At 43.6% G+C, this 70,860-nt stretch overlaps 3 protein-coding genes and 1 long non-coding RNA gene across 7 annotated transcripts in view; all 4 read left to right on the top strand.

Annotated features, from left to right (window-relative positions):
* The first annotated feature begins 23,398 nt into the window (after nt 1-23,398).
* LOC142827172 (maestro heat-like repeat-containing protein family member 2B) lies at nt 23,399-30,174 on the top strand. Its single transcript, XM_075921245.1, has 4 exons — nt 23,399-23,538; nt 28,906-28,998; nt 29,690-29,759; nt 29,874-30,174. The coding sequence occupies exons 1-4, from the start codon at nt 23,428-23,430 to the stop codon at nt 29,993-29,995; spliced, it is 396 nt and encodes a 131-aa protein (XP_075777360.1). The 5' UTR covers nt 23,399-23,427; the 3' UTR covers nt 29,996-30,174.
* Nucleotides 30,175-32,025: 1,851 nt separating this feature from the next.
* On the top strand, nt 32,026-35,097 carry LOC142826584 (uncharacterized). The gene is made up of 3 exons (XR_012900801.1): nt 32,026-32,150; nt 33,819-33,926; nt 34,596-35,097. It is a non-coding gene; the product is annotated as an uncharacterized LOC142826584 (long non-coding RNA).
* A 39-nt stretch (nt 35,098-35,136) lies between these two features.
* LOC142826583 (maestro heat-like repeat-containing protein family member 2B) lies at nt 35,137-64,771 on the top strand. Of its 2 annotated transcripts, XM_075919525.1 has the most exons (19): nt 35,137-35,710; nt 38,855-38,907; nt 46,907-47,014; nt 47,354-47,473; nt 47,718-47,840; nt 48,996-49,148; nt 50,480-50,506; nt 50,813-50,935; nt 51,350-51,429; nt 51,889-52,024; nt 52,194-52,289; nt 53,158-53,262; nt 55,709-55,832; nt 57,248-57,357; nt 59,460-59,612; nt 60,832-60,986; nt 62,505-62,667; nt 63,111-63,307; nt 64,600-64,771. In XM_075919525.1, the coding sequence occupies exons 1-19, from the start codon at nt 35,668-35,670 to the stop codon at nt 64,739-64,741; spliced, it is 2,211 nt and encodes a 736-aa protein (XP_075775640.1). In that variant the 5' UTR covers nt 35,137-35,667; the 3' UTR covers nt 64,742-64,771. The 2 variants fall into 2 exon arrangements, with proteins under 2 accessions (XP_075775640.1, XP_075775639.1); XM_075919524.1 differs by lacking the exons at nt 35,137-35,710; nt 38,855-38,907 and having other exon boundaries at nt 45,893-47,014.
* Nucleotides 64,772-68,982: 4,211 nt separating this feature from the next.
* Nucleotides 68,983-70,860, top strand: part of LOC142826582 (protein maestro-like) — a 15,580-nt gene continuing 13,702 nt past the window's right edge. For all 3 annotated transcript variants that reach the window (XR_012900800.1, XR_012900799.1, XM_075919523.1), the window contains exons 1-2: nt 68,983-69,680; nt 70,690-70,860. The exon at nt 70,690-70,860 is cut by the window's right edge and continues 12 nt beyond it. Coding sequence is in view for 1 of the 3 variants with exons in the window: in XM_075919523.1 (XP_075775638.1) it covers nt 69,492-69,680; nt 70,690-70,860 (360 nt within the window). In the remaining 2 variants the exon portion in view is untranslated. The remainder of the gene's footprint in view (nt 69,681-70,689) is intronic.

Genomic DNA, 70,860 nt, shown 5'->3' with positions numbered 1-70,860 from the left:
GGAATTCCCATCTGTGGAGATATTTAAGAGTAGGTTAGATAAACATCTATCAGGGATGGTCTAGACAGTATTTGGTCCTGCCATGAGGGCAGGGGACTAGACTCGATGACCTGTCGAGGTCCCTTACGGTCCTAGTATTCTATAATTCTATGAAAATATTTATGACTCAGCTCTACATTGTTTGTTGTGAATGTTAGGCTGAGAGTATGTGGCTATTTGCCCTGTTTAAAAAAAAAATTATTTACACGTTTGGCAATATAGGGAGTCAGATTTGGTCAAATTACATGTCTTTTAAATGAGAGACAAGTTGAAGGACGTAATATCTTTTACTGGATTTACCTGCTAGGGAAAGAGGCAAGGTTTCAAGCTTTTAAATTTCTTTTAAATGGCGTTTACTCGTATTTTATCTTTTCTTAGGGTAACATCCATCTATTTTTTTTTATTATTTGTATTGGCATAGAGACAAGGAGCCCTAGTCATGGACTTGACAGTCTTGTATTAGATACTCTACTAACATAGAACAAAAGAGATGGTCCTTGACCCAAAGAGCTTACATGGGTTAATGGATCATGTTGGTGAAATTTTTCAGAAAAGATAAACAATCACACTATAAATTCTTGACTTTCATTTGTATGAAATTTTCTTTTATGAGTCCACATGACTTTTTGCGTATTAAATCTAACTCATCTGCTAACTGCTTACCGCTTATCCTGTCTATACTTGCAATCAACACTTGTATTTAATCACCTTGTCTTTGGAACCCCTTTCAGCGTGTGGTTGCTGGCATCTACTGGCTCCAGTGTGTAATAGCTATAGGGTTGTCATGAAAGCTGGAGGATTGTCATGAAAACTTGGAAGTCATGGGTGAGTGATGTCAGAATTGTCAAACATCATGGAATAATCTTAAAAAGCTGTCAGTACATGCTAAAAACATCACAGTTTGTGAACTGAGGCTCTGCCCAAAAGCGAAAGAATGAATAGCACCTCTCTTGAAAATTCCTATTATAATAAAGCTCACGTTAGAATTTAAAGGATCACATTTAATTTTTGCTACAGTGTATTCTATTGCAGAGTCAACTTTGTTATTCCACTCCCCATTGAAGAGTTCACCATCACCTATTGCATAGTATAGCACTAATTGTTTTACAAGTTTGCAGAATACTGCATACCTCCATTTCAGTGACTTCTTTTGATTTCTTCAGGATTGCTTAGATTAGAATGATGTATATTGTGCCACCTAGTGGTCCTATGAATAAAATGCCATGAAATTTTATGTAGCTGCATACATTGCCCAATTTATCTGAACCTTATTTCTAGGAGTATCTCTCCTGGTATTCCCCCTATCAAACCCCATGGTGTATGAAAATTGACTTATGAACATGAATATGCATATTCACAGATGTTTTATGTGAAACAGGTCATGTAACATATCATTTTTAAATTCATAACCTGCTGGGTCTGTATATCCTATTTTTGTGTATGTATCATTATTGTATGTGGATCTGTTTTTAATTCTAAATGTGCTAATGAGCGCCATTAGCGATACTGTAGGAACTCAAACCAATGACTTGTGAATGGTCATGTTTGTCATGGAAGCCCAAACTGTGATTGGTCCTAGAAAGACCTGGCACTAGAATCCATTTTGAATTTGGTACTTTTTAATAGGGATGGGGAGACTGAATAAAGGGTCCCTGCTGCAGGGAAAAGTCTATGGAAGGAATGAAAAACAATCAGGCATTTGTCTTCAGTGGCTTGAAAACTGCCTCCCCATCCTAAGAGGATACACATGAAGAAACCTGGAAACAAAGAACTGTAGCAAAAGGGTAAAAACAAAGCTGCTAGGCCAAGGTCAGAAAAAGATCAACTTTGGCTTGAGATAAGAACAGCTGTATAGGGTAAGAATTTGCATGGAACAAGTTTCTTATTCTATTTGAATTAGCTGACATGTTTTATTTATTTTAACTTAGTAACTTACTTTGACCTTTCTTTTTCACTTGCAACTACTTTTAATACTTAGCAAAAAGCACTTTTGTTTCTCAATAAGCCTACTGTAAATAACTGTTAACTGGGCAAAGCAATCAACGTTCATCTTTCTTTCATTGATTAAGGGGACAAATATCTTTATGACCTTTTTTATGAAAATGTTTTACAGAGTAAGATCGATTTATTTGGGGTTTTGGTCCCTTGTGGGTTGAGTCCCTAGGTGCTGTCAACAGTGTTATAGCTGAATCCTTTCAGAACTAAACCAGTTCAGCATCTGTGTTGCTCTGCAGGGGTACAGTAACTCCAGGTCTATGCTTGGCTGGGGGAGACCAGAGCTGATGACCCTGCGGGACAAGGTGGTGTGGACACCAGAGGTTGGCATCAGTGGCTAGATCAGCTCACCATGTTACAATCCCAAGTGGACCCCTGTGATCCAACCCATTACAACTGTCCCGTTTTACACTCTTAGGGTACGTCTACACTACAACGTTAATTCGAACTAACTTAGTTCGAATTAGTTAATTCGAACTAAGCTAATTCGAACTAACGGATCCAGACTAAAAAACTAGTTTGAATTGGCATTTTGCTAATTCGAACTAGCATGTCCACATTAAGTGGACCCTGAAGCGGGCTTAAGGATGGCCGGAAGCAGTGCCGGCAGGGCATCAGAGGAGGACTTAGAGCGTGGAGATGCTTTCTCAGGCTAGCCGAGGGCTGTGCTTAAAGGGTCCCGACCCCCACCCCGGACAGACAGTTCTCAGGGGTTCCCCGCTTGCAGAGCAGTCCTGGCTTGGAGTGCCCGGAGTACCCACACTGGGCACATCACAACACTCGGCCATCAGCCCGGCTGCACTTGCCGCAGGCTGCCATCTGGGGAGAGGGGACAATTGGGGGGCTGCAGGAGAGCTTCCACCCCCAGAAGCCCACAGAGCCAGCCCAGTCCTCCCCATCGGGGGCTCGTACCCCATTCCTCCCTCACCTCCTTCCACTTATCCCTCCCTAGCCCCTCTTCTTGATGTACAAAATAAAGGACACGTGTCTTCCAAAATGGAATCTGTCTTTATTGAACAAAACTGGGGGAGACCGGGAATAGGAGGTGGGAGAGGGGAAGAGAGAGGGTGGGAGAGGGGAGGGCAACTAAAATGATCAGGGGTTTGGAACAGGTCCCATATGAGGAGAGGCTAAAGAGACTGGGACTTTTCAGCTTAGAAAAGAGGAGACGGAGGGGGAACAGGATAGAGTTCTCTAAAAGCAGGAGTGGGGTGGAGAGGGTGCATACAGAAAAGTTCTTCATTAGTTCCCATCCCTCTCCAGTCTTCCACAAACTTTGGGCAGGGACACCACTCCTATCCCCTGGCTAAGACTACTTCATGGACCCAACCTCCATGACTTGATCTCACTTCCCTTTAAACTCTGTTCTAGTTGTAGCCGTGTCAGCCTCCTGCAGCAAGGAGTTCCACGGGTTAACTATTTGCTTTGTGAACAACAACTTTCTCTTACTAGTTTCAAGCCTGCTACCCATTCCTTTCCTTTGGTGTCCTCTAGTCCTTCTTTATGGGAACTCATGAAGAACTTTTCTGAATGCACCCTCTCCACCCTACCCCTGCTTTTAGAGACCTCTATCCTGTCCCCGCTCCATCTCCTCTTTTCTAAGCTGAACAGTCCCAGTCTCTGTAGCCTTTCTTCATCTGGGACCTGTTCCCAACCCCTGATCATGTTAGTTGCCCTCCCCTCTCCCAGCCTTTCCCTTCCCCTCTCCCACCTCCTTTTCCCAGTGTCAGCCGACGGTCAGGGCAGTGAGTCCCTTATGACCGGCTGAAGTTCTTTTAAATTGTGCTTGGTTCTGTTACAGCAACTGAAGGAGTCAGGTTAAAGCTTAAACAGTTACTATTTTATTGTTACAGGGTAAATTTAGCTGTTAAATGCTACTACTGTGTTACAGATAACACAGACACTACAAAGGACAGGACAGAAATTACACTAATAAGTTACTTACAGGTACCATGAAACCCTTTGGTTCTCTGAGCTCTTATTAAATGCATGCAAAATAGACACATAGCAGGTATATATTCTCACCCCTGCGTTCCAGACTTGGCGTGGCCAGTGTCTTTCTCTCAATCCCTCGGGAAGAAGTAGGGCGAGGTTGGGCGTCCCACAGACCTCGGGAGACAATCAATACCTGCCAGCAGGTATAGATGATTGGAGCTCAAATAGGGTGGGCTGCTGAACCTCTTTTATACCCCTTGGGTCATGTAGGCTTCTTCCTGGGCTCAAGTGGCCATTAAGGAAAAATGGCTTTGAATGCCAAGTTTCCCACGAAGGGTGCAAAGCATAATTTACACCTGGGAAAATGCAGACAATGGGCACCTCTAGTATGTGTTGGGCGAAGATTCCTCTCTGGGACAGTGCAGGCGTGTCAATTACTGGTACTAGCCATCAGGGCGACGGGAGGCCCCGGGTCATCAGCTAGCCCATTTACTGTCTGGTTTCTGTTTATGGTAGAGTCAGGGACAGGCAGCAAACCTGTGTTCCCAGGGCATCAAAGGCTGACTGCCTTTCTCTTGCTCTCTGGGGGGGGGGGGAACAAGATGGGGTTCGTGGAAAAACAAGATGGGGTTTTGTGTCTGGCTACACCCAGTCTCCCCCAGTTTTGTTCAATAAAGACAGAGTCAATGTTGGAAGAAACGTTATCTTTATTTTGTACATCAGGAAGGGGTGCTAGGGAGGGGTAAGTGGAAGGAGGTGAGGGAGGAATGGGGTACGAGCCCCCGATGGGGAGGACTGGGCTGGCTCTGCGGACTTCTGGGGGTGGAAGCTCTCCTGCAGCCCCCCAATTGCTCCCTCTCCCCAGATGGCAGCCTGCGGCAAGTGCAGCCGGGCTGATGGCCGAGTGTTGTGATGTGCCCAGTGTGGGTACTCCGGGCAATCCAAGCCAGGACTGCTCTGCAAGCGGGGAACCCCTGAGAACTGTCTGTCCGGGGTGGGGGTCGGGACCCTTTAAGCACAGCCCTCGGCTAGCCTGAGACAGCAGCTCCACGCTCTAAGTCCTCCTCTGATGCCCTGCCGGCACTGCTTCCGGCCATCCTGAAGCCCTGTTCAGGGTCCACTCAATATGGACATGCTAGTTCGAATTAGCAAAACGCTAATTCGAACTAGTTTTTAGTTCTAGATGCGTTAGTTCGAATTAGCTTAGTTCGAATTAACTAATTCGAACTAAGTTAGTTCGAATTAGCGCTGTAGTGTAGACGGATCCTCACTCCCTCACTCCCACCTAATTCTCCACTTGAGTCATTTTCTCCTGTTTTTTGTCTTGTTGCTGAAACTTTCAATTTTCTCTTTTTTTTTTTTAAAAAAATATTGTTCTGAGTTTCCCCTGCCACTCTTTTGTGCTACTGTTCTGTCACCTGACGTGGCTACCATTGCATTGAGTTAGCTTAGGGTTATCATCTTTCCTGACCAGAGGGATGGGACACCATCGCTGTGAATGGCGTCCAGTCCATCCAGTTGGGAAAAATGGTAAGCCTAATTGTCAGCTCTTCCTAGTCTTGCCTGTTTACAAGAGATGCTTCATTAAATGATGCAACACAGGAGGCAGTTTGTATTGGCCCATGCGAGCTGTCCAGGCCCCACAGTGGATGCCTCAACCATCTGATGGATGGGACCCATGGTGCCTATGGAATTATCTGGGGAAATCTAGCACAGGGCAGTCAGAGGGGGTCATGCCCCCAAACACACACCACAGTGGTGGGAACTGGAACAACCAACAGCCTACTGTGCTCCACCATCTCCCAGCTGGGTTGCTCTACTTCACTATGGTGGTGGCCGGGAAGCAGAGTGTCCTGGCCCTAGTCTCAGTACCCAGTGGGGTGAAGCAGGAGTGGGATTTGGGGGAAGGGATAGAGAGGGCTTGGGGCTCTCAAGTTTTCCAATAAGGGCTGCTGCTAATGCAGCAGCAGCCAGAGCCCAAGACCCTATAAATTGCTGCTGGAGCACCACACACTTTGGGTAGCTCGGAGGCAGGGAGTGCCACACCCCTTATGTGCATATTGGACTGCTCTCTGTAACAGAGCAGCATTCACCTCTCTTGAGTACCCCTTCTGGCTAAGCACATGTGCCTGCACTCTCTTGTCTGACTTCGGTGACACAGTCTCTGGCCGAGTCTCACTCATTGTGTGTGCTCATCAAAACCCCTTCCAGGGTACACATCTAATCGGCGCCTATCTTGGTTAGCTCTCTTATGTCCTTTCAAGTTTGTTCCCCACTCAAAGAGAGTGGTGTCCCCAGAGCTACCCCACCAAAATACAGCATTTTTGCCCTTACCTCAGGGCTTTATTTCAAAGTCCCATCACAGTCCAGCACTCGCCAATAGCTCTTCACAAGGAGCTGTCTGCAGTGCTGCCACTCTCTCAGGCAGCCTGTCTCCTGGTTCTGCATACCTTGTGGCCTCCAGAAACACTGACTGATACTGGTCTTTCAGCTGCTTTTATAGAACTTTCCTGGCCCTGATTGGTTGCTTCTCCCACAGCCACTCCAGTCTGTCTGGAGGACTTTTCTATTGTGTCTCTAGGGTATGGTCAGACCATAGGGCCTCCAGGAGGGGATCCCAAGGCCAGGTCAATTGCATCACGTTCCCTTTGTCTGTAAAAATGTTTATGGATGAAGGGACCTCGAGAGGTCATCGAATCCAGGCCCCTACCCTCATGGAAAGACCAAATACTGTCTAGACCATCCCTGATAGACATTCATTTAACCTACTCTTAAATATCTCCAGAGATGGGGATTCCACAACCGCCCTGGGCAATTTCTTCCAGGCTGTGTCTAGACTGCATCCTTTTTCCATAAAAGGGATGCAAATTAGACACATCGCAATTGCAAATGAAGCGGGGATTTAAATCCCCCCTGCTTCATTTGCATAAACATGGCTGCTGCTTTTTTCTGGCTCGGAGCTTTGTCGGAAAAAGCGCCAGTCTAGACGGGGATCTTTCGGAAAATAAAGCCTTTTCCGAAAGATCCCTTATTCCTTTTTTAAAGAGGTATAACGGATCTTTTGGAAAAGGCTTTATTTTCCGAAAGATCCGCATCTAGACTGGCGCTTTTTTCCGGCAAACCTCCGAGCCGGAAAAAAGCGGCAGCCATGTTTATGCAAATGAAGTGGTGGGGATTTAAATCCCCACTTCATTTGCAATTGTGATGTGTCTAATTTGCATCCCTTTTACGGAAAAAGGATGCATTCTAGACACAGCCCTAGTGTTTGACTACCCTGATAGTTAGGAACTTTTTCCTAATGTCCTGCCTAAATCTCCCTTGCTGCATTTTAAGCCCATTGCTTCTTGTTCTATCCTCAGAGGCCAAGATGAACAAGTTTTCTCCCTCCTCCTTATGACACCCTTTTAGATACCTGAAAACGGCTATCATGTTCCCCCTCAGTCTTCTCTTTTCTAAACTAAACAAACCCAATTCTTTCAGCTTTCCTTCATAGGTCATGTTCTCTAGACCTTTAATCATTCTTGTTGCTCTTCTCTGGACCCTCTCCAGTTTCTCCACATCTTTCTTGAAATGTGGTGCCCAGAACTGGACACAATACTCCAACTGAGGCCTAACCAGCGCAGAATAGAGCGGAAGAATGACTTCTCATGTCTTGCTGACAACAAGCAGTATAAGAACCTCTATAGAGTAGTGAAGGAAAAAAGAGCCTCTTCCCAGGATTATCCCTGTCCCTGTCCCTGTCCCTACAGATAGAATCATAGAATCATGCGGAGTATAATTTGATGTATTTCTACAACAGGGAATATAAATAACAAAAGTTATGCAAACCCACACCACTAGGTGGAGGCAGATATTTTGAGGAGTTTGTGAGAAAACTTTCAAAAAAGAGAAGTAATATTGGAATTCTGCTTTAAGTCATTTGGCTCACATCTCAGCAGAGTGATCTGTACAGTGCTGGATCTTTAATTTTTTTCCATGAAAGAACCTGGTTAAAATCTTTTAAATAAATCATGTTATTTCCACTCTCCTATTTGTCTGTGCTCTAATAGGGATAGAAAAAATATAATTATTTGCTAATAATGGCTTATATTTGAATCAGAGAGTTAGTAACATTATTTAAAAAGGAAAATCTCTCTAGAAATGCATATTGTTGTTGCATCAAATTCTGCCGTCCTTGCTCAGATCCTCCCAGGTATTGAGATTCCTGGCTCCCATTGGTTTCAATGGAAATTAGTCTAAATACCTTTGAAGATCTGGGCCTCATACCCTACTCTGACAAATCTTAGGTTGAATTAGAGTCAGTCAAACACTGAGCGGGATTAAGGTGTGCATCTTACTGCACATTGTACAAAAGCTTCTTGCTATCAGTCTATTTTTTGCAGTACAGCTGCTCCCCGAGTTGCGAATGGTCGAGTTACGACCGTTCGCACTTACGACCAAAGCTCCCATGGAGCAGTCGTAAAGGCGGTCCCCGTGTTACGAATGTGACCCGCGCTTACAAACAGCGCGGTCACGTGTAACTCAATGGGGTCCAAGTTACAAACTGATCGAGTTACAGCCAAGTGTTTGGTCTGTAACTCGGAGAGAGGCTGTAATGTTTTTTCTGTATTCACCAGTTTTGTTTTCTTGCCTCCTTGGACATGTTGGACTTTGTACATAATGGTGAATAAATGGTATATTTATCATCCTCTCTGACTGTAATGTGTTTTGAGTGATGGCAAATTGTCAAGCCATATTCAGTACAGGCTGATCAATTGATACCTATTAGTGAGATAAGCATGTGAATTGTAAGCCCAGGACTTGCTAAGGGCAGGATCCCACTACTAATTGCTGCAGGACAGTGTGCGTTGCTGCAGAACTCTTAGTTGTGTATGTGCACATGACTTGTTTTTGTAAAAATCTGGCCCTGGGGCAAATAAACGAACATTCAACCAACGATTCAGCTTTTTATCTTGTAAAATACAACCAAATGATAAGTAAAATACAACCAATTAATAAGTAAAGTTTCCTTTTGAGGATATACTATTGCACCAAGATCTGAATTAAGGTTATATGCTAACTTATGAGCTCCCTGACGTCTGCACGGTGTTTGTGATGACTTTGCTACACACATTGGTGTCCTTAATCTGTTCTGTGGTCCTGGGGTTATTTGTCACATGCACAAACATTATTCCTATTGCTGATCCACCCATAGTGGACTGATATTGGATGCCTTGCTCTCATGTGAACAGATACAACGAACAAGCATTGTTACAGTTACCTGTACATGATGCTGTGTTTTTGAAAGGCCTGAACTTATGGAGGAGGTGTAGACAGTGAGGGATGCATAAAACTAGCAGAGACAGGAAGTCTCTCTGTGATGACCATGCCCTTAGCTTCTTGTGGAAGTGACCTCCTGTGCATGTATTAAATATGGAGTACTCTTGAACTGTACTGCTGTACACTTTCTATCTAGCGCAGTTGTATAAGACCCCAGTTTGCACAATGGTATGGAACTGGGGCTTAGCCACAACAGACCCTGAATCAGGGAGAAAGTTTCCTAAATATGTAGTATTATTACACTAGTTTCATGTTGGTACCTGGTCAAAGTAGGCTTATCTTCTTGCTTAATTATCTTCTCTGTTGTGCTGTGAATAAATATTACTTAATGACAGTTAAGGACCATCTTAATCTGAGTTTGTACAGGTCGTAAGGCAATGAGATTCTGGCCTATGACTGGGACTATGAGGCAGTACCGCAATACAAATAATCACATGCTGATCTACAGAAATATTTTTCTGCCTTGGACATCCCCACTAGCTTGAGAGATCCAGATGTATCAGTTAGTGAAACTGGAAGCATGTGAACTTGACAGCTTCAGTTTCAGTCCCCTTGTTTCCTGCACTGAGTGTTTTTTCTGCTTTTTACACTAAATGGTAAGCATGTCCACATAATAGTGTGATGAAGATGGATGGATGGGAGGTTTTGACTTCCTTAGTCATGGCATACTGTTGCAGGAAGGAGGTTTGCTGGGAAGAGATGGGGTCGATCTGACCACAAAAGGGAAGGACATCTTAATGCAGTTACTCACCAATCTTATTAGAAGGGCTTTAAACTAAGTTGAGTAGGGGCAGGTGACAAAAGGCAACTAGGTTCAAAAGGTATCTTTAATAGAGGACTAGTTATTTGGGGAGAATCAGATATGGAAAATTAGAGTAGAATTACAGGAGCAACAAGAGGGAAATCCCTGGGGGGAATTTGATCAAAACCTTAGATCAGTGTTTCTCAAAGTGATCCGTGAAACCACTTTGAGAAAGTTGCTAACTGGCCGCGCCGGTGTGTTTATTTATGTTGGAAATAAGCCAGGACGCTCTGGATGCAGGTGAAAACAAGCAGAGGATTTATTATACATCAGCTGATGGAGTGACACGCAGGGGTTACCCTGGTGAACATTGGTTAATTAACACAATACAATAGATTATATAAAAGCGACGAGGAGTCCTGTGGCACCTTATAGACTAACTGAAGTGTAGGAGCATAAGCTTTCGTGGGCAAAGACCCACTTCGTCAGATGCATGTCTTTGCCCACGAAAGCTTATGCTCCTACACTTCAGTTAGTCTATAAGGTGCCACAGGACTCCTCGTCGCTTTTGCAGATTCAGACTAACACGGCTACCCCTCTGATAATAGATTATATAGTCAGCAGGTGGACGGAGGAAAAATGATTTGATAGGTCTAGCAGCAAGACAAAATGAGCACATAAGCCAATAGAACTACTCAAGATTACATAATATCTCCGCCCATTGCAAAGTAACAGCTCGTTAATTAATATACAGGTGGTTATTGTTCAAATGCCAAAACATGTCAGCAAAACAGTAATAACATTTTAGTCTCCATAGATGATGATGTTGCTATAGGAGGCGGGTATGGCCTTGAGTTGGTGCAGCACTTGGTTCTCAGGCTTATTATCTAGGAGTGAAGCAAGACAGTTTAAGCAAATTTTATGAATGTTATCTCAAGCAAAATGTGTTACGTTACCAACTGAGACCCAGTTCGAGTGTTTTAGAACGTGGTTGCTATGGTGCCCAGGGTCTTTTACTGTCTGCAGTTCTTATCCTGACTGTGGTGTTCCCAGGCCTTAATCCTAGAATGGAGTTATGCTGTTTAGAGGCCTACTAGCACATTTAGGGCTGCCTCAGTTTACCCTACAATTTACCAGCACTGAGGCCACGGAGCCTTGCAGGTCCCTTTGGCTCTGGTTAGCCAGTCATAGCAAAAGGAGCTGTGGCTGCTGCTTCCCATGGCTCCCTTTGGCTGCAAACAGCAAATCGGATCCAATGGGAGCCACGAGGCTTTGTGGCTGCGGCACCAGTAAATAAACACACCAGTGTAGCCAGTTAGCAGTTTTCTCAAAGTGGTTTCATGGACCATTTTGAGTATCACTGCTTTAGACGTCTACTCACAAATTCAAGGAATAACAGGACTAAGCAGTCAGAATTGGGAGTACTAATAGACAAGTCATAACTGAGCTTAAGTGGCATCTCAGATACTTGATGGGATAAATCTCATAACTGCAGTATTGGCATAGAGGGGTACATCTTGTTCAGGAAGAGCATGTAGGAATAAAAGGGAGGTGGTGTTGTATTGTACACTTGTTCTGAGTTCCAGAAAGAGGCAAGAGGCAGACCAGCTGAAAGTCTCTGGGTAAAGACGAAGTGGGGAAAACACATCCAAACCAGGAGGAGGAGGGAGATGAGGCATTTCTAGAACAAATAAAACAAATATCCAGACCCTTATAGTAATGAGGGACTTTACCTACCTAGACATCAGTGGGAAAAGTAATATGATAAAACACAAAATATCCAATAAGTTCTTGGAATGTCATGGGGACAATGCTTTGTTTCAGAAACTGAAGGAAGTAACCCAGGGCATAGGCATTTAAGAATTGATTCTGACCAACAGGGAGGAGATGGTTGTGAACCTGTAGGTAGAGGCCTATTTGGGAGAAAGTGATTATGAATAAGGCTGTGAATCATTCATGGAGGTCACAGAAATCATGAAACAAAAAACAGGACTATGTAGCACTTTAAAGACTAACAAGATGGTTTATTAGGTGACGAGCTTCCGTGGGCCAGACCCACCTCCTCAGATCAAATAGTGGAAGAAAATTGACACAACCATATATACCAAAGGATACAATCAAAAAAATGAACACATATGAAAAGGACAAATCAAATTTCATGTGTTCATTTTTTTTATTGTATCCTTTGGTATATATGGTTGTGCCAATTTTCTTCCACTATTTGATCTGAGTAAGTGGGTCTGGCCCACGAAAGCTCATCACCTAATAAAGCATCTTGTTAGTCTTTAAAGTTCTACATAGTCCTGTTTTTTGTTTCAGCTACACGAGACTAACACGGCTACATTTCTATCACAGAAATCATGGATTCTGTGACTTTCTGGGACATTTGTGACTTCCACAGTAGTTGGCGTGGTACATCTCAGCGCATCCCTGGGGCCAGATGCTGTGCTGGAGCATTGGTTGGAGAGCAGTCAGGGTACCCTGGGCAGTTCCCCCACCTGGAGTGGAAGTAGTAGTGGCACCCTAGCCTGCTCTCAGAGCAGTGGAGTCTGCTGGAGTGCTGCCTTTCCCCAGCACCTAAAAATTATTTAGGGCAATTTTTAGTAAAAGTCATAGACAGGTGACAGGTCATCTTAACCATAGTTCTCTCCAGCAAAGTGACAGAGTCCCTGTGTGCCTACCTGGTCATCAACAGTTTATGGAATTTGCTTTGGTCACAAGGATGTCACAATAGTGCTTGTGTAAGTTTAACTGGAAGTTCTGGTTGACAGACTGAGAGGCCATCTATCTCTCAGTACTGGAGCTAGTTGGAGAAAGGATTGAGAGAAGGTGTTGAGGAAAGACTAAACCATGAATACATTTGTGAGTGAACAGGAGGTAATTGATAGAGGTAAGGGTCACTATTGTATTTTTTATATCCAACCTGTATCCACACATACACATTCAAGGGCATGGGTGCATGGAAACGTGTAATATTCTCCATTTATATGACCAGATCATTAGCTGCTGTAAATCCAGTGAGCCTCTACTGACTTCCCTTTTAATTGACTTGAGTTGAAGGACTGGCCTACAGCCTCTGAACCTGGAAACTTTCCTGACAACCTGTGTCACTATTGGATGTTATGGGGAAGGTCTTCTTTCCTTTCTCCAGTTGTTTTATGTTTAATATGGGTCCTTATTTTATGACTTCTGCATCCTTGGAGCCAAAATCTAGTGGTGCAAAGCATCAGAGATGGGAGAAATTAGAAGAGAAAACACAGAAGGACTTCTCTTCTAGCTGACTGTGTCTAGACTACAAAGTTCTATCACTTTTCTTTTGAAAGAGGCTTTTCTGACAGTTGGCCCGTCTACACTGGGCCAAATGTCAGAAAAAAAGCCTCTTTCAGAACATCCCTTCTTCCTCGTAGAACGAGGTTTACTGAGATGCTGAAAAAACATGTCTGCTTTTCCAATATTTTTTTGGAAAAGCAGACGCATTCCTTGGACGTGGCAGAGCTTTTCTGGGATATCTCTGGTATCCTGGAAAAACTCTGCAGTCTAGATGTACCTGCTGTCTACTTAAGATATTAAGTGGATAGCTAGCATATTAAATGGAGGATAACAAAGCGTTTCTTAGCAACACTAGTGCTCTTAATCCTTCACCATTACTATTGCAACTGTATGGGCAATGTAAGTTACAGTTCTGATTCCATCTGCATCTGGGTGTTGGAATCGAAGGGTAAGGATGGGTAATCGCCTAATCTTGAGCAATCTTTCATGGGAAGGGTAAATTCTGATCAATTCCTCCTCCATGCCTTGGAATGCTGTTACAATGGAGACAGATAAATATGGCATTTCAGATTTCTTGTTAAATATTAAGTCTCCAGGAGAATTTCTGCTGAGAGACACATGGGAGATAAAATCCTGATTTTATTAATACATCAACTATTTCACAGTTTCAGAGAGTTTAAGGCTGGTAGGTCATTAGATCATGTACTTTAATCTTCTGTATGTCACAAACCATTACGTTTCACCTAGCAACCCTATGCTGAAACCAAAACTTGTCTTGGACTAAAAATTGTCACTCTTGAAGGGTATGTCAACACAGCAGTGTTAATTTGGAATAACTGATGTTATTGCAAAATAACATAGTCCGCATCTACCCAGCAAGCCATTATTTCAACATAATGTCAAATAATGTCAAGCTGGAGGACTTCTTTCTCCGACTCCTATAACCCGCATTTTATGGGGAGTAAGGGAAGTAGGAGGAAGAGTGCTCTTTCCCCGACTTCCTGCTGTGTAGACAGCGCCAAAAGCCGAAATAAACTAGTTCAACTTAAGCTGCACAATTGATAGCTCAAGTTGTGTAGCTTATTTCTGCTTTAGCCCTGCTGTGTAGATGTGCCCAAGGCCTAGGAGACTAAGATGCTGTGTGCTGCAGACAGAGGATAGGAGAAACTGAAATGCTACCAATGCCTGAGGCCTTTGCAATGGTAGAGAAATGATTAGGTCAGAAAAGCCCTGATGATCCTGGTGGTTGATCAGTGCCCCATACTCCCGAAGAAGACAAATTCCCAACCTCCCAAACAATAATCCCTGCTAGTCTAACCCAGGGAAAATTCCTCCCCACCCTCAAATCTGGAGATCAATTGCATCCTGACCAATGTTCTCTCCAATTCTACGTGTAGAATACATTTTATGTGCATTGAGGCATGTACGGATGTGTACAACCATTAGAAACACATGTCTGCCACCCAAGTGCTCAGTTTACAGGTAACACTGATCCTGACTATGTGAGCAAGACTTACCAAGACTTAATCTCTGAGGCTTCACATAAAGGTATAGGGCAATCACCCTACCCATGGAAAACACCTAGCTAGATAATTTCATGGAGGTTAGGTCCATAAAAGGCTATTAGCCAGGGGATAAAATGGTGTCCTTGGCCTGTGTTTGTCAGAGGCTGGAGAGGGATGGCAGGAGATAAATCGCTTGATAATTGTCTTCTGTCCACCCTCTCTGGGGCACCTGGTGCTGGCCACTGTCGGCAGACAGGATACTGGGCTAGATGGACCTTTGGTCTGACCCAGTACGGCCGTTCTTATGTTCTTATGTTGTGCATTGGGGGAAAATCTTTTAGGGTCTCTAGAGGCAACTGGACAAATACCTAGTCCATGTGTCTTCTCTGCAAGTATTTAAATTACCATAAAATAAAACTGAAGCCTTTTTTCAAAACAGAGTGCATAAAGTTTGACTTCTAAATTCATACAGTGGGGGTCTTTAAAAGTGGCTTGATTTTCAAGAGATACTGAACCCCTAGAAGTTCTTTGCACCATCCATAGGTAATTCTGGGTGCTCAGCACTTTTGGAAATGACACCCTGACTAAGCAAAACACTTCAGCATGTGTTTAACTTTAGATTTATTTGTTGGCATTGAGTTAGGCATGTGATTAATTTGTTGAATCAGGATGTAGGCGTGTTAATATGGATTTAGGAGTTTTAGTTTAGGCACCCAGTTTTAAAAATCTTGGCTATAAATTATTCTGTGTGCTATCAAAATGCCTAAATTAATAGTAAAGGTGGAAAAGATTATTTTATGTGGGGATCTTATTTAAAAGGAGCAGCTTTTCCTTATTATAATCCGTCCCCCCACAATAGCTCTGCAAACAGACATGGTCACCATGAGGGAAGAAAAGGATTTGCATGATTCCCAGGTCCACTTATCACCATGTCTGATCTCCTACAGAGTCTTTACTAGATAGTGAATTAAAGACACAAGCACTGAATCCCAACATCAATGATAACCAGCAGAATCCTTTCCTTTAATTTCAGCTGTTTACAGCGAGGTTGTTTTCCTCCTGGACCATATGGACGATCAAGATAAGGCCTCTATTGCCCTTCAGATTGTCAAGATAGCTGAGACCAAACTGGCTGTCGTTGTGACTGTTCTGCTAGAAAAACTTCAGCAGGATGAGGTAGGGCAGTTTCATCAAATCACATCTGTTTTCCATGTTTCCACTCCAAATTCTGTTTGACTTCATGGAAGTAATTCAATACAGAACTTGGCTCAGCCCACCTTCAGTGTAATCAGTATTTACCCTTCTGTCTTCATGCAAAACTCATCCTGCAAAATTCTCTTACAGATCAGGATGATATAATAAAGAGACACTCAGAGGAGCACTGTCCTTTTGTACACACTGGAGTACATGGGCTGTATATTATAAAAGTGCACTGTAGGGGTATCTATAATCTCTTATAGCAGTATTTTGTCCTCCTTTAGCATCTTCATCCAAAAACCTCAAAGCACTTACCTACTTACTCATGAATTAGGTTTTACAGCACCTTTGGGAGAGTGATAAACATCCCCATTTACTGATGGGCTGTGTCATGGGGAATTAAATAACTTGCTCAACACCACATAGTGAGTTAGTAGAAGAATGGTGAATAAAACCCATGTGAACTGACTCTCTGCTCTAAACCCAAGACAACACTTCTTAATTATAATGACATATGATTGGGCTATAGCTTTGAAGGGTTCTTAAATAATCCAAACCCCTTTTTCTTTTATTAATACTCGCATCCAGCAAAGTCCATTTCTCTATTAAGGGTCAACACAGAAGGCATTTTAGTTTCAAGTACCAGGAAGCCAAGACAAGCAGTTCATTTCTGGCTCGCTTGAATAGTGTGGGGCTCTTGTATTCATAAGTTATCAATTATGATTTTCAATTAAAAATCCTCCTTACATTTAAAAATGAATGGAAAGAGGCAGAGCCTCTCCCCACTAGAGCAGTAATAATAGCAGTTTGCAGCAGCATCCTTTAAAAGCACAACCACTGGAATGTGTAGCCAACCATTGGCTTTGAACATTCCAAAGTGCTTTATGACCTTAGCAGGCAGTTCACACCTTCAGCTGCCTGAATTCAGAGTTATAGACTCACAGGAGACAGATGTGAAAGACTTGTTGGATCATCCAATTTCCCAGCAGTGCCTTTTTCATTTTTGGGGGCCAAACCAATTTTAAAAGCTCCTAGTGACTGGGTTTCCACCACTTTCCAATGAAGACTATGTAATAACCTGATAGATGTCTTATAGCTGGGGCATTTTTCCTGATGTTAAAGTCTAAATTTTATGTCTCTGATACTGCCCCCTGCTGTGCAATGTACGTGCTGCAGGGTAAGAAACACTGACTCCTAAGCATCCTCACTCCACAGTGCATGCTATGCAGCAAGGAGGTGGTGGCTGGCTGGAGTAGGCAGTCACGGTTGTGCTGACTCTGTGGAGGAGAGCTGACCTGATCTGAGCCCAGGGGAGTCCAGTTGTTTTCCCACTGTGATGTGATTCGATTTATTTTAGATCCAAGAGAAACCAGGACACTCCAGGGATACTTAACCACTTTCTTATTTATTGCAAGCTTTAAGCAGTTATTACAGTTGTTTAAGTTTTACAAGCCTTAAAAACAATTACTACACAATTTAAACCTTAAATGCCATACATTCTAAAGCAATAATATAGTGCAAAGCAATGCAAAAGCAATTAATAAAAGAGCTACTATAATACAATAATAAAGACTAGTTCACTTACACTTCACCCGTATGCCACCTACAGTAGCAGGCAGGAGGTCATGGTTCCTTTTCTTCCCATGCATTGGAACACCATGCACTGGATCACCGGTGTGAAGGGCCTATTTACTTCTAGTTATATCGAGCAGTACCTGTGGGTCAATCCTGCTCATTCCCTCCCACTGATTGTTCTTACTAAGCCCATTTTATAGCAAAGCGAGACTTGGTTGTTCTAATAATATTTACCAATTGATTACGTATTGTGTAGGATATGTAACATGCCCAATACCCTATCTGGAGTACATCTTGTCACTCAGGATGTTGCTGCTATGTGCATAGTTGACAGTTGTATGGCTGCATCTGTAATTTGTGGTTATCAGAAACAGAAGTACCTGTACAAGATTGCTTGCCACGTGTTCTTGACATAGTCTCACGTACCATGCTTCATCTGCATTGTTATGCAAAACATTCCTTCCTCTCACAGCTTCTCCCATGACCTTGCCTGCATGCTTATGTGCACCAGACTTGAGACAGGCCTGGGTTTTGCTTGTTAGAGATCTGCACGTGTTAAAGGGAGACGTGGCCATTTATTGTCAAGGCAGGCTCCCCTACACCCACCCAACCTCACCCTGATGCATGAGGTCAGATCCCATAGAGGTTGCAGGTCTCTATTTAAAAGTCAGTTCTGCTGGCCTCCCTGCACTTTTTAAAATTTTCTCCTGAATTACTTCCAAGCTGTTGATCTTTTCTGGGGAATGTGGTGCCAAAAAAGTGAAATAAGCCAGAAGCAGTCACACCTCAGATGAACAATGAGAAACTTCCTGCTTTATGACAAGATTCCTGTATGTAACAAACCCAATCCAGATGGCTGACTTTTTTTTTCACTGTCACTCCAGGTCACTTGTTGTTTCCCACTTTTCTCCCTCTCATTATGTCAGTTATATTGACCCCCTCTCTAGGTGCGCTAGTTTGCAGTTCTCTGAAATCAGTCTTGTTCTGCTCAGGTTTCTAATTTCTCTGTGCCCCTCTTTATTATTTCTCTGTCACAACTCATACCTTCAACTCCTCCATATTTAGTATCATCTGTGAATTTCAACTTTGATGGACCCCATAAAAGAGACCTTCAAATGTGCGACTGTCAATGTAGAGGTAACTCCTGAGCTAATTTTCCCTAAAAGCTGCAGAAGATTTACTGCAGGAGTTGGGTATTTTATAATTGTATTTACAAATTCTGTCTGGAATGGATAAAAAAGGGCAAGATGCTAATAATAACAACAACAACAATAACAATAATAATAACAATAACAATAATAATAAACAAAATTAGATAAGGGGGCAGTGCAGGGCCCTTATTCTGATTAAAAAATTTGTAAATTGCTCAGCTTCTTCTGAAGTGCTGCTAGCTGGGGTGATTGTGGAGGGCATAGCAAGTTTTATACAAATGAAGACTAGGGGTTACTTGAGTGAGTATGCAGGCTGTGGAATCAGTGTGGTCTAGCGGAGAGGACTCCAGATAGTGAATCAGAAGACCTGAATTATTTTCCTGGCTATTGATCTGCTCTTTTAGCCTGGGCTAGTTGTTTCATGTTTAGATTGTAAACTCTTTTGGGCAGAAGCTTATTAGCGTAAGTGTTACTATATTGTGTTACTATATTAGCTTATAGCATTACTATATTGTCATCAAGGAAACATTTTCCCCAATTGTTCTTTTATGTTTTGTCCCCAGAAAAACAGAGCAGACATGTACTGTATCCTGGAGAAAGTATTTCAGCAGGATGCCCAGGTCCTAGAGAGAAGGCTACTGAGAAAAATAATAACACTTGCCTCAAACCACATGAGAGAGACTCAGGTAAGTTAGACTAACGGAAGTGTTGGAGCATAAGCTTTTGTGGTCAAAGACCCACTTCACTGCTTTTGCAGATTCAGACTAACACGGCTACCTCTCTGATACTCAGGTAAGTTAGTTTTCCCTATATGCTAATGACAGGAATGAAAGCTTAAACTAATTAAAACATTTTTTGTAAACTATATACTGAAACTCCAGGATTGATGACTGCTAGGGGCCCACAGATCCCCACACCGTCCTCCAGAAATCCCAGGTCCTAAGCAGCATGTGACTAGTTTCATCTTGTTCAAGTTACACATGTGCTTAAGTGCTTTTTAAGGTCAGGATATTGTGACATATATCAGATGCAGAGAGGCCTACCGTTTCTTAACAAGCAAGTTTTTTGTGAAGTCTACTAGGGATTTCATTATTGATACTGATTTTCTGTGGAAGGTGCTCTGATACTATGGTGTTAAGCAGCAGGATGAAACCTTAAAACAGAATCTGAGCTATTTCCAAAAGAAGCAGTATTTGGATTTAGGGTATAGTTTATTCAGGAAAATTCTCTGAATATCTTGAAGCTGCCCACCTCCTCTGAGGGAAAAATATCATGTCACTATGATAGCCAATCATCCACCACAAATAGCTAATAGCGAATAGTCTAAGCAGCTTGCAAACAACTGAAAGGCTGACAAGTGTTTAGCCAAACGATTCAATGATTATTTATGACTAATGATTCTGTTCACAGAAAGTTGGGTGGAAAACAGAAATAAAAACTTGATTCATTTGAGCAGCATTGGCTGGTGTAGTTGGCTTTAATCACTTCAGTCTCTCTCTTTTTGTATTTTTTAAGGAAGCAACAAATGAACTAAAAGTGGCAGCGAGCAACACATTAGTGGCTCTAGCACGCTGCTATTTCAATGAGGTGATGTATGAGCTTCAATGTCATCTGAAACCACTGGAGCTGTCTGACGAGTTCACTTTGATTACACTGGGCAACCTATCATCAGCCTATAGTATGTCAACTTCCATCTTTTGTTTCAAAGTTATTGTCTTCCATTTAAGGACAGAGGTTCACGCTCTGTACAGCTACACAAAGTGCTATTTGGGGGGCATGAGATGAACTGCTGTGGCTGGTTCCAGTTGCTAGACCATGAGCTATCCACACCAAGGTGCAAGCTCTTATGCCCCATTTGAAGTTCTTAAAGGACAGGATTGAGGAAAATCAGGTCTAGTGGAGCTCTTCTCCATTCCATTTCTCATCCCTCCCCAATGCTCTCTCTCCTACTCTGGGAGAGGATTGGGCATCTGGCACAGCTGCACATTGGTGGAGAATGCTCCTCCTCAGGGTAAATCCCCCACTGATTTTTTACTGCTGCCTTATCATTTGTGTACGCAGCACAAAATGACCTAGGAGCCCATAGCATCCTACCCAGCGGTGTTTCTAAATGCGATAGTAAGAAGGCAGATAACAGTCAATTGACTGTCTTCCTTTTCTTCTGGTCCTTCTTTTCAGCACTCAAGTGCATTCCTTTTGTGGGAATGACTCTGTACAGCATGAGCTCCATGCGGATGTTAGTCGACGAGAGCAGGCTGAGGCAAGCATTTTGTGGTGGTAAGTGCCAGCACTTATTGTAGATGTCCAAAATGGATATTTAGGGGCCTTGGTACAGAGTTAAGTGACTGACCGTTTACAAACAGGCTCTGAACTGGATTGTACCAGGGGCTGAGTCCTCATGCTCCTCTGGCACTCAGTGGAGTTGAGAGTGTTCCTTACTTTGCTGGAGGTGCTGAACATTTGTAAGTTCAGGCCCTTTATGACTTGTGGATACCTTAAAAATAAACAAAAGCTGATGCTGCCCATGTGCCAGGAAACTCCTGGGGGAGAATGTGCAGGCAACAGACTGAATTACATTTAAAAATGTCCCGTTTTCCACCCCTCCACCCATTCCTCCTCTTTAGTTTCTTAATTATCATCTCCTTTCACCCTCTTTCTCTGTCCTCTGGTCTTCTCCACTTCTCTCTTCCTTTGCTTTTTAGTTGATGCTCAAGTAAGGCCACGTCTACACTATGCAGAAGATCAATGCTGCTGCTGCAGTTGATCACCAGGGTCCAAATAAGCAGGTCTAGTGAAGACCCACTAATTCGAACTGAGTGGGTGCTCCCGTTGGCACCGGTAGTCCTGCTTCTCATGAGGAATAACACTCCTGTCAACCTTCCACTGTGTGGACAGTCTGAAAACACTATTTAAGATACGTCAACTCCAGCTACATAATTAACATAGCTGGAGTTGCGTACCTTAAGTCAGCTTTCCCCTTTAGTGTAGATCAGGCCTAAGGAACTAATCCTGCACCTTTGAGATAAATGGGAATTTTGCCATCAGCTTCATAGAACATAGGATTGAGCCTTAATTTTCCTTTCAAGGGCAGTGGGTGCATCTAATTTTAGGGCAAAATGCTGTCAAATCTCAGTATTGCTAATAGGAGTTAGGGGCACTGAACATCTTTCAGACAAACTGTAACCCAATAGGAAATCATACAGTTTTAGGGCTAAATAAGCAATAACTGCAGAGGACATGAATCATTCAGAAAACAGCTGGTCAAAATATTTTGGTTTTTTTATTATATTTTTCATATTTTTTTCCAATTTGATGGAATATTAAACTGAAAAATGTCAATGACAGTTTTAATCAGGATGTGTTCAGTGTTTTTGTGCAGCTAAAAAGGTGGCTGAAATTTGTTGATTTTTGAAACATGTGAATGATCTTTGTAATTTGAAATTTTGAAAAAAACAAGAGTAAACACTTTTAATTTAATTTAAACTACCTTTTCAATCAGCTCTAATTAAGAGGTAACAAGGGAGAAAAAATATGTTTTCAAATGATGGGAATTAAAAAGGTCTTTTTTCCTTCCATGCAGTTCTGGAAAAATGGTCAAGGGCAGTAAATGTATATTTTAGTAACTGGGAAAAGTGCCCATTTCCCAGAATGGGTAAATCTCAATTCTGTGATGAAATTCTTCCCCTCTATCGTCATGTGACAAGCAAATGGACCACATGTGAAGATTTGGAGGTGAGAATTGTAGGCTTTCTAACCCTTGATAAGAAATTGTATTGTTAAATTCTCTGTGTATGGCATTCTTTGTGATGATGGAGTTCAATGGCAGGTTCTTTGGGATAGAACAGAGTATGATGTAAAACATTTAAAAAAGATTATAATGTCACAAGCTCATGGAAATTCTGTCTGTACATAGTGTACATAGATTCCAGTTTTGTCACCTGACATGCAGATGAATATAGGAGAATGGGCTAAATTCATTCCTGGCAGATGTCTATTCAGTTCCAGTAGAGTTACAGCAGGAATGAGTTGGTTTAGTGTGCATACTAATCTTGGGAAATATCCCACTTGGGAAAGTTGTGAGGTGCAGTAGAATATAATTCTGAAACCAACACCATAGCTGTGTCTAGACTGGAAAAACTTGCCAGCTGTCTACACTGGCTGCTTGAATTTCCGGAAAAGCACTGACGATCTCATGTAAGATCGTCAGTGCTTTTCCGGAAATACTATGCTGCTCCCGTTCAGGCAAAAGTCCTTTTCCGAAAGACTTTTGCGCAAAAGGGCCAGTGTAGACAGCACAGTAGTGTTTTCCGCAAAAAAAGCCCCGATCGCAAAAATGGCGATTGGGGCTTTTTTGCGGAAAAGCGTGTCTAGATTGGCCACGGACGCTTTTCCGCAAAAAGTGCTTTTGCGGAAAAGCATCCTGCCAATCTAGACGTGCTTTTCCGAAAATGCTTTTAACGGAAAACTTTTCCGTTAAAAGCATTTTCGGAAAATCATGCCAGTGTAGACGAAGCCCATGAGTCTTAATTCTTTACCAGGAAATATTGCGATAGGGCTGTTTCAACAGTGGAAAAGGGAAATTGCACTCATCAGAAGTAAAAAAGATGGGCCCATTGCATGATATTGAATGAATTTGTAGGAACATAAATTCTGTGTCTCTGTGTAGCTCAAGCAGGCCATCATCTTAGCCCTTGGTCCCATGATGAGCCTCCTCCTGCATAAAGAAGAGTATCAAGATAAGGTGTTCGAACAGATCCCATGGCTCCTTGAGCAATATAAAGAGGACGTTAATGTTTTTCATGTCACCAAGGTGAGATACTTATTAAAATAACTATCAATGTGTGCGCATAGGTGAACTGCACTAGCTGTTACCAGTGGCGTTTCCTGGTCTACATAGTGACTTGTTAGATAATAGATAAACACACAAGTCTTGATTTTATAGACATGGTGACCCAGGTGACAAGTTTTGTAGGTAAAAGCCTCTCATGAAAAGTATCTTCTGTTTCCTGGAGATGCTAAGGAGGTAAGAAACAAAACACCTGCCCCTCCCCCCAATAAGATACTCCCTCCTTGTGATTTACTGGTACATCCTATCAACTCTGTGTCTCTCTTTTAGATTATAAATAAACTCCTCAGAGCAGGGGCTGCTGTGTGTTGTCTCTGGGCAGTATTAAGTAAACTGCCAGTAGCTGATAATTAATACTAAGAAGGCCTGAAGTGCATTGCTTTAGATTATATAACTAGATAGATATAAAATCACTGTCTATTTCATCTACCGTTGCGTACAGAGCTGTTGTAGCTGTGTTGGTTCAAGGATATTAGAGAGACAAGGTGGGTGAGATAATATAATTAAAGATATTATTTCACCCACCTTGTCTCTCTTATTTCATCTACCCTCAGTATCACATGACCAAGGTAACTCTTGTCTGCTGATAGTGAGAGGATGGAGTGAGGGTAGTTGGCTTCAGTAGTATGATTGAGCATGCTCAGTCCATGTGAGCTGGCTCAGTACAAGCCAAGCAGCAAATCCAGGGCCACAACCCTGCTGCCCTTCCCCCCTCCCCACTTCCCCCATGGTTTACTCCCAATCTATGTTGGCTTTCTGGTCCAGAATATGTGGTTGCTTTTGGGATTGGAATGCCCATGACTTTGAGGGAATCAATGCCTCATGGACTTGACTAAAAGTATCAGAAGACTACACAAGAGCCTAAATGTAGTAAAATATGTAGATTTCATCAGAGATATCCTGGAAGCTTCAAGCAGCAAAAAAGAAAAGTGTGTAGGTACAGGAAGGAGTTAGACTGTCATCTCATTATCAATAGCCTGGAAGAGAACATAAAATCATCATTGATAAAATTGGCAGATGAAATAAAAATTGGGGAGTGGTAAATAATGGAAAGGACAACTCACTGATTCAGAGTGATATAGATCATTTGGTAAACTGGGTGCTAACAATAAATGTGCATTTAAATATGGCTGAATGTAAATAGATGCATCTAGGAACAAAACAATGTAGGTGATACATACATGTTGAGGGATGCTTCCTGAGAATCAGTAACTCCGAAAAATATTTTGGGAAACTTGGTGAATACTCAGCTGAACATGACCTACAAATGCGATGCTGTGGCCAAAAAAGCTGAAGTGATACTGGGATGCATACATGGGGAAATCTCAAGGAGGAATACAGTGGGAAATGCAAAGTTCATTTCCACACTAGAACTGACCAACAGATATTGGTAGATACCCCTGATACCGGCTTCCTGTGAGAAGAGTGCCTTCCACACCCTTCTTGGCTTATAGCAATTCAGCATGATGCCATTTGGGCTGCACAGAGCCTCAGCCACTTTTCAGCAGCTCATGAACCAAATATTGCAAACATATATGCAATATACAGCTGTGTGCATTAAGAATATTGTCATCCACAGCACCAGCTGGGGGGAACACCTCTGACATCTTAGCAAGGTATTGTAAGCCCCAATAGATGCAGGACTCACTGTGAATCCAGCCAAGTGCCATCTTAGTGAACACAGTAGGAAGGGGAAAACTATAGCTCCTTGATAAATAAGGTCTAAGGCTTGTGTGACTGCCCCACCTCCATGACAAAGAAACAGGTGCCACAATACTTCAGACACAGTGGCTGCTTAGTACCCAACTTCATCACACTGGCCACCCTATTATTGGACCTGATGAAGAACACCCAATCACAGAAAGTCCAGTAATCAGAAGACTGTGAGGAAGCCTTCCAGGCCCTGTGAAAGCAGCTGAACCAAGAGCTGGTCCTATCCCATCCAACTTCACAAAGCCTTTTATCCTTCAAATGGAGGTCTCGGAGGTAGGACCAGGAGTGGTACTATCTCAAGAAGTAGGTGGGAAGGAGCACCAGATCCTTTATCTCAGCTGCAAGCTGTTCTCCTGAGAGACCTGCTGCCCTACGATAGCAAGGAAGGCCCTGGCCATCACGTGGGTGATCTACACCCTGGGGGTATGTCTACACTACAAAGTTAATTCGAACTAACAGACGTTAGTTCGAATTAACTTTGATAGGCGCTACACTAGCGCTCCGCTAGTTCGAACTTAACTCGAACTAGCGAATCGCTTAGTTCGAACTAGGTAAACCTCATTGTACGAGGACTAAGCCTAGTTCGAACTTACTAGTTCAAATTAAGGGGTGTGTAGCCCCTTAATTCAAACTAGTGGGAGGCTAGCCCTCCCCAGCTTTCCCTGGTGCCCACTCTGGCCAACACCAGGGAAACTCTATTGCCCTCCTCCCGGCCCCGGAACCCTTAAAGGGGCACGGGCTGGCTACGGTGCCCGTGCCAGGTGCAAGCCTGCCAGCACCCAGCTAGCAGACCCTGCACCTGGCACGGCTCGAGCCAGCCACCCGCTGCCACCCAGCCCTCCCCCTCCTCCCGGGACCAGGTTGGCGGCTCTCAGGAGCCTGCCCAGGACCGCAAGAGGCGGGCACGAGCCTGGTCTAGTGTGGACATCGTGGACCTCGTCCATGACCTCCGCACTAGGCACAGGAAAGTGGCCGTCTAGGGCAGGAGAGCTGCCAGCCTGGCCACCCAGGAGCAGGTGTGCATGAAAATCAAGGGGGTCCACTGAGACCCCCGACCCTGAGCCTTGAGCTTATTGGGTCATACCAAAGGTCCATCTAGCCCAGTAGCCTGTCTGCCGACAGTGGCCAACCCCAGCTACCCCGGAGGGGATGGACCGAAGACAGTGACCAAGCCATTTGTCTTGTGCCATCCCTCTCCAGCCTTCCACAAACTTTGGACAGGGACACCACTCCTACCCCCTGGCTAATAGCACTCCATGGACCCAACCTCCATCACTTTATCTCACTTCTCTTTAAACTCTGTTCTAGTTGTAGCCTTCACAGCCTCCTGCAGCAAGGAGTTCCACAGGTTGACTCTTTGCTTTGTGAAGAACAACTTTCTGTTACTAGTTTGAAGCCTGCTACCCATTCCTTTCCTTTGGTGTCCTCTAGTCCTTCTATTATGGGAACTAATGGAGAACTTGTCTTGATGCACCCTCTCCACCCCACTCATGCTTTTATGGACCTCTATCCTATCGCCCCTCAGTCTCCTCTTTTCTAAGCTGAGAAGTCCCAGTCTCTTTAGCCTCTCTTCATATGGGACCTGTTCCAAACATCTGATCACTGTAGTTGCCCTCCCCTCTCCCACCCTCTCTCTTCCCCTCTCCCACCTCCTTTTCCCAGGCTCCCCCAGTTTTGTTCAATAAAGAGAGATTCAGTTTTTGACCACACGTTTTCTTTATTTTGTACATCAGGAAGGGGGGTTAGGGAAGGGTAAGCGGAAGGAGGTGAGGGAGGAATGGGGTACTAACCCCCGATGGGGAGGACTGGGCTGGCTCTGCGGGCTTCTGGGGGTGGAAGCTCTCCTGCAGCCCCCCAATTGCTCCCTCTCCCCAGATGGCAGCCTGCGGCAAGTGCAGCCGGTCTGATGGCCAAGTGCTGTGATGTGCCCAGTGTGGGCACTAAGGGCACTCCAAGCCAGGACTGCTTTGCAAGCGGGGCACCCCTGAGAACTGTCTGTCCGGGGTGGGGGTCGGGTCCCTTTAAGCACAGTCCTCGGTTAGCCTGAGGCAGCATCTCCACGCTCTAAGTCCTCATGTGATGCCCTGCCGGCACTGCTTCCGGCCATCTTTAACCCCAGTTCAGGGTCCCCTTAATGTGGACATGCTAGTTCGAATTAGCAAAACGCTAATTCGAACTAGTTTTTTAGTCTGGATGCGTTAGTTCGAATTAGTTTAGTTCGAATTAACTAAGTTAGTTCGAATTAGTGCTGTAGTGTAGACATACCCTGGGATATTCTGTACTGGGGAAACCCTTTCAACTGGTCACCAACCATGCACCCCTCAGATGGATTAATAACATGAAGGACACCAGTGCCTGAATCATGAGGTAGTACTTCCCGCTCCAACCCTATGACTTCTGTATGTTACACTGGGCCAGGGAAGGCTCATGCAAACACAGACTTCTCCCAAGTGGAAGGAGACGATGAAGAGGAAGGTCCACCAATGGACACCCTCTTAAGGGGGAGTGTTTGTGACAGAGGATACCCACCATGCATGGTTCAGCGGGGGCTAATCATGATCTGTGGGCTATGCCCCGTCATACTTGCTGGGAATGCTCCAACTGGAACCAGGATATAAAAGGGAGCAGCTCAGTTCTGTCTAGGCTGACAGCTGAAGGGAGCAGAGGTGCTTTGCAGGCTTTTGTGGAGGGACTGCCAGCGCCCTAGGATGCAGAAACCAGCCAGCCTGTGGTTCCAGTTGACCCCCCCTCAACCATCCAATGCCACAGATGGAGGCGAGACCACGGAGTTACTGAGATGACCTGCTGCAGAAGAATGGTGGGAAGTAGTCTATGTGAACTAAGCATTATTGAGTTGAGGTATTAGGCTTTGACTCTGCATGTTTTGGAAGAAACCCCATTGAGCTGCAAGACAAGGCCCTGGGCTGGGACCCTGTGGAGTAGGTAGAGCCTGGTGGAGAAGGGCTGGCCTCTAGGCAACACTGGTTTGCCCCAAAGGGTGGTTGAGCACTAGGTTGCACGGTCGTACCTAGAAGGGCTTGGGTCATTGAGCTGAAGAGCCTCATTAAAGGGCTGCTGCACTGAGCCTGACTATTAGGCAATGCTGCTCTAAGAACCAGGCCTGCTATGGTGGTTGGGGAGACTAGGCCACTTGGGCTGCCTTAGTTCTTTAACTCCTCCACAACCTGATACCATCCAAACAGGGTGGACCTACCCTGTGACAGGTGACTTAATTACAGTCTATAATATCTGCATGGGGAAATATATGTAATGACCTAGCAGAGAAAGGCATGACATGATCCAGTGGCTACAAACTGAAACAGGATACATTCAGATGGGAAATAAGGTCTACCTTTTCAGTGGTGGGATATTAGCCATTCAAACCATTTACCAAGAGTCAAGGTGATTATTTTAAAATCAAGATTGGATTTTTTTCTGAAAGTTCTGCTTTAGGAATTATTTTGGCAATTTCTAAGGCCTGTGTCATACAGAAGGCCTGACTAGTTGATGACAATCATCCCTTTTGGCCTTGGAATCTATGAATTCCATGAACCTGCTTCAGTCATTGCATATTGCTCCTTTGTATGCCCACCTCCTAACTTTCACCCTCTGTTGTAGAGTCTGAGGCAGCTCTTGGAAGTCTCCGGTGAATATAAGATCCTTCTACCTAAAGGGAAATTTCAAGCCATCTGCAGTGCTCTGCACGACCGGGTGAGGGGAACTTGTTCTTGTATCACTTGAGCTTAAGCTCAGCAGATCTGAAGCATATTAACAATAAACATCTTTTGAATGCTAGTGAAGAGCCCGGAGACCTTCTTATGCCTTATTAGTTTCTGCTGGCTTAAGAATAAGCAGATAGTGGTCTCATTTTATTAGCTAAAATCCAGCTCAGTTTGTAAAGCAATTTTAGCATAAGCCGGTTCTTAGAGGGAGTTAGAGTTATATAGTAAAAACTGATCCCATCCAAATGGGGAGGACCTATCCTGTGACAGGGTGACTTAATTGCAGTCTATAATATCTATGTGGGGAAACATATGTAATAATCTAGCAGAGAAAGGCATAACGTGAGCCAATAACTAGAAAATGAAGCTGGACAAATTCAGACTGCAAATAAGGCCTACATTTTTATGGTGGAATAATTAACCATTTGAACCAGTTACCAAGGGTCAAGTCTTGATTCAATTAGCTCTGCTGCTAAAAATACTTTGAAAGCAGGAACTTCTGTTATCCAATGTATCGGTCATTGTTTCTGATTTTTGTTGTGCAGTCAGTACCATTTATTTTGGGTTCAGAGCTCTATTTGGAAAGGTAGGAAGTGAGTGCTTAGAAATTAATTGAGCATCTTCTTTTCAGTTGCTTGTTCTGATTAGTTTTCCTTTGATCACTTCTCTTCTTCCCACAGATCTGTTCTCCAACTCAGCAGCTCATCATGGAAAATCAAATGGAGCTGTGCTATTGTATCCTACTGCTAGGTAGGGGAAGAGACTCCAAATTACACAGTAGTTTCCTTGTAACTTCCTTCTTTTGTAGGTGTAGTAAGAATGAGCTTTCAGTTGTTAGTGAGGATGTGATTTCTTCCTTTGCAGCCCGTTCTTCTCCTGATGACCTCATAGCATTTCTGCACTCGCAGCTGAAGATTAAGAATGAGACTGTTCGTGTGGCATCCCTGAATCTGCTCACAGCTATTATTGGTGCTGACTGTAAGTAACACAGGAGTAACTGTGACTGCTGCGATCATCGCCATCGTGCTGGGGGTTGAGTTGGGGACATCCAGAGCTAAAAGCATGAGCTGCTATAGGTTGATCTAAAGAACCAAGGCTTTGCAGGCATGGTAGGGCTATAACATACTCATGATCTCTGCAAATGGGGCACAGAGGATCTGTAACACAGGGGCGGATATAGGGCAGGGCGAGCGGGGTGGCCGCCCCGGGTCCCGCGCTTCAAAAAGCCCCGCGCACGCGCCGTGGTGCCACCGCACATGCGCATGGCGTCACTGTGCATGCGCCGTGTCAAGGGGGGGGGGGGACCGTGGAATTATGCTGCCCGGAGCCCCGCAAAATGGTCATCTGCTCCTGCTGTAACACATGGAGTCATATAGTCATAGATTATTAGAACTGGAAGGGACCTTGAGAGGTCATCAAGTCCAGTCCCCTGCCCTCATGGCAGGACCAAGCACTGTCTAGATCACCCCTGATAGGTGTCTATCCAATCTGCTCTTAAATATCTCCAGTGGTGGAGATTCCACAACTTCCCTGGGCAATTTTTCACAGTGTTTAACCAACCTAACAGTTGGGACGTGTTTCCTAATGTCCAACCTAAACCTCCCTTGCTGCAATTTAAGCCCATTGTTTCTTGTCCTATCATCAGAGGCCAAAGAGAACAATTTTTCTCCCTTCTCCTTGCGACACCCTTTTAGATGCATGCTCACCAGAGGGTTGGAAATTCACTAAAGGGACCCAGTGCTGCTCTAAGTTACTCCCATGTGGTCTCACAGAAATCAACAGGGTTAATTAAGTGCTGAATGTAGCCTAAGATATTTTCAAGGTTCAAATACAAAGGTAATCTTGTGGCGGATGCATGTTAATAATAATGAGATAAAAACAAAATAGTACTCCTGACTGAATAAGTATTAGACACTCTAGAATAGATTCCAAATTCTGCTATACTGGTGGTAAACACAGACTAACTTCACTAACCTCCATTTGTCTAACTCTCTTACAATATTTCCATCAGGATAGTATGATGGTGCTATTTACAGAAGTGGAAATACTTCAGACTTAGACTGGTGTAACTGAGATCAGAGTCTGGTCCTATATTTCCCCCGCTGATTCTGTATATGAGTGAAGCTTGGTAGTACTCTTAAATAGTGCCCAGGACACATTCTAATGTGGAGCATGAGTGTTTGGAACAAAGATATAGTATACTGCACACTTCTCCTTATCTTTCAGTGCCTGAGACAAGAGTTAGAAAGTTTCTGATTGTGAAGGCAGTGCAATCTGCTCTCAGTGATCAGAGTGCTAAGGTAAGATTGTGTGTGGAATAGTGGTATTGCTGTTAATATCTGGGAAGTATTTCACTCAGTGGAGAGTCTGGCAAGGAGACATATTTTTAGGCTGAGATTATTAATAGGGTTTCAATTAATCACAGTTAACTAAAAATTAATGCGATTAAAAATTGAAATTTATTAAATATTTTTGTGGTTTTTTACATTTTCAAATATATTGATTTCAATTACAACACAATGACAAGTGTGTACTATGCACTTTATATTATTTTTATAACAAACATTTGCATTGTAAAAATGACAAAAGAAATAATATTTTTCAATTCATCTCATAGAAGTGATGTAGAGCAATCTCTTTAGCGTGAAAATGCAACTTACAAATGTAGATATTTTTTGTTAACTGTAACGAAACAATGTAAAACTTTAGAGTCTACAAGTCCATTCAGACCTACTTCTTGTTCAGCCAGACACTAAGACAAACAAGTTTGTTTACATTTATAGGAGAAAATGCTGCCTTTTTCCTAATTACAGTGTCACCTGAAAGTGAAAACTGGCATTTGCATGGTACTTCTGTAGCCAGTGTTGCAAGGAATTTACATAACAGATGTGTTAATCATTTGTACTTCAGCCACCATTCCAAAGAGATAAAAACAAAAGCAAAAGGACTCTCATATCCTGTCTCATATTGCATGCAGAAGGGATAATAATAACTCGTGCATAATCTCTACCCTTGCAGGTGAGGATGGCAGCTCTCCATTTTGTCCTGAAGCTGCTCAGTTCAGGAAGTGTGGAGAATTGTGCAGCAGGGGATATGGTTGCATACGTTTTCGGAGAGTTCGATGTGTCTACCAGAAATCTGGTAAGGAGAGTTCTTAACACTTAGGACTCAGTTCTGCCATTCTGGCATGCTGATTGTTCCCCTTGACTTCAGTGGGAGCTTTGGATGCTCAAGGATGCAGCTGGACTGAAGGATTAGAGCTAGAATCTGATCAGTGATATTCGTGTAAAGCCAGGGTAATGCCCCTGACTTCAGTGGCATTATTTTGGATTTACACAAGTGTAACAGAGACCAGAATCTGATTCTGGATATTTACATCTGACAGTGCGACCTACATTCCTTAGACCTCGGGCAAGTCAGTGAAAATTCTGACAACACAATCTTTCAGTGAAATGCTCTTGTATAAGGAAGCACATCTTTTTTATAAATAGACTCTCCAAAGAACACAATGGTGCCCAATCCTGTGGCTGCTGAAGCATACATCAACTATTAGCAAAACACTGAAGTTATGCAGCCTACATCAAGATGTCTAGAACCTGGAAAAGTTTGCTGCACACTTCATACTCTGTTCTATGTGTACTAGTTCAAAATCTTTTCAATGGGTATTTCCAGCTATGGGCAGAGTCATGGACTCCAGACACAGAGTTCCATGATGGGATCCATGATATACATTAACTTTACAGTAAGTTGTTGAGGATCTTAGCTCTGCCTGGCCCTTTAGCTACGAAGTGGGAGCTTATGGCAGTACTCACCAACTGCCTCTTTTTCATCCTACTCATCTCAAAGAAAGTAGGAGGCAACTCTTTCTCATCAGGCCACATTTGCTCTTATTTAAACTGAAATCAGTAGAGCTGATCAATATTTAGTTTGGTGTAAGGAAGAACAGAATTTAGCCTATAGATAGACTCACATTCACTATGCACAGAATGATCAAGCTGCTTGGGGCATCAGAACAAACAGAATGGCTCCCTCTAGGTTCTGCATATTTATTTCCACTGGGCAGAGTCTGAGTGGCTCTCCTCAGAGATAAAAAGAAGAAATGTTCTTTTTTGAAAATTTTTCAAAAAATGAATACTGTTCAGGGAACTCTTTTATAGAATCATAGAACCCTAGGGCTTGAAGAGAATTCAGGAAGTCATCGAGTCCAACCCCCTGCTAAAAGCAGAACCAATTCCAACTAAATCATCTCAGCCAGGGCTTTGTCAAGCTGGGACTGAAAAACCTCTAGGGATGGAGATCTCACCACCTCCCTCAGTAACCCATTCCAGTGCTTTACCACCCTCCTCGTGAAATCGTTTTTCCTAAGATCCACCCCCCCACACACACAACTTGAGACCACTGCTTCTTGTTCTGTCATCTGTCACTACTGAGAACAGCCTCTCTCCATCTTCTTTGTGTCCCCTTGTGCTGGGTTTTCCTAAGCCTGGGTTCTGACCCACCAGTTAGGTGTTTCTGTTATTCTCTTCCCTTAAGAATCTCCATCATTCGAGGTTTTTAATGCCAGGCTTGGCAAAGCCATGGCTGGAATAATTTAGTTGGGGCTGGCCCTGCTTTGAGCAGGGGGTTGGACTATATGACCTCCTGAGGTCCCTTCCATCCTTAATCCATGATTTTATGATTTGTGCACTCCTAATGCAATGGAAAAGCTCTCATAGGTCAATATTCAGAAAGGCTTTGTAAGAAATAGACACCGATTCTACAGCCAGTGTTTTCCCACTAGCTAGTAAATTCTATGTATCTATCTCATAGCAGGGGACAAAACTTCCCTCCCAGGATGTTCAGGAAGAAAGCACTATCCAAACTATGTGCATTCACATCCTGCAAGGCCTGGACGTATCAATCACTGGAATGACCCAAGTAAGTGACATGTTGCTACTGCTTCGTGAAATAAAGACATTCTTCCGTATATCTACTGTACCTCTCCATAAGGAAGCTTCTTGCCAGTCAGGATAATGGAGGTACAGCATGTCAAGTTCATGTCAGAGATGATGGGACCTCTGTATCATGGAGGAAGCGATTCACAGTACAGACAAGATAAAAAGGAACTTCACTGGAAGGAACCATAATGCAGTGGTCTTCTGTTAATTACCACGATTGCCTGAGTGCAACGTCTCCTTAGATTCCCCATGAATACCTTGGAAATGTAGACTTGGTGATCCTGTATTTAAACAGTTATTGGGGCCGTGATTGTGCCTTCTGTATGTCTGAAAAGTGCAGGATGAATTTATGGTGCTGTCTAAGTAGCTTTATAATGCAGGAAAAGATGATTCATCTCCAGATGAAAACCAGATTGCTAATGCTCACCAAACAAGGCAGCGTACTTAAAATGTAGAGAGAGGGATCACTGGGACAGGTAGAGTGAGATGATGGCGGAGGGGAGGAGAAAGTGAGATCGAGATAAGGTAATGAGATAGGGAAGGGTCAGTGATGACTAAAAGGAGAAGGTGCATGACAGAAGGATTCAGCCAGTAGGAGGTGGGGGAATGAAAATAGCCAAGTGTTGAACTGTCTTGCTCTTCTGTGCAGGTGTTATGGCCAAGGCTTCTAATGTATGTGGTGCCAACTCAGTACACTGGCACTTTGAAGCCTCTCTGCAGATGCCTCCAGGAAATGGCTGAGAAAAAGATGCAAGAAGGAGGAGAAGCTGCTTGCCTGGACTACAGTGGACAAGGTTTATAACAGAAACTCTTTCATTTATTCTCACCAGCCACTATGAAATGACCAGATTCAGCCTGTTCCAATTCTCTCATCTTCAGTCAAGAGACTAAAAGGAATGCAGGATGGTCTTGGGATTAAAACATGGCAATGGGAGGGAGCTAGAAATTGGGGGTTCTGGTTCCAGATCACCACCAAAATTCTGATATAACATTGGGGAAATCACTTGCTCTCTCTCAGCTTTCCCACTTGTGAAATTGAGGACTAATTAACGCCAGTTTCTTAGAGGTGCTATGAGGAGGAATTAACTCATGTTTGTAAAACACTTTTGAGATGCTCTGCCTGAAAACTCTATGGAAATGCAAATATTATCAGCTGCATGCAACATTGGTGGGCATATTGGAAATGGCTAGGTGAACAACATCAGCGGGATTCTCCAAAGTCTGGCATAATTAAGGATCTTCTATTTCTTTTCCCAGGGAAACTCCCTACACCTCAGGGATTGCTGGCACGACTCCTGGTAAGTAGACCATGGAGAACAGGTTTTCTGAGAAATGTGAAGTGGAACAGTTAAGTATAAAAATCAGTTTTCCAGCTAAATGCTTTAGGCTGAAGAATGTGTATGATTGGGTCTCTCTCCACCCTCCCCGATCAGACAGAGACACACTGTTCTACACCCTCATGCTAGTTAGAATACTTTCTTCTTTAGGAAGTCACTGCAGTAGAAGCAGCAGCTCTACAGTGTGTAGTCTCCACAGTGAGAGAATCTGAAATATTTCCTCCTTCAGGAACAAGCTGGTATCTTGCTGCAGAACTTAGCCTGTGCTTTCTCCCTCATTGACAGGTTGTAGCCTCATCTCCTTATGAGAGAGAAGGACAAGGATATTCTGTCTTGCAGCTGCTAAAAGCCTTGCACCAAAATATCCATGCAGCAGTGGGTGAGATGTGGGGAGTAAAGATTCCAGCTCTGCTGCAGCACCTTGAAGGTAAAGTGCTAGTTGGGAGTGACGTGGTCCATGGAGGATAGAAGAGAAAGCAGAAAATGCAGATTCCTATTGACATGTGTGGTGCCATCCATGTTGCAGTCCGTGGGAATAGTGTGGAATTGAAACTGGGGTTCTAGACACCTCACTTTTTCTACAATTGTGAACCAGTGAGCTAACTCCAGTGTCAAACCGGGGACCAACCACTTAGGATGGAATCAGGCCAGTAAGGTTTCAGTTGAATGACCATTTTACAGCAGAATCTTCCTGCTCTTAGCTAGGTGGTTATTTAGGAAGGTCAATACACGTGAAACTGGAGGTTTGCGAAACTCTTATGCACTGTTTTTGTGGTCACAAGTACAGTCTGATTTTTGCAAACTGAATTTTTCTGAAAAATTAAACCGTAGGGCTACGTCTAGACTGGCATGATTTTCCGCAAATGCTTTTAATGGAAACGTTTTTCCATTAAAAGCATTTGCGGAAAAGAGCGTCTAGATTGGCACAGATGCTTTTCCGCAAAAGCACTTTTTGCAGAAAAGCGTCCGTGCCAATCCAGACGCGGTTTTGCGCAGGAAAGCCCCGATCGCCATTTTTGTGATCGGGGCTTCTTTGCGCAAAACAATACCGCATTGTCTACATTGGCCCTCTTGCGCAAAAGCATTTGCGCAAGAGGGCTTTTGCCTGAATGGGAGCAGCATAGCATTTCCACAAGAACACTGACAATCTTACATGAGATCATCAGTGTTGTTGCGGAAATTCAAGCGGCCAGTGTAGACAGCTGGCAAGTTTTTCCGCAAGAGCAGATGATTTTGCAGAAAAACTTGCCAGTCTAGACGCAGCCTATGTTTCTTGTCAAGATTAGTTCAATTTAAAAACCCACAGTTTTTCTTTCTGTAAGGAAACTTAATCCATATATTAGCGATAGAATCCATGCCTGTCACAACAAAGCTATGTTGACCAAGTGGGTGCCCTACGTATAATGTGTAATCTAGGTATTGTAGGCCTGATGTCTTTCACCAATTTTACAGTCGTATGAAACTATTGACATCAGTGGGAAAAAACTTAGCGTTGGTTGTGTCTATACTACAGGGTTATGTCAATATACAAAGCTAGGACAATATAGTCTCTGTACTATGTAACTGTGAGCCAGCAAGCTAAGTTGCACAACTTCAGTTATGTGAATAATGTATCTGAAATCGATACACTTAGATCTACTTACCAGATGCTTTCCTGTCAACTCTACCTACTGTCCTCATTCTGGTGGAATTCTGGAATTGACAGGAGAGTACTTGGTGGTCAATTTATCGTATATATACTGGAGGCAATAAATTGACCCTTTCTGGATCAATCGCTGCCTATTGATCCAGTGGTTAGTGTAGGTATACCCTAAGTGACGCACAATCCCAATGTGTTTCTGATATATATTGGACCCTACAATTTTCAAGTGGGCTTGCTATTAAAAAAAAAAAGAGCTGTATCTTCCCTTGCTGCTGTTTCTGTACAGAGTCCACAGCACTATGTTCTACAGACATTAAAGAAGGGTAAGTTAGAGCTGGCTGTTCAGAAACAGGGCCAGATTCTTAGTCGATGTAAATCAGTATAATTCCACTGACTTCAGTAAAGCTACACCAGTTTAGGATCAAGTCAGAATCTTGTATTATGCAGGAAAAATGTGCATGCATAGTTAAGTCCAGTTTTCTGATGTTCTAAATAGGAATGTAAGTAACTAGTTGACTATCTGATAAGCAAAAGCTTATCGGATAGATGACTAGTTCCTTGACCAGTTGCTTCCCCCCCTCTTGCTGCCTCTAGCAGCGACAGCAAGTGGGGGGAGCAGGAGCCAGTGCTGGGGAGAGCCGGCTTAAAAGCTGGTTTCCCCCAAGCACCATCTCCGCAGGAGACAGGGTAGTAGCGGGTACTGGATGCGAGCCGGAAATCAGCTTATTCCTGACTTGTGCTCCATCCCAGATGCTGCGACTCTGCTTTTTAAATGTATTAAGAGCCTGCCATCTCTTAATACATTAAAAAATCAGAAGCTCAGCAGGGGAGAGCTAGCGTGAGCCAGCAGTCAGGTATCCCGGCTCGCGCTTCAGCCTTTTATATGTATTAAGAGCCTGTCAGCTGTTAATACACTTTAAAGGTAGAGCCGCAGCAGGGTTACCTGCCGGGACTGAGAGCTAACCCTGCTGCGGCTCCCCCGCTTATTGACTAATCAACTAGTCGATGGAAAATTCATCAACTAGTCGATTAGTCAATTAAACTATATTTAATGTCCCTAGTGCTAAATAGTTTGATGAGACGCCAAGTGCCCTCAGCTCCCATTAAAGACAAAAGCAATTAGGAGCAGGGCTGTCAGGGGTTGTGGGGCTTGGGGCACTCCCCAGGGGCGAGGCTTAGGGCAGCCCACCAGCCCCAGGCTCCACCTTGCCTCTGCTTCACCTTTTCTCCAAACTCTGCCCCTGTTTTGCCCTACCCTATCCCTTCCTGCCCCTGCTCTGCCCTGCTGCTGAAGCCCCCTCTTCTGAGCTGAGGGATTACTGGGGGGTCCTGGTGCAGGATGGCAGTAGGATGGGCTCCTGCCTTCGCAATCACCAAAGCAACAGGAGTGACAATGGCTCGGCAGCCCGCTTTGCTGCGCCTTGCCCCACAGCCCTCTCCCAGCATCGCCGTGGCCATGGGAAGCGCATTGCCTTGGAACCAGGGCACTTTGCTTCCTACTGCCACAGATACAATGCACACAGCAGGCTGGGAGAGGGCAGTGTGGCAGGGTGGGGCAGGGCAGTGCAGGCTGCTGGGTCTCTCTTGGACCCATCCATAGGACAACTGAGGTGGCCACCATGGTCTCTCCCAAAGTAGGAGCTGGGGTGGCAACCCCAAAGTATCCTATGGAGTGTCCAGCATCTCGCTCCTCGTGGGTTGACTGACTCTGAATAAAAATGTATAACGTGATACTTTTTCTTAGCCCAGTAGAGAACTTTGGCATCGGTCCCTTTTATCATTGAAATCCCAGGTATGTTACATTGGCATAGGTCCCTTTTATCATTGAAAACTCAGATAGTTTTAAGAAGATTGACTGCAGAGGGTATATTGGGGACAGCTATTCTTGCTGTTGTAAATTACACTGTTGTTTTGCCTCCTGCTTTATAGGAAACACAGAGAATTCTCTGAACCACGAACAGTGGGAGCACATGCTGCTTCAGGTACAGAATGACTTTCAGGTGTATTAGTATACATCCCTGCGCCCAAATGTATCAGCTGGGAAAGAATTAATTATAAATTATTCATTATTAGCAGAGTGGGACAAATCATTTTATTTGCAATGTTTGTTTAATGAAATATGGGGTTTTATTTTCAAAAACATTTTCATGGAAACTTTTTATTTTGTATTATCTTTCGACCAAAAACAAAACAACCCCAACCCAAACAAAAAATATTTAGTTTTTTTTAAACGGATGGGGGTTTTTTTCCAGTTGTTTTCCTGTTTATTTTTTTTTTATCCTCTTTTCAATCAGAAAATGGAAGAGGGGAAAAAAGGGATGGTGATGAGGGGTAAGAAAAGGAGAAAACAAAGAACTGAAAAATGGTTTTAGTTTTTCACTTTTTGTTTGTGGCATTGAAAATCAAGAAAACAAACAAACAAAAAATTCCTCCTGTTTTGCGAAACAGACTTACCATTTTTCAGACTGCTATAATTATAAATAGCTTCATAGTACCACTGGGAATGACACAGAACTTAACCTGAAAACCAGCATGCTAATGATGGTAGTGCATCACTGGGGTACTCGTAAAGGAGTCTTTCTTACTTTTTTACATTCAAAGGAAAATCTATTATGTGTAAACCTAAAAAGCAGCAAAGACAAGACAAGGTTTGGTGACTTTCTCTCGTATCTTTTTCTAGTTAGAGCTCTTTACAGTCTTGTGTAAATCGAGACAAGGAACATTTTTGTGGCAAGTGCTGAAAATGAAATGAAAGAACTTAGTGACAGATAAGCCTGAGAAGATCTGGGGAAATTCTGGATTACTCACCAGAATTTTCCATTCTTCTTCAAGTGCTTGCTCCTGTCCATTCCAATACGTGTGTGCATGTTCCATGCACACAATCACTAGGGCTGTGTCTAGACTGGCAAGTTTTTCCGCAAAATCATCTGCTTTTGCGGAAAAATTTGCCAGCTGTTTACACTGGCTGCTTGAATTTCCACAAAAGCACTGACGATCTCATGTAAGATTGTCAGGTCTTTTGCGGAAATACTATGCTGCTCCCGTTCGGACAAAAGTCTTTTACCGAAAAACTTTTGCACAAAAGGGCCAGTGTAGACAGCAGAGATTTGTTTTCCGCAAAAAAGCCCCGATCGCGAAAATGGTGATTGGGGCTTTTTTGCAGAAAAGCGCGTCTAGATTGGCCACAGACACTTTTCCACAAAAAGTGCTTTTGCGGAAAAGCGTCCGTGCCAATCTAGACGCTCTTTTCCGAAAATGTTTTTAACGGAAAACTTTTCTGTTAAAAGCATTTCTGGAAAATCATGCCAATATAGACGTAGCTTTTTTTTTTTTTTTTTACTAGCAGTACTGTTGGATCAGATTTGGAAACTTCTGGAGTGGCGCTTTCAGGGTGAGCAATGCATGTTGATCCCTCCTGAGCTGATCAGCCGTCCAGGTCCTTCCTACCGCCAGTGATGGTCTTTGGAGAATTTGATTTCATGTTTTGCAAGGCATCTCTTGCTGTAGTTGTTGTACGTTGTTCTGACTTAATTGTCATTTCAGTGTAATAATTAGCATTTTTAGTAGTCAATAGTAAATTTCCTTGGGGGGGTTCCCCCTTTTTGTTTTCCATTCTCCCCATTCATGGGGCATGTAGCAACCCTAGGGATTTAAGCATTGTGACTCCTGAGGCTAGACTAGGTCCAGAGAGGACTTGCATGCTGCTTGCTTCACGTGCTTAGGTGGAGGCCATCTGCTAAATAAGTGCATCATTTGCAAAGGCTTTAAGCCCAGAACAAAGGAAGAAAGAGACTGGCACTTGAAACTCCTGCTTATAGAGTCTCACTTCTACCTCCAGTTCTGGAGCTGGCATCGGATCAGATCACCACAGATTTCTGGATTCTGAGCACAGTAGAAGTGGGATATTCTGTCTAGTTCTTTACCCGCCTACCCTCCCACCCACCTGTCACATCCCTCTTCAGGGACTCTTTAACAATTAACTCTTTGTAGAGGAGGTGCAATCGCTCCTTACACTGGCGGCGATAGAGGGGGTTCCTCAGGAGTTCAGGGGCAGGAGTTTCTACTCCTGATATATCCTTATCCCCAAGGGCAACAGTGGGCTCAGGTCCATTCTGGACCTTCAAAACATCAACACATTCGTAAGAAGGTTCAAGTTTCATATGGCCTCTCTGGCCACCATTATCCCCTACCTAGACCCGGGGGACTGGAATGCCACCCTCGATTTGAAGGATACGTACTTCCATATTTCAATCATCTCAGCACACAGCAAATTCCTGAGATTTGTACTCAACAGCCCTGCATTACCAATTCATTCTGCTCCCATTCAGTCTCTCCATGACCCCACCTCTATTCACAAAGTGCATAGGAGTGCAGTGGCAGCCTTCCTGAACAAAAATTGGGTACAGATCTTCCCGTACTTGGATGACTGACTCATCAATGGCCAAGTTTAGAAACAGGCTCTCGATCCTGGGGTGTTGATGTAAGCCACTTCCAGTGACCTAGGTCTCATTCTGAATGTACCTAAGTCCACACTGGTCCCTCCCGACACAAGAGACAGAGTTCTAGATTCCACGTGGGCAAGAGTCTTCCTGCCCAAATCCTAGTTTCACACCATCATAGACCTCATTGGCAGCCTCCAGTGGTTCACCACCACTGCAGAAAGGAGCTACATGAGGCTTCTTGGGCACATGGAGGCCTGCAAATTTGTCCTATAGCATGCCACGCTGTGGCTTTGCCTTTTAAAGGCCTGGTTAGTGTACGAGCCCAACAAGGATTTGTTGCATAATTTGGTCACCCTTCTCACCTTAGTTCTAATCTAGAATATCTCAACTGGTGGCTTCAACCTCAGGGGTCTGTGAGGGAGTGCCCTTTGCCAAACCCAACTCTCTTTCTCTGGTCCTGGACGCATTGGATACAGGTTGCGGGGACATACCTGGGCAGCTCAGAACTAAGGGCCTGTGGTCACAATCAGAACTACTGCTGCACATTGGTGTCAGAGGGCTCAGGGCAGTTCACCTCGCCTTCCTTCCCCAACTGCAGGGCAGGTGCGTCTTACTGACAGACAACACCACAGTGATGCCCTGCATAAACCAACAAGGCGGTGCTTGCTTCTCTCTTCTATGCCTGGAACCCTTTCACCTGTGGGACTTCGGTGTAGATCACCACATCTACCTGTTCGCCTCTTACCGTCAGGGATGCAAAACAACCTAGAAGACCATTTCAGCTGCTCAGTCAACACCCGTGAATGGTTCCTCAGGACAGATATTGTCCTTTCTGTCTTCCAAAGTTGGTGTTATCCCTAAATGGGCCTGGTTGCCACAAGGAGCAACAATAAGTGCATCCAGTTCTGTTCCTTCCAGACCCACAGTTGTGGATCAGTAGCAGATGCAATCAAGATATCGTGGTCCAGTCACCTGGTGTACATGTCTCTGCTCTTTCCTCTAGTACACAAGGTTCTCCTCAAGATCTGGCAGGACAAGGCGGAACTCATCCTCATAGCAGCAGTGTAGCTGCAGCAGCATAGGCTCAGTTTGTAGACAGACCGATAATCCTTCTGCTCCATATCCTGATTTCATCACCGAGGACCATCACTAGTTACAGCACCCTCACCTGGGGCACCCCCATTTCATGGTGCAGAAACTCCATGGTTAAACCAGCTCGAGCTACAGTGTTCAGACTCCACTAGAAAGGTTCTGTTGGGCAGGAGGCAACCCTCCCCTTGGCAACATACCTAACAATCTGGAAGTGATTTTCAGTTTGGTCCCTCCAAAAGTACATCCCCCTACAAGAAACCTCCATCTCCCTTGTGCTTGACTACTTTTTATACCTTAACCAGTGCCAGGGACTGACACTGTCATCCATTAACGTCCACGTAGTGGTTATTTGCCTTCCATCCTGGGGCTGGGGAAAGATCTCTGTTCAGCAATGCTATGCTGGGATGTTTCCTTAAGGGTTTGGAGAGGCTGTATCCCCAGGTCAGACATCCCCATTTCACAGTGGGACCTTAACCTGGTCCTCTCTAGACTTATGGGACTGCTGTCTGAGCTCCTAGCAATCTGCCCTCTAGCTTGCCTCTCTTGGAAGGTGGTCTTTGTGGTGGCTATAACCTTGGCTAGTTAGGTCTCAGAGCTCCGGGCCTTTACCTATGAGTTTCCATACACTGTCATTTGTAAGGACAAAGTGCAGCTCTGTGCGCATCTGGTGTTCCTACCCAAGGTTGTCTCCCTCTTCCATCTAAACCAGGACATTTTCCTCTTGGTTTTCTTCCCAAAATGTCATGCCAACCATGTGTCAGACAGACCCTACCCTAGCCTTCTACACTGAATGCACAAAGCCATTTTGTAAATCACCACAGCTCTTTATTGTCATGGCTGAAGGAATGAAGGGACTTCTCATCTCATCCCAGTGTATTTCATTGTGGATATTTCCTGTTATTACTTTGCCAAAATTCCAGCGCCATCAGCTCACTCCACCAGAGCACAGGCATCTTTGGCAGCATTCCTCCTACAGATTCCCATTGAGGATATTTGCAGGGCAGCAACGTGTTCCTCTATTTGCACCGTCATGTCACACCACACCATCACCCAACAGGTAAGGGGTGATGTGATGTTTCAATTAATTCTGGCTCCCTCCTCCATGGGAACTGCTTGGGTGTCATCTATCGGAATAGACATGAGCAAGCCCTCGAAAAAGAAACAAACCAGTTACCTACCTTTTTGTAACTGCTGTTCGAGATGTGTGGTCATGTCCTTTCCAAATCCCACTCCTCCCCACTGTCAGAGTAGGCTGGCATGAAGGAACTGGATGGACGGTAGATCAGCACGGACCTATATATGTCTCCATGAAGGCTCTCTTGTGAGGTTTCCAATATAACCTGGCTGCTGTTCAAAATTTGGATCTCCTGCTGACTTCAATGGGAGTTGAGGGTATGACTTTGGAAACTGACAGAGGTTGCGGGGCGCATAGAATTACCAGGATCCTCTAGAGCTGATCTCTACATTTCAGTTCATCAAAGAGTATCATGTAAAGCCTCTGCTGGCCACACTGATCATCATAATCATTGCAAAATGTCTGGATGGATAATATATAAGGCCTTCTGGACAGGCCTTACAAGCTGCGTGTCTGCATGGCCACGCACAACAAATTTTAAGCCCACACACCTCGCCTGCAGAGCCACGCAGCAGCACTCACCTCTCACTGTCCTGCTGGATCGGAAGGTGAGCGGTGACAGAGGCAGTTTAGCAGGGCCGCATGATGGCAAGCAGGCTGCCCTGCCCCTGTTTGCTCCGGCTGGAGCCAGGGCATGGTGAGGCTTTCGCTGCTCCAGTTCCATCTGGAGTGGACAGGCCACCATGGCCCCGTTGGTGGGGCCAGGTGGCCAGGGGTAGCTTCTTGGATGGCCGGGGCTTGAGCCGTGTGGCCAGTGGTGGCTGCCAGCAGCGGCTGTTTGGGTGGCTTTGGCCGCCCTCCTAACTTTCCAGTAATAAGCTGAGGCAGGACCGATCACCTTCATCACAAACAAGTAACATCACAAATACCTCAGTCCTCTGCTATCCCTTCAGTGGAGTTTGGATACTGCAGTGGGATCTGGCAAGCATCTTGGGTTTAATTTCCTCATGTTGCGACGTATGGGCTCTGCTGAGCTACTCAAGCTTGGCTCCTGAATTGGCTTGTACTGGATACTTTGGGCACAGAAACCCAGTTTAGTCAGTTCTGTTGGGCCCTGAGGGATTGGCTTCTCTTGGTAGGGATCAAGAGTCCCTCAGGCTCTGTTCCTTCTTTCTGGTTTGATGGCTTTACAGGTCAAATTGAAGACATAAATTATGGTAACCAGCTGCCACTCACTCCTAAGACCAAAGTGAAGTGCCTTTCAGAATAGACTATGAATGATGTCCTCACTATATTACATGCTTTGTATGAGCAACACAATAACCAATGAATACATTTAAATATCATCACTGGGCATCCAACTTAATTCATGATTGACCCAAATAAGGCAATTCACGTGTAGCAGAGCTATTTTTTATGATTTTCTGAAAATACGTGCAGCTATCACCATGTCTCTTAGTTGCACTTGCTTCACATTTTAAAGAGTCTTCACAACTACAGCTCTCTGAAAAAACCTGAATTTTTAAAATTTCAACTGCTTTGGGGGTTTTAAGAGGTTTTTTTAATTGTACAAATGTGCTTTTTCAAGTAGGTTAGAATGCACACTATTTTAAGTATCACCATAATGTTTTGCAAACTTTAAAAAGAACAGACATTTCTTTTCTGCACACTTTTTAAAAAGTTATGATTTGAAAGAATATGATGGCAGTCTCAACAAAGAAAAAGACTGCATATATATACAGTATATATATGTATGTTAATAACTGGTAGATGCCACAGCAGCGCACAAGACAAAACTCATTCCGTTTATGGATCGGAAATCTCAGGGTGTGTCTAGACTACAGGGTTTTTTCGAAAAAAGTGGCCTTTTTTTTGAAAAACTTCCTCTGCATATAGACTGCCACTGCATTCTTTTGAAATTAAATTGAAAGAATGCAGCAGTTTTTTCGACTGCGGTAAACCTCATTTTACAAGGAATAATGCCTTTTTTTGAAAAGAGGTGTTATTGAATGCAAATGGGGCTTTTTCAAAAAAAGGCTTTATTGAATGCAAATGGAGCTTTTTCGAAAGAGAGCATCCAGATTGCCTGGGTGCTCTCTTTCAAAAAAAACGGCTCGCTTTTTTGAAATAAGTGGTTGCAGTCTAGATGTTCTCTTTCGAAAGAGGCTTGCAGTCTAGACGTAGCCTTAGAGGGAATACTACTTCTGGATGTATACTGAAAATTTATGTTTTTGAGGTCTATGAGTTGAGGCTGGTCACCAGAAGGTGAAAAGCAACTTTGTCTGGCTGTATGTAGGCTGAGTAATTATTCACTGAGAAAATTCTAATTAAGTAATTGCAAAGTCTCCAGAGGAGACTCTATCCAAGAAAACCAAACAATAGGGGATACCTGTTTACTAGTGAGATGCTTGAAACTATTTTGGGAGGTCCAGAGGTATCCTGCACCAGTTATCCTTCATCTAGGGAATAAGCTGCCAGCTTGCTTGACTTAGGAGGATCACATTTGGTCTGGGTGCTTCAAGCTGGGAGAGCTATCCTTTGTGAGACAGAGGAATGTTTGGTTGTCTAAGTTTAACCTTTAGGAAGTGTGTGGTGATTTTACTTTTACGTAATCTTTGTTTACATTAATTCTGCTTGCTGCTTCTCAAATTTCCATTCTTTGTGAATGAAATTCTACTTATTTTCACTGTATATGCACCTAAGAGCGATGTGTTAAATGGATCAGTGATGCTGAGGTGAAAATAGTAAGGTGGTAAGTAGTAAACCTGTGAATTCTGGGAGTGTCCAGTGGAACAGGGGCTGGACCTTCTGGGAATATGTAGAGGGTGTGATGATTGAAGCATGCCTATTGCTTATCTGCAGGACAGCAAAGCTGGGTCCGGGTGAGAAGGGTGTGCTTGCATTTCCTGTGTCTGGCAGAGTCAGGAGCTGACACCTGGCAGGCATAGAGAATGCTTCCTCATGCTAAGGGCAGGTGGTAGTGAGATACCTCACAACCCTGCATACCCGCAGAAAGTGTTATGAAGAGTCTGTAGCACTTCAGAGAAGGTGCTTGGCTCTTTGTTAATGATGGCCCATTGATCAAAGTTCACTAGACCTATCCTCTGTCTGCTATAAAATCAATGGTCAGATCTCATTCTCCAATTTGCTGTGCATCTGAGTTTGGGGACTGAGCAGAATCATAAGGCAAAGGTTAAAGAACAACCAGCAGAGGAAGTCTGGGTTGTCAATGCTCATAGTTCTCAATAGGGAAATAATCTTCCTATGACACCTGAATATTGGAATGGTTACAACAGAGAACAAGGAAGGGAAAAAACTCTCAAGCCCCAACCAAAAATTCTTTCAATAAACCAGCTCTTGTTTTACACACAGTTCCTCAGAACATCTCTGGAGCAGATAAATGACAATGCCTGGAGCAGCCAGCTAAGCTTTGAGTTGAGCCAGCAGATGGCCAGCTATGCCAGCCCCTCCAAAGAGAAGGTTTGTTCTCTGTTAAGGTTTAGTTTCTAGTTAATTGCTCTTGGAATTCTTGTTGGAGGGCTGCATGAGACTTCTCTCTGCTTCATTGGGTTTTTTTTGTGTATAAAATTTGTGTTTGCTTGTTCCCTGCTCTTCCCCTCCTGGCATTTGCTTGGAGCAACTATTGGTACTGAATTGTTCCCTAACTGGGTGGCGGAAGATGATGGGATGTGTCTGCAGCAGGGGTGCTTGGTCTTGGCTCGGTTGTTTTTTCCTGTGTCAGTGTGTGTTGCTGGGTTGGTTCTATACTGACAAGCATGTGGTATTCTTGATATCTCAATGCTGGCCTCTTTCTTTCAGTCTTTCCTGTATAAGGCACTAGGAATTTGCTTGGCAGTTTGTCAGGACCTGGTCCATATTAAATCACAGATTCAGAAGTTTCTGAAGACAGCAGATTACATGGAAGCCCCTGATAGACTGGTAAGGACCCTGTCCCTCTCCCTACCTTATCATGTACCCTCTGAATGTCCCCTGGGCAACTCAGCTCTCAGTTGTCCTGGGACAGATGCCATTTTGCTTCATGTCCTCTTTGTTGCTATTTCACTCACCCTTTGCTCCCCCCTCCCATTGGCACTTTACACTACTTTGGGTGAAAGGAATTGACTTGTGGGGTCTATTGGGCACCTGGTCAGATTCACTAACCAATATTTTTCTTGAGTAACAGGGAGTCATTTCCATCCTTGCATTCTCTGCCGAGAGCCACTTGGACCTCATCTTGAACATACTTCAGGAGTTTGGGGCAGCAATGAACAAAGTTAAGATTTCTGGGTTTATTGGTCGCCTGAAGGTAAAGGAGCCAGGGGGTTCTCTCAAACTTCCTCTCCCTCTAAACTAGAGACAGTATCTCCTGCCCCCGGTAGAGTCTCATTGGTCAGCTAACACTGTCCCCCAATGGATGTGCTCTGTGTGTTGCTTACATTTAAGTAGAGAGGAGCACAGTCTGGATCCGTGGTTCTCTCAACTGATTTTTAGCATCTGATGTTTCATGGCTTGAATGCCTCTCCTATGCACAGTGTGTAGGAACTATACCAGTTAATTATATGGAAAAGTGTTGAATGTATTTGTAGCTGTTTTTTAAATCCAGGTTAGTAGCTGTAAAGGAGGAGGTGTTGCAAGCAACATGTGACTAACCAACCTGCTCTCTGGACAACTGTTATGGACCCTGTGCTCTAGAGCAGTGGTTCTAAAACTTTCCACACTAATATACCCATTTTAGAAATCTGATTTGTCTAGTGTGCCCCAAGTTTCACCTCATTTTAAACCTTCTTTCTTAGAAAATCAGGCATAAAAATACAAAAAAGTGTCACAACACACTATTACTGAAAAATTGCTTAATTTCCCATTTTCATATGCCATACCAATTAAAATAAATTAATTTAAATATAAATATGTTCCTTACATTTCAATGTGCAGTATATAGAGCAGTGTAAATAGGTCATTGTGTGTATGAAATTTTAGTTTGTAACTTTGCTAGTGCTTTTTAGGTAGTCTGCTCTAAAACTAGGCAAATATCGAAATGATCTGATCTGTCCCCCTCGAAAACTTCTGCGTACCTTTGGTTGAGAACCATTTATCCAGAGGATAAAACAGCATATTAGGTCTCTTGGCCACCATTGCCAGATTTGCTGTTTACTCACTGTGCAGATTTAGGCATATCATTTAGCACCTAATTCTGTGCCTATCAGTGTCAATGACAAATCTCCCATTTATTTCACTGGGGTAGGGTCAAAACTTTGGGCTCTCTGTGTCAGAATTATCCAATCAGTATGTTTGAGACACCAATACCTCTCTGCCTCACGCAGTTATGGTTTTGCTTAAATACATTTTTCAAGTACAAGCTATTATCGCTGCCAAAAGCAATTCCTCAGTCAGCAACAGATCAGAATTTCAAGGCAAAATGAATCAGAAGTAATTGTCTCTTGTGACATTTCCAATTGTCCAGGACTACCATTATGGGAAAAGAGCCAAGACCCGCAGCACGCTGATGCTGACATACAGCAAAGTGGCTATGCATGCTCCAAAAGAGCAACTTCTGTCTCGGGTGGAGGCAGACATCACAGAGAACATCCTACACCATTATAGAACCGGTTGCCAAGTAAGAGTTTTTGCATAAGTGTTGGGGATATTACTCTGAAGTTAGATCAGTGCCTCCACTGGACCTGAGTTTACTAAGAGAGGGCTTATTTTTCTAAAAATCTCCTTTGAACAACCGTTTGTCATGTGCATCAAATCTAAAACCTTCATGGATGGAGTGTGAGCTGTAACAAATATCTTATTTGTTGCTGTTGTTTGTATTTTCTCTAGTTTTTCTGTGTTCTTCTGAAATTCTCTAGGTCACAGTTACATAGTATTTCAGATGCAGTCACACTCAGGCTGTGCAGTATAACTCTCTAAGGCTATGTTTACACTGTGAACCTATTTCAGGGTATCAGAAGTATCCCGAAATAGCTATTCCGCATCTTTTGAGTGCGCCCGTTATTTTGAAATCTAACGGGCTCACTATCCCAACATCCCTGTAAACCTTGTTCCACAAGGGTTAAGGGACTTTTTGGAATAGTGCTTCATTTCAAAATTTGTTGCTGTGTAGACAATGCCAAATTTCAAAATAAGCTATTTCGAGGTAAGGGTGACCTGTCGATGCACCTTAATTTCCTTAATATGTATGAGTATCTAGCTCTACCTCTTGCTACTCAAGGGAGAATAATGCTAGCTTGTATTTAGTTTATTTGCTATCACTGTTTCTTGGACTATCTACTTCCCTTTCCCCATATCTGTCTTCCTATTTGTCTGCCTGCTCATTATTTCTGCTCCTTAGATATATGGCTGTCCACTTGCCAGCCCTGATTCTGGTCTCAGTGCATAGTTCTAATCTCTCCACATCACTTTGCCATTCCAGTCTACTCTGTCTAAGGCTATGTCTAGGCTGCAGTACTTTTCTGGGATACCAGAGGTATCCCAGAAAAGTAATGCCGCATCCACTTTTTGGAAAAGTGGATGCGTTCTTTCACCATCCCTGTAAACCTTGATTTATGAGGAAGGAAGGGATGGCTTGAAAGAGCAGGTTTTTCCAAATTTCGAAAAAGCCTTTTTTGAAAGAAAAGCAGAGAAAGATACAGACTTTGCGTATCTTTTTCAGACTTTGTAGTCTAGACTTAGCCTAACTGAGACTCTCATTGTCAAAAAAGTTGATCACAAATGAACCAAGTTGACATTTTCCAGTAGTTCACAAATACAAATATTAAGAACTATGGCCCCTGATATTGTCCACTGCAATACACCCAGACTGGGCACATTTCCTGCTTTTTTGGAAGATTCAGTAATAGTGATTTCTCTCTACTTCATATTCATTAACCAGGATATTTGTAGAATGTGAATAATGTGGCAGAATAGAAATTGCTAGTAGCGGTTTTACATTTTGTTTTTCAGGTGTTGGGGATCAATGTTACGAACAAGGTAAATTCTAAATAATCTGCCCTCGTATCTTGTGCATTTACTATGCACAAGTTTCTTGTTTAAATTGCATAAGATTTGTTTTCCCTCCCACATCAAGCAGGAGTCATGACTACTCTGTGTAAATGGACCTGGGTTTACTTGATCAACCTGGGCCTTTTCTTTTTCTGAGATGGGTGTAGAGCTGGGGTTCTCTGTCTTCTGGGGTCTGCAGACACTTGTCCTGAGTCTAGATCTAATTTCTACTCTTCTGGAATCTGATTCTCTCAGTTTCTCACCCACATCCTCTTGTTTTTCCTGGAAATGTAGGACATGGACCTGAAATTAACCCTCATCCAGAATGCAACAGAGATTAGCTGTGCAGTTTTGAAGACTGGAGACTCCCAGGCATTTGAATTCTCTTACAAACTGGAGCTCCTTGCTTACATGATGGTGAGTGATTAGGAACTTTGAAGCCTGAGCTACAAGGGATTTTGTTATTATGTAATGAGACTGATTGTCCGGGTAGATGTTATTCTTTCCATTGGCTGTAGCTATACTACTGCAGTGTCATGATTTACCTGCCTGGCACCCAGAATGCTGGGTCCACTGTGCTTGGCCGGGATGCTGGCATATTGTGGGCTGTAACTGGAAGGAATGGATAGTGTCTGATGAGTTACCAGGATACAGCTTGCTGACCTGTGTATAGCAGATGACTCTACAGTCCATTTCTGAGGCAGAGAGCCACTGAAACAGTGTCTGTTTCTTACAGGTCTGGCATAAAGCCCTGTTTCAGAAGGTGAGGGGGAGGCTTCTCTGCCTTTCAAACCCACTTCCTATTTTTATGTCTCTGTTCATGCATTTCAGGACTTCATTAAAAAGGAACCATTGGATTCCCTGGTGTCTCCAGTTCGTTACAAGGCAATTTTTGCGATTGGACAGCTGTGGTAGGATATTCTATGCCAGATTTCTTGGCACTGTGATGTCTTCTCATTTGTTAATTCATGAGTGTCAGGTTGGGAGCAGGCTGATGCTCACATGGTGTTTTTGTTTTGAGGGTTTGAATGTGTCATGTCTGTTTGGAGATTTGTGCTTGAAAGGCACAAGAGTGGAGGTTGTGGGGCATGCCATACTACGGAGAAGAGTTCAGGTGGGGATGGAGGTGTCTGGCTAGCTGGCAGGGGGAAGGAAGCTGGTGGATTTCTCTAAAAAGGGAATTGAAGTTTTAGCTTTACTTCTAGATGAGCAAATAATTAACAGAGGTACAAAGAGGTGCACAGCTGCAAAGTGAAGGGCTGTTTGCATTTGGGGTTCTAGATTGGGATAATCTTTATTCATTTAACCCATTTTTTACTTGGCTATGGTATTGAATCTAACACGTGACTTCTCTTTCTGTCTTCTGACAGCAAACTCAAACCATCTCTGACCCTGGAGGAAAACCGTGAGATCCTTGATCTGTCTTTCAAAAGTGTATTTCCCCTTCCTCCCTTGGAGAAGATGAAAGAGGAAGGCAAGAAACTAGAGGATACTCTGCACATAGAGGTATATGACACCAATTCCCCTCTGGCAGACTCCACTGAGATCTCTGCCCAGCAAGCACTGGGTGATAGCAGCCACACACGGCCTCCCTGCAAAGTCATGGCTAACTTCACCTCCACCTCCCGCAGAAATTATCTGGTGTTGAGCCTCGCTCCTTCTCTTCTGGTTTCAGTTGCTGTATGAGTGCTCCTTAGAAGCCCTTAGTGAGCTAATGCAGATCCTGCTTGAGGAAGAACCAACCCCAGACTGGTTCCAGGAAATGTTTCATGTGAGTAGCCCATAGGACCAGGGTGATAATTGTTTCTTGTGTTATAGCAGGGATGATGCTCAAGCTTCTGTTGTGGAGGAATTTTCCGCAGCGGGTGAATTTTAGGGAGAAAGCATCAATTTTTTCCTGAAGTAAGTGGGAATGTGTCCCATTGAAATCCATGGGAGCTGTTCCATTTTAAGCCAGTGGTGGACTGAGATCTAGTTTTTCCAGTATAGTTAACACTACATGGACAGGAAAGAAAATCATCAGTGCAGTAACCAAATTCAAGAGGACCGGCGAGAACTGATCACCTCTTGTAAAAGGAATGAATTAGTATTGAGTTAAGCTCTGTGTATGGAAACTCATTCACCAAAGACTTCCTGCTCTTCAGACATAAACAGAATAGTTTGAAGAGCTGAGGGGAGGGGAGTTAGGTGCAACGTTGGTATGAAAATAAAGTTATAAAAGGAGCTGGTCTGGGGAGACTTCTCTGCTCTAAATAAAAAGAAATGCTCCTCTCTGTCATTTGCCACTCAGCATGGGAGAAGCTGTCCAGGAAAGAGAACACAGCACCAGACCCCAAACTGCATGCAATGTGCTAGACAGCTGCCATCAGACAGTCTACAGAAGCCCTCACATACACAGAGCCAGACTCATCTCTCATGTAACTCCTTTGGCTTTGATGGAGTTACGTACACCAGAGGTGAATCTGGTCCCTGGGACTTGTATATACAAGGGTCTCTTTTTGGAGACATATAAATCTTTTGCTATATGGAAGTTAAATGCTTTGGAGAGGGATTTTAGTGACAATCAAACCTATTTAAAAGAAACGTTTGGGAGGGATTTTCTGGTACTAACTTTGTCCATTCTCCTGCTTTGCCAACAGCTACTGGAGACCTGGCTCAGTTCAGGGAAGGAGTGGGAGAGAGAAAGGGCCTTGCAGGCCAGTGTCTGGCTGCTAACTGCCTATCAGGAGATAGTTAAGAGCACAGTGAGTATAGTTCTACTCTTCCTTGAGCTGACTTCCCCGATTATATCAAATCTGACATTCAACGTGAATGCATGAGAAATTCTACTAGGCCTGCAGCTGGGGCCTCAAAGTGACTAAGATCCCTCTGCTTCCATAAGAGAAAGGTTTCCATAATAGTGCTGTGACAGCACTCAGGCCAGACTGTAAGAAACAGGGCAGGCAGTTCCCCAGACTAGTGATTTTATAATTAGATTCACCAAACCAGTAAGAAAAGAGCTTCTACTCTGGTTAACAAAATACCAAACAATAGTACCCTTTAGGCATTCCAGACCTTGGTTCCCATCTAGACAACTAAGTCTAATATAATCACCAATCACAAAGGACTAGACACTTATCCTTAGGTTAATATGAATCACAGGTCTTCCCTAAATATCAGCCAATCCTTAATAACCGAATATAAGATTTGTTGTTAAAAGGAAAAAGAAGAGAGTTACAAATGGTTAAGTGATAGATATTTGTTAAAATGACTTTCACTTTTCATAGTTCAGGATCACAACCATGGTGGAATAAACGGCTGGCGTGTAAAAGTCTCTCTGGAATCATGCTAACCGGTCAACATCCAAAGCCAGTTTAGATGCAAAGGCTGTTAGTTTTTCCATGCGTTTCCCAGACTATTCCAAATAATTATTTGAAAGATCTATGTCCTATGGCTTACACGTCCCCTCTTCAAAGTTTAAGCAGACTGGAGAGAGAAGATCAGTCCCATAACTTGTCTTTTATAGCTATTCTAGCCGGTTGGCAAGCCTCCTCACAGAAATTGTCTAAGCAGGATCTCTCCCTGAGAAAGAATAGGTCATGCAGATCTCCTGTCGTACTTTGTTTTGAAGTTAATTTTCTATTTCCTATGCATACACTGGTAAATGGGTGATGGTCATTCACATAAGGTAATTAGCCGATCGTGGTCTTCCATTACAACACAGATAGTTAAGCTGAAGGCAATGTAAAAAATATTTTCTTGTACTATCTTATATCTTTGATCTTAAGGTTAACTGAAGACAGTTGCATATAATTAAGGCAATTAAGACATGAAAAGGAATTGGAATCTACAAGCTAATTTCGTTATGTTAAACTTCTAGCAAGATATAAATACAGACAATAATACATAACATCTACCTTTCATATCTATTACCAAAATGCATGATGTTGGTGATCGCTAGTCTAGGACTTTTCTTTGGGTACGTCTAGACTACAGGGTTTTGTCGACAGAAGTTTTGTCGACAGTATCTGTCAACAAAACTTCTGTCGACAAAGAGCGTCTAGACACATTCAGTTCTGTCGACAAAGCAAGCTGCTTTGTCGACAAAACCCTGTAGTCTAGACACAAGCCTACATGCAATAACACCTTCTGTCGACAGAACTCTGTCGACAGATGGTGTTATGCCTCGTAAAATGAGGTTTACCAGCATCGACAAAACTGCTGAGTTCTGTCGACGTTATGTTGACAGAACTCAGCGGTAGTGTAGACGCAGGTATAGTTTTGTCGACAAAAGTCCATTTTTGTCGACAAAACTCAGTAGTCTAGACACACCCTTTGAAATAACATATAAGTGACTTGTCTTGATACAATTGCAGTGCCGCTTGTTAAGTTATTGTGGGTCACACATAGGTTGGCTGTGTCAGTGTCATAGATGCATTCTTATACTCTCAGGCTGTTAAAGTTGAATTTCTATTTCTGTTTAATCAGATAAGAACATAAAAAATAAATGGCCATTCTGGATCCCCCAGACAAATGGTTCATGTAGCCTGTCTTCTGACAGTGGTGGGTGTTATATGCATCAGAGGGAACAAACAGAACAAGGCAATTGTTGAGTGATCTCTCCCCTGTTGTCCAGTCCCAGCCCCAGGCAGTCAGAGATATAGGGACACCCATATCATGCATCTCTGATCATCTTATATGGCTCTATCATACCCCCCTGTAAGCATCTCTTTTCTAAGATGAATGGTCCCAGTCCTTTTAACTTCTCCTTGTATGAGTTGTCCCATATCCCATATCATTTTTGTTGCTTTTCTCTGAACTTTTTCCAATTATAACCTAACTTTATTTAAGTTGGAGGACTACAATTGCTTGCAGTATTCAAGGTGTGGGTGTACCATGGATTTGAAACAGTGGCATGATGATATTTATCGTATTATTATTCATCCCTTTTCCTAGTGGTTCCTAACATACCATTAGCATTTTTAACTGCAGCTGCGTGTTGAACAGATGTTTTTAGAGGACTATCCACAATGACTCTGAGATTTTTCTTGAGTGCTACAGCTAATTTAGACCCCATCAATTTGCATGTACAACAAGGATTATGTTTTCCAATGTGCCGTACCCAGGTACAGTAATGGAGTTCACAATAAGGAAGGCAAATAATGTCCAGTATAGCCGGAGAACTTTCATTCTTCATTCTTTTTTAATTAGCCTCAGGAAACTTTTGATCACTTTGGATCTCTGATTGGGCTATTAGCACCATATACCTGTGCTTCAATTACCTCATCGCGTCAGTGGGTGGTTGACTGTATCAACTGTCTGCTCAATATACAAGGTGAGGAGACCATGAACAGGTGTAAGTAACCCTTCACTTTCTTTCATTGTTGTAATGACCATTTTTTCCATCTGTAATTCTTTCTGTCTTGTTAGCGACACTTATATAACAGAATGATTGGGGCCTTGTAAGTACATTGCTGGAAGAGAACTGCACAAATAATAAATAATCTGCAAATATTAGAGGGTGGACAAAATATAGCACACAGGCCAGATCTGCTCTTCTCCCCAGAATTTCTGTCTGGAGCGCTCAGCTGATTAGAAAGCATGCCAGCAGCATGTGTTCAGCTGCCCCTCTCCGACCTTGCTCCATCCTATCTGCTGCTAGTGGTGTGTGGAGGGGAGGTGAGCAGGGAGACGTGCAGAAGTCAGGGTGACCCCTTTGCCCCTTTCATCATCTCTGCAGAGCAGAGTTTGGGGAGAGGAACACATACAATAGTGCTTCTCCAGTCTGAAGTATGGTGAGTAATGGAGTGCCTATCTAAAGAGGCAGTGCACTGTTGCTAAGATTTCTCTGGCAGCCAGCATGTCCCTCTCTCTCTCTCTCTCTCTCTCACACACACTCACACACACACACACACACACACACATTGTCTCACACACACTCTCTCCCCCGCCATATGCCCATATGCCCCCCCTCTGCAGAGTGGGGTGGGGAGAGGGAGATGACAGAGCAGGACAGCTTTCCCTTAAAGAGACAGTTCATGATTTAGAAGTGAGTGAAGAGCCTGGGTTTCCTACCTAAGCTGTTGGTCAGCCCCATCTCTTTTACAATGAGAGTTCAGTGGAGGGATTCTCCTCCAAATCAGAACCTCAGATCAATCTACATGAGTTGTGCTTGACTATGAGATTAGATTTAAATACTGAGAGCAGAGTGGCTACTGAAACCAGATATACAGAGAAAGATGCTCCACACAGAATACAGTGCCTGTTTAATCCTGTATGAATCACAATGAATCACGTGCCATTACCGTTAATTTTCAGACATAGGGGCTACGTCTAAACTACATCCCTTTTTCGGAGGGATAAGGGATCTTTCGGAAAAGGCTTAATTTTCCGCAAGATCAGCATCTAGACTGGCGCTTTTCTCCAGCAAAGCTCCGTGCCGAAAAAAGCTGCAGCCATTTTTATGCTAATGAAGCAGGGGAGATTTAAATCCCCGCTTCATTAGCAATTGCGATACGTCTAATTTACATCCCTTTTCCGAAAAAGGGATGTAGTCTAGACATAGCCTGATGGTAAAATTCTGACTCCATTAAAGTCAACAAGAATTTCGTCATTGGCTTTAGTGGGGCCAAAATTTCACACAGAGCTGGTAATAACATACCCCATAGATCCTCCTGTATGATTATCTATGGATCAGAGGTTCAGTTTTATTAAATGTTGCCATACTTTTTCTCCTTTTCTCTATCCTAGGTCAGTGCACAAACCTGGGGTCAGCAGAGGAGGAGCTGAGTTGTCTCCGTGAGGCACTAACAACTCCAGACCCTGAGGCTCTGTTTCAAGCATCTTGTGAAATGGCTAAGGTAACAGACACTAGGTGACTGTCCTAGTGGCTGTGCACCATTCATTTTCCCTTGTCCAGAGGACTGGAAAAGGGCAAATATAGTGCCCATCTATAAAAAGGGAAATAAGAACAACCCAGGAAACTACAGTCCAGTTAGTTTAACTTCTGTGCCTGGGAATATAATGGAGCAAGTAATTAAGGAAATCGTCTGTAAACACTTGGAAAGTGGCAAGGTGATAGGGAACAGCCAGCCTGGATTTGTAAAGAACAAATCATGTCAAACCAATCTGATAGTTTTCTTTGATAGGATAACGAGTCTTGTGGATAAGGGAGAAGTGGTGAATGTAGTATACTTAGACTTTAGTAAGGCATTTGATACAGTCTTGCATGATATTCTTATCAATAAATTAGGCAAATACAACTTGGATGGGGTTACTATAAGCTGCGTGCATAACTGGCTGGATAACCATACTCAGAGAGTAGTTATTAATGGTTCACAATCCTGCTGGAAAGGCATAACAAGTGGGGTTCCACAGGGGTCTGTTCTGGGACCGGCTTTGTTCAATATCTTCATCAACGATTTAGATATTGGTATAGAAAGTACGCTTATTAAGTTTGCAGATGATACCAAGCTGGGAGGGGTTGCGACTAATCTGCAGGATAGGGTCATAATTCAAAATGACATGGACAAATTGGAGAAATGGTCTGAGGTAAATAGGATGAAGTTTAAGACAAATGCCAAGTTCTCCACTTAGGAAGGAACAATCAGTTTCATACATACAAAATGGGAAGCGACTGTCTGGGAAGGAGTACGGCAGAAAGGGATCTAGGGGTTATAGTGGACCACAAATTGAATATGAGTCAGCAGTGTGATGCCCTTGCAAAGAAAGCAAACATGATTCTGGGATGCATTAACAGGGGTGTTGTGAGCAAGACATGAGAAGTCATTCTTCCGCTCTACTCTGCGCTGGTTAGGCCTCAATTGGAGTATTGTGTTCAGTTCTGAGCACCGCATTTCAAGAAAGATGTGGAGAAATTGGAGAGGGTCCAGAGAAGAGCAACGAGAATGATGAAAGGTCTAGAGAACATGACCTATGAGGGAAGGCTGAAGGAATTAGGTTTGTTTAGTTTAGAAAAGAGAAGATCGAGGGGGAACATGATAGCAGTTTTCAGATATCTAAAAGGGTGCCATAAGGAGGAGGGAGAAAACTTGTTCATCTTGGCCTATGGGGATAGAACAAGAAGCAATGGGCTTAAACTGCAGCAAGGGAGATTTAGATTGGACATTAGGAAAAAGTTCCTAATTGTCAGGGTAGTCAAACACTGGAATAAATTGCCCAGGGAGGTTGTGGAATCTCCATCTGTGGAGATATTTAAGAGTAGGTTAGATAAATGTGTATCAGGGATGGTCTAGACAGTATTTGGTCCTGCCATGAGGGCAGGGGACTGGACTCGATGACCTCTCAAGGTCCCTTCCAGTCCTAGTATTCTATGATTCTATGATTGTTTTATGCTTTCGTGATGTCTTTCCACACTTGGAGCGAGCTATGGGAGTGAGGCATTCATGGGTAATTAGTAACATGCTTTTCATAGGTATATGCTATGAATGCCATGTAAAAAACAGATTCCAGACAGTTGCATGAACATACCCATGCATGTGCACGCGCACATCCATCCATCCATCCATCCATCCATCCATCCATCCAGGGGGAAAATATGTGAGCAGGATATCAAGCTGAGAAACCAGTCTTGGCACCTTGTATGTTTACCTGAACCTATATTTGTGTGCATGCATCTCTTTGCATATTTTTATATTTTGTGAAAAGATGTCATGTACATAATAGAATATAAACTGGAAATTTACATCCTGTTTGTCCCATACAATGTTGTGCTAACTGTACAACCTAAGATCTAACCTGATATTATTAGTGTAGAATAGAGATGTGGTAGCTAGAAAGATTACAGAGAAAATTTTAATTGCAACTGCCTTGCCAGATATGAGCCCAATTAGCAATTTGCTGATGAATACATTATTTTCCTATACAGCTCTTAGGCCTCCTTTCTTAAAAGTACTGGAGCCGACTATCATTGCAATCTTTCCTGTTTTTGATCTGTCCACAGGTGGTTAGTAAGTACTTTCCCTCTGAACAAGCCACAGATTTTATTGAGGCCATACTGGATGGTATGCTGTCTGCTAGCCCCTCCTGTGCCACAGCAGCCGGTCTGTGGATGAAGATCATCCTGAAGGAGTGTGGAGGTGCCATGCTGGATGAGGTAAAATAGAAGCTGGAGAGATTTTTCTGGCTAACCTGCAGGCTTTCAGGTCTTTGCCATCATTTGCAGTGAACACAAGTCTTGCTGTTTCTCCCTCTGGGATTGGAAGGTAATTCCATCTGTGTTCCTATCCTGAGTCAGGCAACGGGGGAATCAACAGCAGAAGACAGAGATAATCTAATGGTACATCTGCACTAGCTCGTTAGTTCGAGCTAGGTAGGGTAATGAGGGCAAGCGGATTTGCAAATGAAGCCCGAGATTTAAATATCCCGGGCTTCATTTGCATGTTCCCTGGTGCCACCATTTTTAAATCCCCCTTAGTCCGAACTCCGTGCCCACTGCTACATGCGGCATGGACTAGGTAGTTCAAATTAAAGATCCTAATTCGAACTACAGTTACTCCTCATGGAATTAGGATCTTTAATTAGAACTACCTACTCCGTGCCACGTGTAGCTGCAGGCATGGAGTTCGGATGAAGGGGGATTTAAAAATGGCAGAACCCGGGAACATGCAAATGAAGCCTGGGATATTTAAATCCTGGGCTTCATTTGCAACTCTGCTTGCCCTCATTACTCTACCTAGCTCAAACTAACGAGCTAGTGTAGCCGTACCCCAAGGGAAAAGGAAGATGCTTGATTAGTTGTCTATCTTGTTGTCACAGTTTCCAGCCATGAAAGGCTTGGAAAAATTAGACTCCGAGTAAAATGCAAAAAGAGAATATCCGGCCCCAAGAGACAAGCTAAGTGAACTACATCTTAGGGCCTCAGATAATGAGGGGTCTCTAAAAATAACCCAAAATTACTAGTTTTTACTTGCCTCTTTGCCTATGTACTGATAGATAGATAGATAGATAGATAGATAGATAGATAGATAGATAGATAGATAGATAGATAGATAGATAACTTGATTATTTCTATTTTCATTGTCCTTTCTGTTAGAATAATACATGTTTTTTTGGAAATGCAATGAGGCCTCTTTAACTTGACATAACTTAGGGCCTCAGCATGTCTTAACCCGGTGTTGCAGCCAAGTATGGGCAGAGATATGTATAATTTTTGTGGGTTAAATCTATGCAGCCATGTCTAAATACTTGTTTTTTGAAGGGAGGATTTTCTACAAGAACAGCAAATTGCTAAACGACTAAATAAACGTTTTGGTTCTGCAGAATGAATGGAGAGAATGGAAAAGGGACATTTTTTCTGGTTTTATTCTGTCCAGGTGCCAGATATCCTGAGTATAATATACATTCACATGCCTACCATCAAGCAGGGTAGCTTGAGGCAGTTCCTGGTGGAGGCAGTGTCCATTCTAGGTCACCATCACCTAGAGGCAGTGATCTTCAGCCTCCTCATGAAACGTCTGCCGATGGACAGGTATATACTGCTCCTTACAGTGTTCATTTTGGTAACCATGGATCCCACAGCTTCACTGGAAGATGTAAGGCTTCATTTAAGCCACAGACAGTTTGAGATAATTCCTAAAGGTTAATAGCTTGGGTCTTTCTCCAGAAAGGTCCAAGACCATGTCAAGGTGGGTGCAGGGAGAAATTAAGTGTCATTCTGTTTCCATTAATTAATAGTTGCTTTGGCATCCTAAAGACTTCCCTTTACTGGCATCACTGGAGTGGAGTTTGGCCTCTCCAGACCCCTGAACTAACATCACCCTGGAAATTGCCAGTGACTGTTCGTTTTCTGGTAGCATGAAAGCTTCAAATCCAAATTCCTGGCTGATTAGCAAGGATAGGGCACCAGGCTTTTGGTATCAGCAAGGGTATGGCTGCTGGAATGGAATTGTCATTCTTGGTACTTAAAGACAGGGTGGTAAGCATATCTATCATTTCATTCAAACATCCCTAGCTGAATTATCAGTCATCAGTGCAGGAATCTAAGAACATGAGAACGGCTGTAGTGGGTCAGACCAAATGTCCATCTAGCCCAGGATCCTGTCTTCAGACAGTGGCCAATGCCAGGTGCCCCATAGGGAGTGAACAGAACATGCCCATTCTGGCAAATAGAGGCCAGGGAATGCCATTTGTGAAGAGGTCATGGGCTAGCCACAAATATTTGTTCTCATAGTTGTACATCCAGTTAGTAGGAAGATCATTTTTCTTTCTTCAACTTGTCTCCCAGGCCGTAGATCTTTGGGCATCACATGCTCATGATTCCATATCTACTGAGAAGTAGGAAAACAGGAACTGTGATTAGAGCTCTGTGTCCTTTCCTTCTGAAGTCTAGCATTAATGGTTATGGTGCAGTAAGACTAGGGTTGTGTCTATACAGCACCCCAAACTTGAAATAAGATGCACAATATGCACTCTGCAAATTGCGTATCATATTTTGCATAGCCTATTTTGAAATGTGGCGCTTCTACACAGCACCAAATGTCGAAATAATGTGCTATTTCAAGCTATCCCTTATCCCTTATGCAACAAAGTTTATTGGGATGGCAAAATAGAGTGCCCATTATTTTGAAAAATATTTCAAAATAACGGGCTGCTTGTGTAAATGTGGGGTAGCTATTTCGGGATACCTCCAGGATCCCCAAATAGTCATGCACTGTACAAATGTAACCTGAAATGTAACTTAACTTAGTTCTGTAACTAGAAACTCAATATGTAAAACATGAGGACCATATAAGGAGGACAGCACTCTGAACTTGCTCATCATAGGCAGGGCTTGACAAATAATACAATCTACTCACCCATGGCGTGTAGATTGTAACCTGGAAGAGCCAGGTTCGGGCGATCTGTGCATGCGCAGATCGCCGGACAGCGCGGTTGGTGAGCCCTGATCATAGTCAAGGAGAAAATTTGTTCTTTACTTGAATATGATGCATATAGTCAGAGCCACAAAAGTCTCCAGGGGTCACATATAACTTATGTTAAATTGCAGTGACACCACTGAGCTGTGGAGATCTCTGGGGACAGATCCCTTGCTCGCCCCTCAAGTCCTGAAGGTCCTAATAGAAAGAATAAAGACTCCAACAAGCCAAGAAGGAAGCATGACCTCAGAGACAGAAACTGACCTGCATTTAGCAGCTGCTGAACCTCTCACAGTAAGTTAGACGACAGACATGTATTTCTCTGCCTTGTGACACACATGCTGATGGAAAGCTAGATGAGTGGTATAATATTGTCATATGGGCACTTCTTTTCTGAAGTACTGTTTCCTGGATTCCAGCTGTGCTTTCTGTGGAACAACAGATGGCAGATTTAGAGTATGTGGCTGATTCACTTAATAATATCTGGCAATTAGAAAGTCTTTGAATCAGATTTCTTACAGTGCTTTGCAAATGTTTTGTGCAACTCATAACATGCCTTGATAGGTCGTACACATTTTTACAGATATGGGACGCTAAGGCACACATGGAGTGAATTGCTCTCGGTCATTCATCAAGTTAGTGACAGGAGTGGGAATTTAGTCCAGCAGGTATCAGAAGGGGAGAGAGTGTGATAGTGTTAGGAAGAGACCTCTTCTTTTACCATGCTCTCCTTTCAGGCAACATGTGCCATCTTTGAAGTGGTGTCAGCATTGCAGTTGAGCAAAACTGTGCAGGAGCTGTTCCCGGAGTTGTTCACTGTTCTTCTGCAGCAGATCAGCCAAACCCTAGGACAAAAGATGCCTTTGCCCAGGATGAGCAGCCGAAGGAGGTTATTTAGAAAAGGACAACAACTATGTGAGGGCAACCCTTGCAGGTAATTAGAAGAAAGGGAGCAAAACAAAGAGAATCCCAGTACATCTGTGTGACACTCCCCAGGAGTTCTCAGGGTTATGAGGCACCTTACCATCACCTGCTTTTAATATGAGAAAGTCTTGTTTGTGCTTGCTATAGGTCAGTTCCCTGAAACCACCAACCTCTGGCAACACAAACACTACTATCTAGGCCTCCTCAGGCCTCAGTCTCTTTGTTCTCTCTTTCTGACTACAGCTTAGAGAATCTCTATCAACGGATTCTCCTCTAAGAGAAGTCTCCCTGCATCTCCCCACCAATCGGCTTTCCCCCATCTCTTAGTTTAAAAACTGCTCTACAGCCTTTTAAACGTTTAGTGCCAGTAGTCTGGTTCCACCCTGGTTTAGGTGGAGCCCATCCTTCCTGTATAGGCTCCCCCTCTCCCAAAAGTGTCCCCAGTTCTTGATAAATCCAAACCCCTCTTCCCTACACCATTGTCTCATCCACACATTGAGACTCTGAAGCTTTGCCTGCCTACTTGGTCCTGCGCGTGGAACTGGAAGCATTTCCAAGAATGCCACCATCGAGGTCCTGGATTTCAGTCTCTTTCCTAGCAACCTAAATTTGGCCTCCAGAACATCTCTCCTACTCTTCCCTATGTCATTGAGACCTACATGTACCACGACCACCGGCTCCTCCCCAGCACTACACATAAGTCTATCTAGATGCCTCTAGCATTTTGTCTCTTTTGCTCTCTGTTTCCCTCAAACACTCCTGTGGGTGTCCCTTTAGGCAGATTCCTTATTAATGGAATAATAGGTTTGTTGATTCTATAGCCCCACTCTAGCCAGGCAATCAGGTACATTTCTATCCAATTAGGCTTTCTCTGGGGAAGCTAATTAGTACTAGTAGTTACCAGAGTGCTGACCCCAAGTGCAAGCTCTCAGCACCCTGTCACATCTCGCTGGACATAGGGCCCCAAAATAACCATTAGTGATCACTAATCTCTCTGTGTCCCAGCTTTTGGGGTCTGGTTGTGTATTTTTTCCATATTACTGTACTGTGCTAGTGCCCATACACCTTGCAGATAGGAGAAAGTGACTGCAAAATGTTGTCCATAGCAACACTAGTAATATGAGATGTATGAGACTGAAATACCTCCTGGAATTAAGTCCTTCCAAAAACAGTGGTCCCCAGGATACTGTCAATGGATGAACTGTCAATGAACAACAGACCTGACAAGTAACTGGGGTTTCCTGACTGCTTAGGCTGTGCCTTTCTATTGGTTACTACAGTTCTGTGCCTCTTTTCCCCCAGGCTTTCTATTGAAGCATTAGAGGCTGTGCTTCTCAAGGCTATGAATGAGAAGCTGATAAGAACTCTGTGGAAGCAGAAAACTTGGATGCTTCTTGAAAATCCGCAGACTCACCACGAGGGGGTGTGTTTGCTGGTGAGGTAAGAGATCTAGGAGACAGCACTTCATCCTCAGGGATCGGCAACAAATAGAGTGACTGACAGGGAACTTTCAGGTATAGCTTTGTGCAGGGTGCCCTGGGTGAGAAACACAGAGCTTCCATGCGTAGGTTTTAGAGTTGTATGGTCATAGCAGCTAAGCTTTTGAAGTGCACAGTCTGCCCCATAAGTGGTTCCTTTTGTCTTCCAGGGTTCTGCAAAGATCTGGACTAATAACAGTGGAGATCATACAGAGCCTCCTTCCCTGGGTAAATTCCCCATCAGAAAACCAGCGAGTCACCAGCACAGCTTTCTTTGCTCAGGTATGAGCAGTTCCACCATTAGGCTGTTATCTGTTGTTTACCTTTCTCTGGGGAATTGTACAGTTCAGTTCATAGGAATTCATTTTAGATAGTAGAATGTGTCCTTTATAAGGAAATCTCATAAGGAACTTCATTACACCTTTCTTAATCATTTTCTCTTTGTTATTTTTGGGGCCTATACTAGCCTAGCCTAGCTGCCTATTCTAGTTGCTGGTTAAGAGAGAGTGAGCAAGATATAGATAGGCTACGTCTACATTGGCAAGATTTTGCGCAAATAGGGTATGTCTACACTACAGCACTAATTCGAATTAACTTAATTCAAATTAGTTAATTTGAAATAAGCTAATTCGAATGAGTGCATTTAGACCTAAAAACTAATTCAAATTAGCATTTTGCTAATTCGAAATAGCATGTCCACATTGAGTGGACCCTGAACCGAAGTTAATGCTGGCCAGAACCAGTGCCGTCAGGGCATCAGGTTAGGACTTAAGGTGTGGAGCTGCTTCCTCAGGCTAGCCGAGGGCTGTGCTTAAAAAGACCTGACCCCCACCCCGGACAGACAGTTCTCAGGATTCCCCGCTTGCATGTCTAACTCGATGGGGACATCAAAGCAGTCCTGTCTTGGAGTGCCCTGAATGCCCACACTCGGCACATTTCAGCACTCGACCATCAGCCCGGCTGCACTTGCCGCAGGCTGCCATCCGGGGGAGGTCAATCAGGGGGCTATCAGGATCCAGGAGGCCCTACAGGAAAGCTTCCACCCCGAGGAGCCCGCAGAGCCACCCCAGTCCTCCCCATCGGGGGCTCGTGCCCCATTCCTCCCTCACCTCCTTCCACTTACCCTTCCCGAGCCCCCTCTTCCTGATGTAAAAAATAAAGGACACGTGTTCAAAAAAAGAAACTCTCTTTATTTAACAAAACTGGGGGCGGGGGGGATTAACCTCTGGGGGACTGGGAAAAGGAGGTGGGAGAGGGGAAGAAAGAGGGTGGGAGAGGGGAGGTAGAAACCTGGGAGGAGGGAGCTGGAAGGGGGAAGCCAGGGGAAGAAGGAGGAGGGGAAGTATAAAACTATGGTACGCCATATCTTCAGAACTGTCTACAGATGTGGTCTTCTCACCTCAAAAAAGATATGGCCTTAGAAAGGGTTCAGAAAAGGGCAAGTACAATGATTAGGTGTTTGGAACAGGTCCCATATGAAGAGAGGCTAAAGAGACTGGGACTTTTCAGCTTAGAAAAGAGGAGACTGAGGGGGGATATGATAGAGGTCTATAAAATCATGAGTGGTGTGGAGAGGGTGCATAAAGAAAAGTTCTTCATTAGTTCCCATAATATAAGGACTAGAGGTCACCAAATGAAATGAATGGACATCAGGTTTAAAACTAATAAAAGAAAGTTCTTCTTCACACAAAGTTCTTCTTATAGTCAACCTGTGGAACTCCTTGCCACAGGAGGCTTTGAAGCCTAGAACTATAACAGAGTTTAAAGAGAAGTTAGATAAATTCATGGAGGTTGGGTCCGTGGAGTGCTATTAGCCAGGGGGTAGGAATGGTGTCCCTGGCCTCTGTTTGTGGAAGGCTGAAGATGGATGGCACGAGACAAATTGCTTGGTCATTGTCTTCGGTCCATCCCCTCTGGGGTACCTGGTGTTGGCCGCTGTTGGCAGACAGGCTACTGGACTAGATGGACCTTTGGTCTGACCCAGTACGGCCATTCTTATGTTCTTATGTACTAAGCGCAGGGCTCAGGGTCGGGGGTCTCACTGGAACAACTTGATTTTCATGCAAACCTGCTCCTGGGTTTGGATGTGGCCTTTGGTGGCCAGGCTGGCAGCTATCCTGCCCTAGACGGCTGCATTCCTGTGCCTAGTGTGGAGGTCGTGGACGCTGGAGGCCTCCCCCCAAACCTCGATAATGTCCACGATCTCTGCACTAGACCAGGCGGGCGCCTGCCTCTTGTGGCCCTGGGCAGGCTCCTAGGAGCCGCCAGCCTGGTCCTGGGGAGAGGCGGAGGGCTGGGTGGCAGCGGGTGGCTGGCTCATGCCATGCCAGGTACAGGGTCTGCTGGCTGGGTGCTGGCAGGCTTGCCACTGGCACAGGCACTGTAGCCAGACCATGCCCCTTTAAGGGCTCTGGGGCTGGGAGAGGGGCAGAAAAGTTTCCCTGGTTTGGCCCAGAGTGGCCATCAGGGCAACCTGATTAGGGTTAGCCTCCAACTAGTTCGAATTAAGTGGCTACACAGCCCTTAATTTGAACTACTTAATTCGAACGAGGCGTTACTCCTCGTAGAATGAGGTTTACCTAGTTCGAATTAAGCGCTCCGCTAGTTCGATTTAAATTCGAACTAGCAGTTTGTATGTATAGCCGCTATTAAAGTTAATTCGAACTAATGGCTGTTAGTTCGAATTAACTTTGTACTGTAGACATACCCATACTTGTAACGCAAGAGTTTTTGCGTTAGAATATTTGCGCAAGAGAGCGTCTACACTGGCATGTGCTGTTGTGCTAAGAGGCGCTTTTCTGCAAAATCATCCGTGCCAGTGTAGACGCTCTCTTGCACAAGAAAGCTCCGATGGCCATTTTAGCCATTGGGCTTTCTTGCACAAGAAATTAATGTGGCCTGTCTACACTGGCCTCTTGCGCAAGAACAGTTGCACAGGAGGGCTTTTTCCTGAGCGGGAGCATCATAGTTTTTGCGCAAGAAGCACTGATTTTAGACATTAGAATGTCAGTGTTCTTGTGCAAGAACTCCCCGCCAGTGTAGACTGGCAGCTGCTTTTGCGCAAAATCATGCCAATGTAGATGTAGCCATAGAATTTGAATTACTAGACCTTTTCTGACAATTCCTAGGGCTAATACTGACCAACAGCTCCTGATTTTGGTCTAGCTCAGCAAATCTTCTAAATGAATCTAGTGTCCTAATACTATAAAATAAGCAACATACAAATACATTAACATCTATCTTAGATTCTCATTAATGTAGAATAATAGATTCATAGAACATTCGAACTGGAAGGGATCTTGAGAGGTCTTCGAGTCCAATCCCCAGCCATCACGGCAGGACCAAGCACAGTCTAGATCATCCCTGACAGGTGTTTGTCTAACCTGCTCTTAAATATTTCTAGTGATGCAGATTCCACAACCTCCTGAGGCAATTTATTGCAGGGTTTAACCACCCTGACAGGCAGGACGTTTTTCCTGCTGTCCAACCTAAACTTCCCTTGATGTAATTTAAGCTCATTGCTTCTTATCCTATCCTTAGAGGCCAAGAAGAACAATTTTTCTCCATCTTCCTTAAAACATCCTTTTAGAAACTTGTATTATCTGAGTACTTCAAAATGATAATGTAGTATCTGAGTGCCTCAAAACTCTTTAAAAGTATGTATCCCTACAATACCCCTGTGAGGCAGGGAAACACTATTAGTCCCATTTTGCAAACAGGAAACTGATGCACAGAAGGCCTAAGTGACTTGCCCAACATCATCTAGGAAGTCTTTGAGGGTGCAGGAAATTGAACTGGAACCTCCTAAGTCCTAGGCTGCTAACTACTGGAGCATCCTCCCTCTCCACAGCCTTGCTATAACGTCTGTGTCATATTTCACATTTACGCTAAATCGCTATTTTAGAGGCTCATCTGGTGGTTCTAGGAATCTGTTTGTGCCCCAAAATCTTTTTACACCCCACCTAGGAAAGGAGTCACAAACGTGGGTTTTCAAGGTCTGCCTAGAGAGGCCTCATGAAAGCTGCCAATCAGAGCCCAGCTGGCTCAGATATATGGAGCTACAGGGCTTTATTAGGTCAGTTCCTTTCAGGAAGTGGAGGGCCAAGAAAAGATGCTATTCTCTGGCCAAACCAATTCACAGGGGTTTATTTCAGGCAGCATTTTCTGAAGCTGAATTTGCAGAGAGAGAGTCCTTACGAGCCTTAAACATATAATTAGAGGGAGAAACTGAAAGTGGCCCCATAGGAAGAACCTAAGGAAAAAGTAGCAATAAACTGAAATGAAGCAATGACTCGCTGCTATTTCTAGGTTGGAACCAAGAGTAGTGGGCAGGCTCAGGTTCCCCAGTGGCATAAACCCGATGAAGGGGACAAGGCTTATGGAGAGGTTGAACAAAGAACAGACTATAAAGGGTCCAGAGTTGGGGCTGAAGACCCTAGTGAGGGCAACAGGACCTAAAAGGCATTTGTTTGGACTTTGGGACTTGGCCAGAGGGCTGAGCCATGGAAGACTCACTAAGATCGACTGGCAGGATGCACCTGGGAGAGAAAAGGACTGTGGTATCAAATGCAGTCACTGAGAGGCTTTCAAGGGATGAGCAATCACCCATTATAGTGCCTAAAAGGAAAAATCCATGTTTTTAACACAGTACTCATTCATATAGAATAATAAATTACAGTGTATTACGTGTCTCCTCAAATTATATTCGCTATCTTAATGAACATATTAGAGCTAATGGACATGTTGATTTTATTTCAGCTAATGACTGATCCCATACTCAGGGAGAAGAAGATCCTTAAGTCTATCTTACATAGCTTAGAAGAAAGGTCACGGGACAATAACAGCATTGTCCGTCAAATGGCTGTAAGAGGCCTAGGCAATTTAGTCTATGGGGCACCTGAGAAGGTAAGATAGAATACTGAATACAATGCAGCATAACAAGAGAAACTAAAGGAAACAATTGCTCAGGATTTACAGAGGCCATGCACAATGCACTAGGCCAACGTCTGCTCTCTCATACCCCTGTAACCTCTTTGCAGTCAATACACAGCAGGTTTGTTCTCTTGGTAAGCTGGGCATAAGGAAACAATATGTACTTAATATGATCATATGTAAATGTATACTCCTAGGAATGAAGAGTGTAGGCTTTATTTCCACGATGAGAGATTCTATTCCAGGAAACAGAGACACTAAAAAACTCAAATCATGATAGATAATCAGCTGAACGTAAGCGCCCAGTACAAAGCTGTGACCAAAAGAGCTGAGGTGATCCTCGGAGGCATAGACAGAGGGATTCTGAATAAGAATAAAGAAGTTATTTTACCTCTGCTTATGGCACTGGTGTGAGAACTGCTAGAATACTATGTCAGGATCATGCCTGCAATTCAAGAAGGATGTTGATAAATTGGAGAAGAGTCACAAGAATTTTCAAAGGGCTAGAAAATGTGCCTTTAGATTCAATGGGGGAGGGAGGGGGAATGAAGCTAAACTAATTCAGACTGCTAGTAAGGCATACATTTTAATGGTAATTTTAATCATTGGAACCATTTACCAAGGGTTGTGGTGGGGTCTCTATCAGTAGCAACTTTAAAAACAAGATGGGCTGTTTTTCTAAAAGAGGTGCTCTAGTCAAACAGACATTATTTTGGGGAGGTTCTGTGTTGTGAAGGAGGTCAGACTGAATGATCACAATGGTCCCTTTTGGCCTTCAAATCTAAGTAATTAGAAATCTAATAGGATTACATAGGTGTAATATGGCACAGAGTTTGGCTTATTGTAGCTAGTATCTGATGTAAAATATAGCTATAGGTCACTAGGGGGGCAGATGAAATTCCCACTGCTTCATAATTGCTAAAAAAACATATTAGAAATGTGGTTAGTGGAAAGTGTTTTTTAATGTCATACGTCTGAACAGGTGAAAAAGTACAAGAAGTTTCTTCTGGAGGCACTGATCAGGACTTTAGAAGACACTTTCAGTTCTGAAGTCATTGTCGAAAGCCTGAAGGCTCTGGCCAACGTTCTGAACGAGCTGAAAGGGAAGGACATAGGTTCTTCCTTCAGAGACCTCACCACACAGATCCGGAAG

This window comes from Pelodiscus sinensis, chromosome 1 (assembly GCF_049634645.1).
Source record: "Pelodiscus sinensis isolate JC-2024 chromosome 1, ASM4963464v1, whole genome shotgun sequence".
Taxonomy (NCBI): Eukaryota; Metazoa; Chordata; order Testudines; family Trionychidae; genus Pelodiscus; species Pelodiscus sinensis.
Note: the sequence above shows the minus strand (reverse complement) of the source record. Positions and strands in the feature narration are given on the sequence as shown.

Excerpts from the sequence above, each read along its gene's own strand:
- LOC142826583 (XM_075919524.1), top strand. The coding sequence starts at position 46,799 with ATGACACCTGAATATTGGAATGGTTACAACAGAGAACAAGGAAGGGAA. Across the intron at positions 57,358-59,459 it reads CATCTTGTGAAATGGCTAAG|GTGGTTAGTAAGTACTTTCC; the intron begins GTAACAGACACT and ends ATCTGTCCACAG. Across the intron at positions 62,668-63,110 it reads CAGCTGCTGAACCTCTCACA|GCAACATGTGCCATCTTTGA; the intron begins GTAAGTTAGACG and ends CTCTCCTTTCAG.
- LOC142827172 (XM_075921245.1), top strand. The coding sequence starts at position 23,428 with ATGATGAGCCTCCTCCTGCATAAAGAAGAGTATCAAGATAAGGTGTTC. Across the intron at positions 23,539-28,905 it reads ATGTTTTTCATGTCACCAAG|AGTCTGAGGCAGCTCTTGGA; the intron begins GTGAGATACTTA and ends CCTCTGTTGTAG. Across the intron at positions 29,760-29,873 it reads CTATTGTATCCTACTGCTAG|CCCGTTCTTCTCCTGATGAC; the intron begins GTAGGGGAAGAG and ends CTTCCTTTGCAG.